General features: G+C 40.2%; 1 long non-coding RNA gene across 3 annotated transcripts; it reads left to right on the top strand.

The window, feature by feature from the left end:
* Positions 1 to 17,585: 17,585 nt before the first annotated feature.
* Positions 17,586 to 51,250, top strand: LOC308669646. 3 transcript variants are annotated; one of them, XR_014026815.1, is made up of 3 exons: positions 17,586 to 17,899; positions 50,297 to 50,470; positions 51,053 to 51,250. It is a non-coding gene; the product is annotated as an uncharacterized lncRNA (long non-coding RNA). The 3 variants fall into 3 exon arrangements; XR_014026816.1 differs by lacking the exon at positions 17,586 to 17,899 and adding an exon at positions 20,089 to 20,308; XR_014026817.1 differs by lacking the exon at positions 17,586 to 17,899 and adding an exon at positions 45,828 to 46,424.
* The last annotated feature ends 20,839 nt before the right edge of the window (positions 51,251 to 72,089 follow it).

Below are 72,089 nucleotides of genomic sequence, written 5' to 3'. Positions count from 1 at the left end.
AGATGCAAACGATGTACAGCTGGCCATGCCCACCCAGTAGGCCATACACACTCTAGCCACGCCCACCCAGTAGGCCACACCCACCCTGGCCATACCCACCCGGCCCCCTGAGGGCAACCACAATGCTGATGTGGCCCTCAATGAAATTGAGTTTGACACCCCTGATGTAAGAAAAATTTCCTTTTCTTAGAAGAGAGAGAACACCTCCAACTTATTTGCAGTACTGATGCATCAGGGATGGGTGTCTTTCTGTGTGGGGCTCATTCTTTCCTGTGGTGGGTGATTTGATTCAACAGGAAACCTCCTTGGAGGGTAAACTCCTGAACATAAGCAGAATGCTGACATAACCCTGGTTAATTAAGTGATTGAACATCCCATTAAAAATATGTTCATAATATAGTCCTCTTGGATGTAGAGTGTGGACATAGACCTTCATTACAATATATTTGAAGTAAAAGCTACATTAAGAAACACTTAAAGACAAAATGTCCTCATTGCCAACCACACTAAATCTTCAAGAGAGGGAAACCTAACCCAAAGTCTCCTTGTGACAAAGAAAGAAAAACTGTATGTGATTAAAATAACAGTCATGGCTAGATGAGGGAAACTGCCTTTTTGTATGCATCATTTACATGTACAAAGAATGAAACCAATTGCCCAGTTCATCCTTCCATTTTGATTTTGTTGGCAAAGTGTGCCTATGAACAAAGAAGAGTACACACTGGTCTCTCACCATTTATCCCAGTAATCAAATAGTCTCATGGGTACAAAGAGATGATGCCCATCTCCAACACAAACACTGTGCCCCATTTTTAAACAAGATGTTCTCAAAAATGAGATGGAAGCCCAAAGGCCTAAAGTTTCTGGCAAACAACATTAGGCTACCTATGATCTTAAGGGCATCTTCATCCTACCCATGTTCATATTCTGTAACTTCCTGCCTCAGCATTTGTACTATATAAGCAAGTTTGGAAACGTGTGTTGGTTGAAATTGTGTGCACTGCTGCAAGATTTATGAGTTAGTAGTGAGAACATTAGTGCCACTTTATCATAATTCATTTAACTGACAAAATAGTATTCATAAGATGTGTGGTACCTAATCTTTCAAGTCCAGGTTTTCTACCATTCTTTCTATTTCTCAGTGAATTTTTTCTTCTGATTTCTTCTGCATTAGTCCATTCAGATATAATGCTAAGCTATGTTTAACAATGTGAACAGCCTTCCTTTCCTTCTCATTATCCTTTGTCTGCATGGGAAGGAGTTTAAAATTTCCATTTGCACTTGAAAGTAGCCAGTTTCTTGTTACCTCTGAACACAAGTAAAGTAATTTCTTTAAAGCAGAATCCTTCACAACCAGGATAGTGCTTCTTCTCCACACATGTAGCCAAATTGCCTGACTAAGCGATCTGTACAAAGTCTTAGTGAATCTTTCTTTGGTACCATAGAATTGTTCTACAAAGTCTGGTGAATATTTCTAAACTGATATTATCATCAGGCAAGAGCTACTTTGGCCATTCTTCAATGAAAAGTTGGTATACATTTGTTTAACAAACAATGCACAAAGCCCTTGGAAGGACTAAGGGAGACAATGTGTAAGCTAGGCTAATGTTCTTGGCCTGTAGCACAGATGTGTGTAACACTCCATTTTATTTTTTACTTTTTAAACTTTTTTTTGAAGAGCAAAGCTTCATGAAAATTCATTTTTAGTGGAAATGGGGATGAGTTTTAAATTGTGCTGATTTTTGTTTTCCTCTCCAGAAGCCATTTTTGCCTTCTGGGAAAGAGAGTTAAAATTGGAAAACAAATAGGTGGGGGGGGGGGGGGAAATAAGGAAAGAATCAAACACCCCAATGAAGATATATGTACACCTTCCTTATCCATTTATATGCTTTCTAAACAATCTTTCTGCAAAAAAGGTTTTATCTCTTTTATTAAAAAATCAATTCATTATTCAAATGGATTCAGTGCTGCATGAAGAAAGTGACCGTGCTTTCACATGAGATTACATCTTAATGTTGACATCTTGTTATTTCAGTCAAGGACTTACCTTCTTTCTTTGTTGTCACTGTCAATACTGAGTGACGATGATAAATGTTGGTATTCAATACATCTGGAGGACCCAGACTGGGCAAAGCTTTAGTGCACAAGCTGACTAAGATGAGACCGTATATAAATGGTTTTGCTTCATGATAAGGCTTGCTGGTGAACCTTTGGTCATTAATGATTTTGTGAATATAGTACAGATTATTTGAAACCATTGACTTGCTGCATTTACTGAAGTGCCCATTTTAAAGAAGGCATGGTAGTCTTTTATTTCAAAATGTGGTTTCTTTTCCATTGTTCTGAGTAGTGTCTTGGATTTTCATCCTTAAAATCCACCTTGATATACCAATGATTTCCAGAACTGAGATACTTTTGTCTGTCTGTGTCTCTGCATCTCTTGCTTCCATAAATCCCTTAATATTTTATAAAGGAAGTCCTACAGTCAATACAAGCCTGTAGGTTTCACCTCTGATACTTGTTACTATAGTAGTAATGAAGAACATGTTCCGAACAAAAAATGATTATAATAGAATTACTCCAAAGTTTAGACCTACAACTTGTTCTGAATGCTTTGGCTCCAGTTTGAAACTTGTGAAATGGTTGCAGATGTGGTGAGTTCATTAGAAATGAGCATAAGAAATACGTATATTTTCCTGATTAAGAATATGTTTTTTTTCCAGCTTTTCTCAGACCTTACTGTCTGTTGTACAGTTCTTCTTTTGTTTCCCAAAAAAGAAAATAAGAAAATAACTTTTGTAAGCCCAAACTGTAAGACATTTAAAATGGAAATGGAATGTGTGGCTCTGATACTAAACATAACAATCTTTATTGCGGGTGATAAAATGAATGTTAAAGAATGTCTTGCTTTATAAAGAGACGCTAATTGGTTCCTTACCTTCTTTTTTACTTGCATACTTCTGCATAATATAATATAATTCCAGCCTTTGTGTTAGATGCAATAAGATAACAGTAGGTATTTATGACACAGTCCAATAAGCAACCCATGCAAAATAACACTTGAAGAAAACAGTGAATTTCAAGGGTAACTGTATTTATGGGAGATAGCAGTAGAAACTGATGTAATCCTATAGCCTTGGAAAGCTGGAGCCATTAAGTTTCCATAAGAAAACAAATAATTTCCAAGGACTTTTTAATAAGACAATTTGTGTTAGTACAGATCACCAAGTTTTTCAGAACATTAATTTATCCAGTGCCTATAATAAAAATGACAATACATCATGCATTAAGAATTTTTCTACAACAGAAGAGAAGAATAAAAACCATGGCTTGACTGTGCATACTCCAAAATGCAATGCTTCTCGCTGTTGAGTATCCCTACTGCTCTACAGAGAGCAATGGGAAACAACTAAGAGGAAAAAAAAATATCTGCTAGTGTCTGGAAGGCAGACTGGTCCTTCAGAGGCAGCAGTTTTTGACACCTGTCAAAATGACATTAGCTGACAGTCAGGCTTTGAATGCACTCATGAAAAACACATGTGCAAAATCAGAGTTCTCACAGATGGCTAAGTCTGCAAATGTTGCTCAAAACATCTTGTAATGGACTATGGGGATGACCTTGGGGGATGAGAAGAGACACTGCCTATGAAAAGAGGAGACAAGAGAAGGAAGAGTCTCCAATGGATTAACTGTCAGAGAAACAAATTTAGGAAGGGCTTGCCCTAATAAAATAAAGAGTTAAAAGTGGCATCAGATTCTTTGTACCTCCAGACTTGCAAGATTCCTGATTAAGAGACCTTGAACAAAGAACCAAGGAATTCATCACAATCTTAAGGGGAAAAGTTACTGATGATAACAGCAAGCCAAATTTAAACAAAACTAAAAGAGTCTATTGGTGTCAATATTTCTGAGAAATTTGAAAGAAACTTGCCAAGTTAATTAGAAAAATGAAACTAATATCCCATCTCTCCTCTGTTCCCAGATGCCACCAGTTGCTCTCTTTACACTAAGAACTATTTCTATTTTAAAATTCACCTGCTGTTCTTCAAGACAGACAAAGAGAGAGAAACACTGAAATGCTTGAATAAAACTATCATTACTAAAGCCAACAATGCTTAAACATAATAAATACAAAAAATAAAGTTGATTTCCAAGACAAGAAAAGCAATTTAATAGGACCTGGCCTCATTGACCCTGAGAGAATTTAGGTAATTGACATTAACCAACTTATCTTTTGATATTTTCTCCTGCCCTCTGTACAGAATGTAAAGCAAAGAAGGCATTCACACTGTCTCTTCTTTTGTGGTGACCTCATGGTAAATCTGATTCTACAGAAACAGAGACTAGCAAAATGGCATCAAGTAAATGTTCTCATGCATAACATTTTGTTCAACCTTTCAGTACGGATTACTGCTCTGGGTCCTGCAGGCTTTTAGTATTAGTGCTGCACTTGGAGTTCTCTCGCATCCTTCCTGGCAAGCGTATCTCAAGGACAAGTTGAAGATTACATCACCTTGTGAAGATGGCGTTCACTCCTATTTCCTAGAATGAGTTTTACTGAGTCATGGCTAAAATCAGTATCGTATGGTTTGTAACCTAAGAAATCATACGAAATTAACCACATGTAATTTTCACCAAGACAATTCATATATTTTTTCCACTCCTCTTTATTCTTGCAAGTCATCTTTGCTTCTGCCATGTCATCGCACTGCTTTGCATACATTGCCTTTAAATCAATATTGACCTTAAATACAGGAACATTTCTTTTTCATTCATACATTTTTTTCTTAATGACTTATTAAAGACCAAAAAGTCTGGTATGCCTACCCTTTGCCCACTTTGGGAAGTTCAGGGGTGAGCATACCAGATTTGGGGAAACTTTGCTTATTGTCTCCTCATGTATCCTTTTGATCAGAATTCTGTGAAATATATTCCTGTGCACACTAATTAAATTTAATCTTTTCCCATACCACATTTTTTTCATTTACTCTTCTATCTTTCTGTTTCCCATAGAGAACATATAATAGTATTTTTCCAGTTGTCAGGTATCTGTGGGACATTCAGACACCCTTACTCTGCATTTTCTCTGCTCCTTTTAATCTTAACCCTTCCCGGCTCTCTTTGACTACATGGCTTGCAACTATTCTTTTTCCTTCATATACATTATATATTTTTATTTTTTTTTGCAGCTATCTTCTGTTTTATGTATCTGTTCCATCATCCATAGCTTGTTCATGGAATCATTCTACCAAGCTTCCTTTTTCTTAGTGTAACTCCACATACTCACATTATAATCAGTAAGATACTGTAATTATGGCCAGTTTAGTTTCTTCCTAGTGTTTTCCCGCAAGTGCAGGTTCTGATTTTTTTTTCAGATCAATCAACAATACCTGGTTGCCACAGGAACTGAGTGAGCAGTTTGTCACCCAGGCCTGATGTAGTGGGCGGAGAGAGAGAGAGTGTCTGGCCCAAAGTCACCCAGCCCAGTTTTCATGCCTAAGGTGGGATTAGAACTCACAGCCTTCTGGTTTTTAGATTGTTGTCTTGACTGCTAGACCAAACTGGTTCTGTTATATAATGGCCAGTATGTCTTTCTTAACACTCACTGGACAGTTTAGAAAACTTCTCCTATTAGAGTCCTCCCCACCATAGCCTCTTTATATTTCTGCAAACCCTGGAATCCACTTGGGTGTATTGTTATCTCCCTCTTGTATGAAGAACATATCATTTTCTGTATAGGTGTTTCTCAGCTTCCTTGGAATTGTTGTCACTAAGTAATGCAGTCGTAAAGCATAACATCACATGAACATGTTGCTTAGTTATGACAGGTTACTGGTTATTGTTGTTAAGCAAGGACAATGGGTTCTTAAGCAGGGACCTCACATGACTGTGACCTCTGACTTCCTGCAGTTTCTCTATTGATTTTGCTTGTGTGAAACTAACACAGGGAATGTCAGAAATCACAACCTCATGACTGCAGGGATGCTGCAAGAGCTGGACCTATGAGGACCCCCTCGTAAGTACCATTTGCATAAGTACCATTATGCTGTTGTAGCTTTGAGTACTCAACGAATAGTCATAACCCAAGGACTACCTCTATACAAAAGATCATATTCACAGAATGAGTTCATCTAAATGATAATGATACATCTTCTGAATGACAAGGTATGTCAACATAGGAAATATTTTGTTTTGTTTTTGAAGCTAGAGCAAACACTAACGAAAGCCTCAGCGATATGTTCCATCAGATTTTTGATGGACTTGCATGGGTTTTAATGGAAGTTGCTTCTGCTTTTTATGGTATGTGGTAATATCTCCAAAAGATGCCTTCAAGGTGTGTTGGACTATAATTCCCATATTCCTACAGTTAGGATGACCGATTGGCCAGGGATTTGAAGTGTAATATATCTGGAGGGGGATTCTGGTTGGAAAAGGCCAATGTATAATACTTAAATAACAGCCAATCATGACCAAAGAAAAGGTCAGTACATAAAAAATGCAACAAGATTATTCCAAGCCATAAATAGACATCTGTTTCTAGCTTGTATGGCCACCTGGTCTCTCTACTGGAGATCTTGATGGTAGTGATTCCAGAGATGCTGAATAATGCAAACATTTGTGTTGATATGAATGGGAACATCTGCTTCTGTCCTGAACTTTTCTTTTCTTTCCCCATTTTCATGTCCATAATTACTTAACATTGTTAAGTTTTGCTCACAGCAATATTGGAGGAAGTAGCTATTCTTAATAATACAACATAACATTTTATACAATACTATTCTTGGTACAGATCTCTATATTTAACTGCACATTAGATGCTGCCAAAGCAAATTATGAATTATTCACAGCACTGCATTTTGACTCTAATACTAATGCACAAGTTTATTGGAAGCGTCATTCAACTTTAAAAAGAGTTAAGAACAGAAAAACTATGGTATACTTTAAGCTGTGCAGACAAGTGCCAATTTATTGGATCCACTTCTCTGATAACTCCTAGAATTCCCAAGCCTCTTTGCCTTTAACCCACCTATAGGTTTTCTTTGTTTTATACAAATTCACTATTATGTGATCAATTGTTTTACACTTAAAAAATACTATTACGCACTTTGAGCCTGCATGGTCAATTTGCACCAAAATATGCCTATAGTTTTCTCACTAGAACATGGGGATATTTTCTCACTAAAACCCTTATGCTGTGTGATTGTTCCAGTGATGATGATGATGGTGACAATGATGATGATATCCATTCAGTAATGTCCAACTCTTGACAGAATAATAGAATTGGAAGGGAACTTGGAGGTCTTCTAGTCCAATCCCCTGCTCATGTAGGAACCCTATGGTTATTCAATTTCTTCTTAAACCTCCAGTACTGGAGCACCCACAACTTCTGGAGGCAAGTCATTCCACTGATTAATTGTTCTCTTGAGAAATTACTCCTTAGTTCTAGATTGTTTCTCTCCTTGATTAGTTTCCATCCATTGCTTCTTGTCATGCCTTCAGGTGCTTTGGAGAATAGCTTGACCCCCCCCCCCTCTCCTTGTGGTAGCAGCTTAGATATTGGAACACTGCTATCATGTCACCTCAAGTCCTTCTTTTCATTAAACGTGACATACTCAAATCCTGCAACTGTTTTTCATGTTTTAGCCTCCAGTCCCCTAATCATCTTTGTTGCTCTTCTCTGTACTCTTTACAGAGTCTCAACATCTTTTTTATATCGTGGCAACCAAAAGTGGATGAAATGTGATCTTACCAAGGCATTATCACATTTATCAATGCATTTGCGTTACAAAACATGATCTTGTATTCCCACTAGCTAGATGTCTTTATGGGAATTCACTTTGTGTGAAATTTTGGGAGAAAGTAACTAGAGTACAGGAAGATAAATCTGTAATTTATATTTGGCAGGTGAAAATGTTTTGAGTGACTGTGGAATGTCCCCCAATTCTTAGTCTACATCTTCATCTAAGAAATAATTTTTGATTAAAGAACATTAGGCCAAATTCTCCCCTTCGTAGTGACACAGCATAACTTTATATCCCATATATCATCAAAAAAATTAGCAATCATAGCAGGTTTCATCAGGTTGTATGTATTTGTTTGATTAAATAGGAAATCCTTGCTCCTCTAATTAGTATAAGTGATCATAGAAGTGCAGTTAGGTTAAATTCTTAAACTCTTGATTTTATGCACCTTTTTCTCTTACATGCACATAATCTATGTCTATAATACTGCTCTCTCCTGCAATGTACTATGGTAATTGAATAAATATTTGCAAAATTTCTTTGCAAACAGGAAATAGTGAATTCTTTTATTCACTCTTTGCAGTAATTAAGTAAATATACTGACTTAATAATGAATATGACCTTGGACTTGGGTGCCCCTAAATCAAAATTATACAACTTGCTTCCAAGAACCACATATTCTCTCCAAATCCTTGGGTGATTTCCCAAAGCACTCCAAAAGCTGATACAAAGTGAAACCCAAGAGAAAATTATTAAAGGCATGAGGACTCACATAATGGCAATCTGAAGCTGCTTTGCAATGCAAACAGTGACTACTGCAAGCCTGAGATGGTTCAAAATTTTCACAGTAATTTGTCCCTGTGCAAATGTTTATAGTATACTAGCAATTGTATACTAGCAGTTCTGTTTCTTGAGATACTATAAACAAAAAGACACAAATGTTAGCATTAGTAGAGCAAAAAGGCTGGAGAGTTTCCATCCTTATATATACATATTCATGAAGAGATTCAAAACTGCCCTTTGTATTAAAGGGCATTTTAATTGTGTCATATGCTTTTGGAGTAAATAGTTATGGGCTACATGAGAAGAAGCAAGCTAAGATTCAATTTACAAAGAAAGTTCTGTTGCCTCATATTTTGCTCACCCAGGTGAACAGTATGCAGCCTTCAGTTACAAATATTTTATTCTTTGCCATTTCAGTCATTATATCAATTGCTAAATCTTTGTTGAGTTTAAATCTTGAATCAATCTGCATTCAGTTTGTGGTCTACAGATTACATTTGAGTTGAATCTTACCCTCTTCGAAACTTGAATTTGAGTTAGAACTTGACTGATTATTCTATTAACTAATAATGTCAAAGAAATCCTCCATGGATTTTCCTGAGAACTGATTCATGGCATCCATCATAGCACAACTGGCAAGATTAAATAATGTTTACAAGTCGTCAATACTGCTCAAAAAAATAAAGGGAACACTTAAACAACACAATGTACTGTATGTAATAGTAGGATGTCTTATCTTCTGTTCCCTTTATTTTTTTGAGCAGTATATATATATACATCTTCATAGCTATCCAGACCTAACCATCCCAGTGACAAATATATATCTTATAACATCACAAAACAAGCCTCACTCTTTCGTATTTAAATTGTGATGTCACAGACAGGTACATAAGTGGAAGACATGGAGATGTCACTATGTACATTTCTTCAGATACCCCTCATAGACCCCATGAAAACTTTACTTGCTCTTGAGAACCATTCTGAAAAGGAGCAATCATGTCTGACAATTGCATAAAATCTAATACAAGTAATTCTTGATTTATGACTTCTCTCGCTAAGTGTTGTCATCATTAAGAAAGACATAAGATTGGGATCCTGCACCTTGGAATAGCTGGCAGTCGCTGCTTTGCTGCCCTTCCTTTTTGGAACAGTGGCAACGGCCAGGATATCATGGCGGCTTTAGGACTGATTGTGGCCAAGTTGCGCCTTGTAACTGTTTATGAGTACCACCTTATGGTGTGGCTCTCCCCCTCCGGAAGCATGTCCCTGGAACATCTCCGCTGATTGCCATCTTGTCACCCATTGGGTTGGCTTGGCTGGACATGGACATGGTTGATATATTCTTGCTCCTGTGACTTTTTGAATAGCCTGCAATGGACCCGGGAATCGACCGTAGTGAGAGGGCAGTTGAATTGACCATCAACCCACCCCACTGATGTGAGAGATCAGTTGGGGTGGGTTTATCCTGGAAGTCCGTGATCAGTCTACCCCAGATTTGATACCTCAACTGTTGTGAGAGAACAGTTGTGGTTCCTTTGTCTGGTGGCCAGCCCGGGTGACAGCAGGGCCGGACTGGCCGATCTGAGACATTCTCCGGACTTCATATTTTTAACATCACTTTAATATTAATTGACCATCTATCTGCTCATAACTGCCCTATGCTGACATTGTTGGTATATGGTACGGCTGTGTTATTCTAGCACGGACTTGTATGCCCTCAGGAGGGTTCCTCCCTCCTGGGTACGACCTGTTGCTCTTTCCTTTGCTTCCCTTAAGGACGGGCCCAATTGTTGGCACCCTGAGAGGTGGTTGGGCATTGACAGGGGCCATTGGTGGAAACATATTAAGAGGCCCCTGGTATGTTTTTTAGCCAGTTGTTTTAATGGGTTAGGGAGTGGGGGGAATGGTAGGGTTGGGAGGGATAGGGGGTGTATTTTATCAACCGGTTGTCAGTCCAGGCCTGGGATGGTTCCCGGTGAGACGGAGTTGGGGTTGGGGGCTTCCGGTTTTCCCAGTAGTGGGGTGGGGTTTCAAATCCCCATGACGATTGGGAATGGCAGCAGATGGTTACATGGAGGGCCATATTAACATCTGGGATCACGCCCCCGCTGTCTCCAAGCGGTGGCGCGCTCTGACCCTCCGGTTGGTACCCGCTTGTCCGGGGGTGAGGGGGATCAGGCCCCTGAGCTCAGGCTGGTATATTTTAATGCCAGATCCGTTGCAAACAAAGCTCCCCTCGTCTGTGACTTGATCGAGGAGGAATGCGCGGATCTGGCATGCATTATCGAAACCTGGTTGGGCTCAGAGGGAGGTGTCCCTCTGACTGAGCTTTTCCCTCCAGGTTTCTGTGTGCTTCACTGGCCGTGGGCTCAGAGTAGGGGCGGGAGTGTGGCGGTGGTTATACGGGAGACCTTATGTCCGCGGGAAACCACTGTTGTACAGATGGGCGGGAGTGAGTCTCTCCTCCTGAGGTGTGGCCCTGGGGCTCAGTTGGGCTTGTTGCTGACATACCTGGAACCCAGCAGTGTAGCAACGGCCCTGCCCAGGCTTCTCGACGCCCTTTCAGGGTTGGTGGTTGAGTTTCCCAAACTTATACTTTTGGGCGACTTTAACCTTCCTTCCCTGGGGGGATCGTCAGAGTTAGCTCTGGAGTTCATGGCCTCCATGACCACCATGGACCTGACCCAAATAATTCAGGGTCCGACTCATGAGGGGGGTCACACTCTTGACCTAGTTTTTCTATCTGGACAGTGGTTTGATGATCTGGGAGGAGGCTCGCCAACTGTTGTCCCCCTGTCATGGTCCAATCATCACCTCCTGCGGTTGGTCTTCCGCTTTGCCACCCCTCGCTGCTGGGCTGCGGAACCGACCAGGTGGTTCCGCGCCAGGTGCCTAATGGATCCGGATCGGTTCCAGACGGCGCTTGGGTCTATACCTACCTCCCTCACTCACAGCTCGGCTGACATCTTGGTGGAGGCCTGGGAGAGGGCTGCCACCGATCCGGCGCAGATCCTGGTGGGCTCCATGATTTTCTGTGGAGCCCCGCGAGATGAAGCGTCGGAGACGGGGTCTGGAGAGCTGTTGGAGATCCAGCCAATCCGAATCTGACCGATTGCGGTTGAAAGCTGCTACGAGGTCTTACCTCACGGCGATGAGGATGGCAAAGTCTAATTACTTCGCTTCCCTCATTGCCTCCGCAGATAATCGCCCGGCCGCCCTGTTTAGAGTGACTCGCTCCCTCCTTAATCGGGAGGTGAGGGAGGAGCCCTTGCAGGGACGGGCTGAGGAGTTTAGCCATCATCTTGTGGACAAAATCGCTCAGATTCAGGCCGGTCTGGACTCTGACTGGGCAGAGACTGACGGGGAGGAAACGAGCGGTCTTGAGAATGTCATTTGGAGTGAATTCGATCCTGTGTCCCCGGATGAGGTGGACAGGACCATGAGGAGACTGAGCTCCACCACGTGTTTATTGGACCCGTGCCCCTCCTGGCTGGTGTATTCAGCTTGGGAGAAGACACGAGGCTGGTTCCAGGCAGTAATAACTGCTTCTTTGAGAGAGGGTACCTTCCCTACTGCCTTGAAAGAGGCGGTGGTGAGGCCCCTTCTCAAGAAGCCTGCTCTGGACCCGGCTATTTTAAATAACTATCGTCCGGTCTCCAACCTTCGCTTTTTAGTGAAGGTTGTTGAGAGCGTGGTGGCGCATCAGCTTCCTTTGTTTCTGGAGGAAACTGATTATCTAGACCCGTACCAATCGGGCTTCAGGCCCGGGTACAGCACAGAGACGGCATTGGTCGCGCTGGTGAATGATCTCTGGTGGGCTCAGGACAGGGGATGTTCCTCAGTCCTAGTCCTGTTAGATCTCTCAGCGGCTTTTGATACCATCGACCATGGTATCCTACTGCGACGTCTCAGGGGGTTGGGAGTGGGGGGCACTGTTTTACAGTGGTTCTCCTCCTACCTCCTGGGCCGCTCACAGTCAGTGTTGATGGGAGGGCAGAGGTCTGCCCCGAGGACTCTCATTTGTGGAGTTCCTCAGGGGTCGGTTCTCTCTCCCCTCTTGTTCAACATCTATATGAAGCCGCTGGTTTCAGGGTGGGGTATCATCAGTATGCTGATGATACCCAGCTTTTTCTTTCCACCCCGAACCAACCCAGTGATGCCCTTGACGTGATGTCCTGTTGCCTGGAGGCAATCTGGGTTTGGATGGGGAGAAACAGGCTTTGACTCAATCCCGCCAAGACTGAGTGGCTGTGCATACCGGCATCTTGGGAGAACCAGTTTTGTCCATCGTTAACTATGGGGGGTGAGGTGTTACCCCCCGTTGATAGGGCTCGCAACTTGGGTGTTCTCCTGGATTCACGGCTCAGTTTCGAAGATCATATAGGAGCCGTGACCAGGGGGGCTTTTGCCCAGGTTCGCCTGGTGCACCAGTTGTGCCCCTATTTGGACCGAGATGCCCTACGCACAGTCACTCATGCGCTCGTGACCTCTCAGTTAGACTACTGCAACGCTTTCTACATGGGGCTGCCCTTGAGGACCACTCAGAGGCTTCAGCTGGTGCAGAATGCGGCTGCGTGAGTTGTGATGGGAGTCTCCCGATACTCCCGTGTAACACCTCTTCTCCGCGAGCTGCATTGGCTTCCAGTTGCCCTCTGGGTGAGATTCAAGGTGCTGGTGATGACCTATAAAGCCCTAAATGGCTTGGGTCTGGACTATCTAAGGGAACACCTGCTGCCAGCATCAACTTCCCATCATCCTGTGCGCTCCCATAGGGAGGGCCTCCTTAGGGTGCCACCGGTCAGGGAATGCCGGCGGGTGATCCCCAGAGGGAGGGCATTCTCTGTGGGTGCGCCTGCCCTTTGGAATGATTTACCTGTGGAACTCCGGACTGCCCCCGACCTGCGCTCGTTTCACCGGGACCTGAAAACCTGGCTTTTCGATTTATCCGGCCTGGACTGAGGGGGGTTTAGTTTTAAATTTTAACATTGTTTTATTGTTGGGCTATTATTAATTTAATTCTTTTTAATTCCATTTTTATCTTAATATATATTGTCTTTTAAATATTGCCCTGTAAACCGCCCTGAGTCCTTCGGGAATAGGGCGGTATAGAAAACTAATTAAATAAATAAAATAAATAAATAAATAACATGACCATGCATGATTTTGCAAGTTTTTTTAGCCCTGCTTAAATAAATCATGGGGTTGTTTAGCAAATCTGCCTTCCCCCATTATCTTTGCTTGTCAGAATCCAGCTAGGAAGGTCATAATAGAGATCATATGACCTCAAGACACTACAAACATCATAAATATATCCTGTTTGCTAAGTCACAATCATAATCACATGACCTTAGGGACACTATGATGTCCATAAATGTGAGAACTAATCATAATCACTTTTTCCAGCACCTTCATAACTTTGAATGGTCACTAAGTGAATGGTTGTAAGTCAAGAACTAAGAGATTTAATCAACAATAACTGTCATGGATTTTTTTACCTTGGTTATAGTTGTGACTATTGATTATAATTACTGAAACATATGCCTTACCTGGGGTAAGGTGAATTAGCTAGCTCAGATATTAGATTTCGGTTAACATTTTTGTGATGGAAAAAAAACTTTTTGGTGCAACCTGCTGAAAAATGCTTTCGACTGAATTCCACGGAAATAAAACAGAACCATGTGCAGACTAGATATTAAAATGAGACCTGTGTGGGATTGCTACTTTGCAGTTGGGGGGGACTTGGTGAGCTATTGTCATTATTGTCTTCTTTCAGAAACTCCTTATTTATCAGAATTAGGTTGGCCATGGTGATTTAATACCCTTCCCCAACCTACACTGATATTTTCCATAATGAACACTAAATTGACTGAAAACACTTTCCTAAACAGAAGGTCCAAAAGCAATACTCTGAAGCCAGGGCTGAAACTCTCTTTATTTGGGACTTGTAAAAATATAATTAGGACTTTTTTTAGCGGCAAAGTAATCCTGATTTCAGAGACACTTTGCTGTCTCCCAGTTTTACTCTGCTATAATCATTGTGGTCATTGATGGAAGGATTAGAAAGTAATAACAGTTGATTATAACAAAAGCTTGGTGTCCTCCAACTGTGGAAGATTTGTTTATTTGAAGGATTCATTTGGTTGCTCATAATGCAAAAGTGCAACTGTGGATGGCATACAACAAGAAAGTCAAACTGCAATACAATCAAACTTAACAGACAATAACAATCAAGTACACAGGGTACACCAGCAAAGTTTCCTCTTCAGAGGGTGAGTTTCTTTAACATTTTACCCACAACAGCCAAGAGAACAGCCAGGTTTTCAAGGCCTTCCTGAAGGCTGGCAGAGTTGGGGCAAATTCAGCCTCAGTTCTTATCATCCCCTGCAGATGTTGGGACTATGACCTTGTGGTGAGATGGGCAGCAAACAGATTAATAATAAATAAAAAAGGATAGGCACCAGGTGGGAGATGGTCAAGAATTTATTTATTTAATAAAATTATATGCTGCTCATGTCACTCTTAAAATTTCACTTTGAAAAGTGATTCTTTGGCTGAGAACAATATTAATTGCCTCAGGTATTTTATTCTATTTTATTCCTTTCCATCTAGATGGCCTATACTAAGACATCAGTACATAGGCATTCGAACTGCAGTGGTGCCCAATAAATGTGATGTCATGACACATATCTGCCCTTCATGCTCGAGTCACTGATATCTTGTGCAAGTAAAACATAGAGAGTGAAATTTGCATCCTGATGTCACAATAGCACACAGAAGCCACACAATATTTAATTTAATTCATGGTATCCGGTGTTTGCATGCCGCCTAGCATAGAACTCTGAAGGGTACACAGCAAAAATTATAGAAAATAATACATATCTAAATAATAAGAATTAAATGGTCACACAGCAAGAAGAACTGATGACAGGTAGACCAAGGCAATCATAGAATGGATCCCACTTGATAAAAAGCATCCACAGAAGAGACCCAAAACAAAATGGACTGGCGATATCAAAAAGTATTGCAGGCCCAACTGGCAAAGGAAACATGAGGAAGAGGCCTTCATCCTGCAGTGGATAGACAATGGCTAGAATGATGATGAAGAAGAAGAATTGAACTATAAGCTATAATTAAGCAGGCTCCCATGCTTTGGGCAAAGGCCAATTGAAATAAAACATTCAAGGTCTTCCTAGTCATGAAGAGTCAGTGAGCCATGCAACTATGTGATTGATTTGATAACACTTCTGATTCAATCTTGCTACGTAAAGGTAAAAGAGTCCCTACAGATTTTATTCCACTAGTTGTTGCCAGCTATAGAGGGTGGTGCTCATCTCCATTTCAAGGCCATTGAGCCAGCAGTATCCAAAGACATTTCCATGGTCATGTGGCCAGTATGATTTCAGGAAATGCTCTTACCTTTCCACTGAAGTGATACCTATTTATCTACTTGCATTTGCATGTTTTCAAACTGCTAGGTGGGAAGAAGCTGGGGTGAGGATGGAAACTCACCCTGCCTGGAACTTGGGTCTTGAACCTAGATGGCTGGCTTTCCAGCCAACAAGCCCAGCGTCTCAACCCCTTAGCCACTACTTAGTCCAATCTTGCTATGTAACGTATCTAGTTTCTCTGTGATTTGTGTGATATACATACACAGATGCATAAATAGATGATAGATTGATGCATGATAAACGGGCAGACAGATAGACATATGAACACAGTTGTACACATACTGATGGTAATTTGAAATTTAAATTGTCCAATTTTTAGAGTTTTGTTGATGAAATTAATGGTGTCATTGACATCTAAATGCAAGAGACTACAAGTACACATAACGGGCTAGTGTCCAGAAACTTGATGACTTCCTCTTCCTTCCTTGGCAGTGTCAGTGTCTCTTTCATAATTCTTTTCCTTATTTTACTTGGATGATTTTTATTTTTGTTATTTTACTGAGAGAGAACATTTCCACCTGGATCTGTCTGCATTTGTACAGCTTTTCCCTAGTGACGTTCATTTTAATGACATTAATTATAGAGTTTTATACATGCAGTCTGAATTTTTCTTTTTAAAAAAAAGAACTGAACTGAAATATTTATTTAAAAGGTTTTTTTCATGTGGAGTGGAAATTAGCATTGATTGTTACAGAAAGTAAAGCATAGTATTGAAGTATGCACTGTGCTAAATACATTGCGTGCAGCTGCCCTTTCATTTTTAATTAATTCTAATGGAAGTTGGGATCTGACTCTGCTTGGGACTTCCTTCTTGAAGCCACTTGTTTTGCAAAATCCTCCTTGAAATTGTGGGTATAAAATAAATAAATAAGCAAATAATTAGTAAGTAAAAACTGGCTTTTGAAAAGCAAACATTAGGGATGAAAATATATAAAGAAAAAAATCAAAAGAGTAATGCAAACTGTGTATTTGTAGAAAGCCACAGAGGTGACCTCGGAGCAACTATGCAGTGACACTTACAAAAACATACCTTAAGCCCAGGAATTGAGGGAAACATTAAAAAAAGACTGAATTCACCCTAACTCTCTGGAGTATAGAGGGGGAAAGGGGAGAACGCAGACTTTCAAAGTTCTGTTACAAGAGTCAATATCAATAGAGTTCCAGTTGGATTTCTGGAGTGTTTCCTGACCTGGACTACTTTGAAGGGCTGACATCAGTCTTGATAGCCTGGTTGAGTTCTCTCCTCCCTTCCTCTTATACTGGAGTGAATTTGGGATCTTCTTTCTCATACTTTTATTATTGTCCATCTTTTATTTATATAATTATCACTGACTTTGTCTAGATTGTTCAGTATTATCTCTGTGGCTGTCGGTCAGTGGCAATCTTAGTTGATCTCAAAAGCATAACAAACTTTCAGACCTGATAGAGAAGTTGAGAAAAACTCAGGCAGTAGCAAACCATTTCCATACTGTTGCCAATGAAACTATCCCAACATGTCCAGATAGTCATTGGGAACTGAGTTCAACTTGAGGGCAACTTTATTTTAAAAGAATAGAGAACTTCAATTGATCATATGCTTCTTAAAAACATTTGATTTAGATTTACAAGGTCCAATATCATTTTTTTAAGGAATAGGTTATTATGAACACAATAATTCAGTCTCTTGATTTCTTGTTTTAATATTTTTAGTGTAGCACAGAGAGATTTTTAAGTGAGCAAAATACTTACCTGGATTTGTATGATACTGTACTGCAGGGGTCCCCAACCCCTGGTCCTTGGACCGGCACCGGTCCACGGTATGCCAGAAACTGATTTACACAAACAAGCGAAGCCCCATCTGCAGGATGCAGGCAGTACATGAAACCACACCCTCTCTGGTCTGCAGAAAAACCTCTCTCCACAGAACTGGTCCCTGGTGCTCAGAAGGTTGGGAACCTCTGCTGTACTGTATTATATTTAAAAATGATGTTTCTGGCATTTTGGACTGAGAAAATTGGGCATATTTGCAAGTACTCCAGCAATTCATATTTCAAGCTGTGGGAATATTGGCAGGATTGATAGAGTGAGGGCAGAGCAAGATATTTTAAAACAGAAGAACATAGGGAAAGTTAAAGCTTGGAAAGAAAGCCCAGTGAAATGCAGCTAATGGACATGTCTACCAGTTGAACAAGGAGTATGACAAGACTATGTGAGGTCCCCTTGTTCATTTAATGTATTTATGGATCATTTGGAGAGATGTTGGCTGGATTGTGAACATGTATGCACTTTTGCGTACAGAAAATGCCTTGCTGTCAATGAAGAGAACTTAATAGAGTGTTTAACCCCACAGTATGAAAATCTAGTAAAGATCAAGTAATTGAGTTTGACAAGGAAAATGGAATGCATGATTGAAAGTTATACAAACATTGTGAAAAACTGTAGCACATATAAATATGCTATAAACTACAGCAATTTGGGGATCTTGAAAGACTATTGACTAAAACAGGAAAGTGAATGGAGAAATTTTAAGACATACAAATGCTGGTAGTGGGTAATGTGTTATGAGAAATGAATGTTTGCTGAAAGAAGAGGAAATGTTTGTGTATAAGAGCAAGCTTTTGCCCACCTTGTTACTTGGAAAGGAGAATTGGATATGTCAAGAGAAATATAAAAATAAATTGAAACCAGACTGGGATGGCTTACTTAAGAAATATGGGTAACAAACAAGAACAGATAGACTGAAGTAGATTGAATAGCAATGTGAATGAAATCACATGTGGGTGTGCTCTATAGAGAGAATGTATGAGGACTGAATTGCAAGAGAAATACATGAAGAAAAAGTGATTGCATGAAAAGGAAGAAGACTGAGAAAGTTGTGGTTGATATTATTAGAACAAGACACCTGAGAAGCTTAAAAAGCAAAAAGCAACACATGAAGAGTTGGATGGTGTGGTGGAAGCAAGGATGGTTGCAAGCATAGAAAGATACAGAGAAACATAACAAGCCATGTTAATGCAAACTGGATTTAGCTCTATATTTTTCCATTTTTTTAATCTCTTGTCTTTCATTTCTTTACTTTTTTTGTTTCATTGAATAATGTTGATTATCTCAAAAAAGAAAAGCATAGATGGATATGTATATACAAGAAATCAGAACTGTTTTGCAACTCCATTTATTCAAATAAAATAAGCTGACATTTGTGGAGTTTGCACCAGCCAAAACCTGGTATAAAAACCATCAGTAAGTCTGTAATACATGAAGTTGGGATATGTTTGTATTGAGGAGAAGGGGATAGACAGCAGAAAACTGAAGCTAAAGAGATATCCCAATGGGTCTTTGAAAAAAATAATTCAGTTTAGATCAGTAAGGACTGCATGTGATAGAAGAGAAGGAAGAGGAAGTTGCTAAAAAGGTAGTTGAGAGTCAGGAGGTACAGGAAGAAAGTGGACTATGGTTGGGATAGCAAGAACACAATGGGTGGGAGCCACAGAATATTGAAACCAACAGAAACCAAGAGGAAAGAAGGATTGAAGAAAAATGCTCTTGTGGAATCCTTGGTGCTCACTTAGCTTGGTTGTTTGCTTGCAGATGTTTTATTACTAATTAGGCCAGTAGTCCCCAACTTTTCCAGCTTGGTGGCCTGGCATGTGTGGTGGTGGTGGTGGTGGTGGACATGTGAGTGGCAGGTGCACATGCATGCACACAGCTCCATTGGTGTGAGAGGCAGGTGCGTGTCCCCTCCACTCGCATGAATTGAACTTCTTGTGTGAGTGGAGGATGCTTGAGTGGAGGGTGCTTATGCACAAAGTTGCACTCACACTAGCAGAGAGTGCTTGTGCATGAAGCTCCATTCATGTGAATGGAACCTCATGGGTAAGTGCCCTCCATTCACTAGCATGTTCTGCTCAAGCACCCTCCACTCACATGAGTGGAGCTTCAGACACGCATGTGCTTGCCCATCACTCACATGGCCTGGTTTCGTGGGACAGGGGTTGGGGACCCCTGAACTAAGTAACATCATCAGAGTTTGCAATGCATCAACAGCATTGATAATGTTTACCTAATGTTTGCTTGCAGACGTAATGAAACGTCTGCAAGCAAACAACCAAGCTTAGAAAACACCAAGGTCCCTGTAGTTCAACCCTAAGCTACATATATTGTCTTCTGTTGAAAAAGCCTCTTGCTATCCTTGAGAAGCATTTTTGGCAGGGGAACAAAAAATAGAAAAGCATTTTCAGGCCAAGCAGCCAAAGAATACAGCTTCTGACAATGGGCTCCAGCACAAGTCCAAAAGCTTGAAAGACTAAACCTTTGGTCCTGACCCAGACTGGATCCCGCAGTACAGCTTCTGTTGGGGTAGGATGCCAGATGTGGTAGCTTTTATACATCTTATATAATAATGATGTAGTTATTTTAAATGATCAAAACAAGCCAAGAAAAAATGTACATTTTACAATGGATCACGTATATTTGTCATGGGCCTTTCTAGCGTTTTGTTGTCACTGCAGAATTTTCACACAAAGTGGGTGGAATTCAGATATAGGACTCCAGTTTACTGATTTAATTATTTTGATTAACCATTTCAATTTTTAATAAACAAAACCAGGATTTTAAAATTTTAAAGCAAACTAAAAAGCTTTTAAATACAATTTTTAAAAATTAAATGAAACCTAGAGCTATAAATTAGATCAGTTATTTTCAAATTTGGCAACTTTAAGATGTGTGAAATTCAACTCCCAAAAGTCCCAGCCATCTAACTACTATAGTATATGGAGGCTGCCATATAAGGCCAAATCTAGAGTTCTAAGGAATTAAAATATCTTTTCCAATTTGGTGCTCTCTGATTTTATTGGACTACAGATATATTATTTTTATTTTTATTGTTGTTGTTGTTGTTGTTGTTGTTGCTGCTGCTGCTGCTGCTGCTGCTACTACTACTACTACTACTACTACTACTACTACTACTACTATTCTCAGCCAGGCTATTCAGTGGTCAGTCTTGTGATTATAAAAGACATATTAAATTCATTAAAGGCACCAATTTTCAGGCTGGCTTAAAGAGCCTGCAATGACCAGATGTGGTATAAATTAAGAATAAAATGCCAGGCCTTTGTTTCAGCTTTATAAACTTGGAGATGAGTAGGACATACCAGGAAAAAGGAAACAGAAGAGAATGCAGAAGGGCTTGGTTGGAGAACAAATGAGTTTTTATTAGGTGCTTAAATGCAATAACAGGATGAGCCAGCTGGAAATGAGGAGTTAGAGCATTCCACTGATAAGGTTGAACAAACGCAAAAGGTTACAGTAAAGTTTAGGCTTTTAAACAAGAAAAAGTGTGAGGTAGCAGTAAATGGCTATATTTATATTTCATTTCTTTGCACGATAGCTGAAACGTAAGGCCCTTGACCATTACTTTGGGTGTACAAATGGGATGGTGGTGAACTGGAGCTCATAATCGCTCAGAGCTGCTGGGAAATGGGCAGCATGTTATTATGACTGTTGACATGGTCAGCCAGATGTCTAGATTGAAATTGGCATTTTTATTCACTTATCAAGTCCTTTTCAAAGAGTCGGGTGGAATAGGCAGATGTTAACCTTTCAAGATATTAGTAAGCAGTTTCCTCTTCGTGGATTTGGTGATCTGTCTTCCAGATATCTAATGGATATTTAGACACAAGACAGCAAATACTCCATGGTGTCAAACTCAATCCAGATGATTACATGGGCATGTCTGTGTGGTTTTCTTGAGTACAGGTCAGAAGTGACTTGCCATTGCTTTCTTCTGAGAATTTTTTGACTTATCAATCAAACCTGCACCTCTGGTATTACTGGTGGTCACCCATCCAACTACTAACCAGCTCTAATTCTACTTAGCTTTTTTGAAATCAGTCAGGGACATCTGGGTACTACCAGGAATAATAAATTGGATGAACAGGAAGAAATCAGAGAGAATGAGAAGCCTTTAATAGGATTACACCTTTTATTCTTTTTAAGTGTTTGTTTTTGTTGTGACACCAAGTCAGGTCACTGCTGGAGAACTTACCTTAGGCAGTGATAATGCGGGGCTGAAAGAACTCCTGTACCCTTTTGTACTAAATACTGTGCCTCTTGTTGAACATACATACAGAAATCTGGACCAATCAAGAATTTAAATGTTATCTTATGTAATGCTTTAGGAAATTTCCATGACTTCTGTATGATATTCAGTATGTATAAATATATGGCTTTCCGGACAAACAAACTTTGTGTTTTTGCAGAGTAATTTTGCTTATATAAAGTCTTAGACAATCATGTATAAAGTTCTATATACATCTCTTAATTTGGCATGGGTGCCAGATGTCTAACCTTCCTACCGTGGTGTGAGATGAGCAAATCTGTATCCAAACCCACAGGACATTCTGTGACATTCATTGGATTTGGTTGTTCCACCAAAGTTGTCATTTAACACCCATAAAACTCTCCTTTTGGTCACTGAGATGCCTCATCCGAGACCACCAGCAGAATCAGCACAAGCACAAGCAGACCCTGGAATCAGTAAAATATATTAATACCAAATTTCCAGTAAACCTTGTTCTGTAATAGCCTGAGGGGCAGACTACTGGCAAACAGCACATCCACATTGGCAACTTGTCATTTGAGCATCTTAAAAGGCAGATTAAATCTCTCTCTCAAGAATATTCCCACACTTGTCCAAACCTTCCTACTAGGTAAAGTGGTTGATGGTGGTTTTCCTACTGGATAGAGGGGGGAAAAGGGGGGAAAGAAAATTCTGGATAGAGGGGGAAACAAAACCAAGGGAAATCTATTAGATGTTGCCCTTAAATTGTCCTACAATAAAGTTGTTAGAACAAGGCCATTTAGATGCTTCATTATGAGGCAAATTAAAGTTCAATCATCAGGACAATATAAATTGTGCCATCAGAGTTTTATGCCAATCCAAGGAATGCTAGGAATACACATATGTAGTAAAACAAATAGATTCCCCTGGCTTTATTTCCTCCTCTATTCAGTGTCCTTTAGATGGGATAAATAGAAAACTTTATCAAGTGTTGGAATGCTCCTGGAAGAGAAGTTTAATGAAAGTAATGATCAATTAATGAAAGCCTATATATTTTGTATTGCCAAGACTTGTGAAAGTTTGTGCTTCCCATTTAAAGGTTCATCTTCACCTAAAGTATTTCTTTTATGTTTTACTGTGTATTGATTTGTTGTGTGTGCCCTAAGATCTTTCCCATCAATTGAATCCATTTCTTTTCTGATTCTACCCCTTCCTACATTTTCCCTCTCCATCAAGTCAAGAATAAAGACAATAGATGGAATTCTAGAACATTTCAAATCCCTGTTCTGGGATTTGATTCTCTAGCTCATTATTCTGTCCTGTCATTTAATTAATACATGCCTTATCAAATAATGAAATTTCCTGTTTAACCAATTCATCTTTTCTTTTGTATGGAAATGATATGTTCTGAGTACATCAGTATTTAGAATGAAACATTTTTTAAAAAAAATGCCCTTAGCAAGAAAACCAATTATGTGTATTTTATTCATTTCTTACTTGTCCTCAAAAGTACACATAACTACTTATATTGGTTTAATAATTTCATTCCATCAGTAATGTATGAAATTGGCTTGGCAGCACTTATGTAATTTGTCCAAAGTTATGCAGTGAACTTTACAACTGAACAGAGGTCTGAGACTCAGTCTTTCCACTCTCAGTCCAACACAGAAATTTCTGTGCCTGTAAGGTGATGAAATGATCTTTCTAAAATACTATAAAAGAAAACATTGAAATATGGAAACACAGGCCCTAATGTTCAAACTAGCCCTTGAAGACTGCTTGTAAATTAATTATTGTTAGAAGCTGTGAGTATTCACAAAATTATTGTTATCTGGCAGCTGGAAGTAGATTATTCTATAGGAATCAGGCTGACATATTAACTTTAGAACGTTCTCTTGTAGAACATGTTGAGTGCATGACAGGGATGCAAAGCAGACACCAGTGAAAAATCATTGACCTAGCTCAAGGGTGTCAAACTGCCAGCCCATGGGCCGGATGCACCATCCAGAAGCCATGCCCACCCCATTGCCAGCAATGGCAAATACGATACGTCTTGCGACGTCACGTGACCTTGCGAATTTGACATGTCTGGCCTAGCTTAATTGTTACAAGGAAGGGGAGTCCAAACTTGTTAATAACCCAGTAGGAGAGCCTGAAATAACAATGTGGCAATATGGTTATATCCCTTTGACAATCACTGTCAGCATCACAAAATAGCAGTACCACTAACATGGATCTAAATATCTGAGATTAGAGATTAAAGCTTCCCCATATAATCTGCTAATTATATGATGAATTAAAGCTATGACATGCAAATCCAGCTTTCATATATCTCCTTTACTTTTCTGATACACAGCAATGAATTGCTAGAACACTTATTCTTTAAGTATTTTTTAAATCATCTTATGATAATTGTTCAGAAGGCCATTCTAAACATTAATTGGGATTTGTTCTATTTTTGGGGCTTAGTTTTGTTAGTTATTAGAATTTGATGGGAAATTTATGGTGCAATCTTACCACTGCAGTGAAACTGACTATTTCTTGGTGGATGTGGAATGTGTTCATTGTGTTATTAATCTTCTTTATTAACATTTAAAGCATATTTTTGATTTGAATACCCATGGTGAACTACTATAGTTTACTTTAGAACTGTAGAGTATATAGAATCATTGAATCAGAAAATGGAATGGAACCTTTTAACACTTCAGGTTCAATCCATTGCTTTGTGCAAGATAAAGTTTCCTTCACCAGCCTCCGTTCAACTTGTGCTTGAACATATCCAGTGATGGGAAAATCACCATATATCTTGATAATAAATGCCACTAGTTCCCCCCCCACCCTTAACATTCAACTGAAATCTGCCTTCTTTTAACTTAACAGCATTATTCTTCCTACAGGAATAGGAGGAATACATGACTGTCAGTTTTCAGAGAACAAGCTTACTGAATAAGAGAGTAGTACTAAAAAGAGTCTGGTTTGGAATCCCTAGAGAATATTCCTTTTAAGAGCCTCAGAATAGAAAAAGAAGAAATAAAAGCTTTTTGCTATTAGTGCCTTAAGAAACAGGAATGAAGATAAATGGACCAGACCATGCTTTCCTAATTTGCAATGCTTGTTATGTGATTGTGTTCCTGTCTGGGGAAAAAATCCAAGCATCCGTTTGCAACAACTGCAAGCTTGTAGCAGTGTTTAAATAAACAGATGATGATGATGAAGAAGATGGTGATGATGATGATGATGATAACAACAACAACAACAATAACAATACAAAAAACTGCGCTACTCAGAACATCTTACATTTTAAGGAGATATCTGGTTGATACCTAGGAGGCTGGCAGCAGCCCGTGTCAACCATTAGGTAAAGGTAAAGGTTCCCCCGCACATGTGTGCTAGTCGTTTCCGACTCTAGGGGCCGGTGCTCATCTCCGTTTCAAAGCCGAAGAGCCAGCGCTTGTCCAAGGACTCTCCATGGTCATGTGGCCGGGATGGCTAGACGCCAAAGGCGCACGGAACGCTGTTACCTTCCCACCGGAGTGGTCCCTATTTTTCTACTTGCATTTTTACGTGCTTTCGAACTGCTAGGTTGGCAGAAGCTGGGACGAGTAACAGGCGCTCACTCTGCTACGCGGCACTCGGGATTCGACCCGCCAAACTACCGACCTTCTGATCGACAAGCTCAGCGTCCTAACCCACTGAGCCACCGCGTCCCTTACGTGTCAACCATTAGCGCCAGTCAATTTGAGTGTTCAGTTGACTGAGTTTCATGTTTTATGAATAAAAAAGCTTTATAATAATAATAGGATTAGAGTGGGAAGTGGTCACCTTCCATATCATAAGAAAGGATATTTATTGAACCAAATTTTTAAAAAAAACTCTTTAAAATAGGAAAGAATACAGGAAGAACCCTCCAGAAGAGGAAAGAAGGACCAAGTTTTTTAGTGACAATGGGAAGCAAGAATATAATCTGAAGGCCTGGAAGTCAGAAGCAGCTTTGCAACCTTCAGAAAAGAAATAGAATCTGAGCTTTCAAAGGGGAAAATGAGGAGCTTATGAATGGGAGACAGGAGTGTGGATCTCTGAATTGTACTCTATATGAAAACAAAAGAGAAGAATCACGATAGTTGAAGAATCACTATTACTATATGAGGAATAAAACCTCACAAGGACTAGTAAAAATATGTTTCGCCAAAATATGATAAGGTTGATCAGGAGGGCTCTAAATTGAATCTTTGGAAGTTGGAGAAAAAGTCCATTTGGTAAGCACTTGAAGACTTACCCATGGTAGAAGGAAGTGGGAATATACCCATAAGGGGGCCTAATTAAATTACTCAGTAAAAATATTGGCTGATAAAGTTAATGGACTTTCTGGTCAAATACTATGAAAGATAAACAAGATGAGCTTGAACTCTCAGAACAGGGAGGCATATAAAACTTAATAGGTATAGGTCAGTCCTGGTGGAATGGCTCTCATGATAGGAATGCAGTAACTGAAGTATACAATGTGTTCAAAAGGAACAGAAGCAACAAAAAGGGAGGAGGAATCAAACTGTGTGTGTTAAAAGTATCCAGACCTGCTCAAAAACTAATGAACTTGGTAATAGTGTGGAGAGTTAAAATAATTGGAGGAATGAATAAAAGCAGTATTATTACTGCTGTATACTATCACTTGCCTAAGTGAAAGAAAGACATGGATTATACTTTACAGAAGCAAACTGTAGATCCTTTCAAGAGGCATAAAATAGTAGCAATAGGGAAGTTTAATTAATCTCAACATCTGTTGCAAGACAAACTCTGCCAAGTATGGTTTTTGCAGGAAATTCCTGGGTTATTTTGCTGACAGCTTTCTTTTTCGGAGAGTGAAGGAAGGCACTAATGCCTCAACTATCCTTTACTTGACACTAATCAATAGGGAAGAAGTCCATGAAATGGAGGTAGCAGGAAAATAAAGGAAAGTGACCATGTAGAGAAACTAAAGTTGAGTGTAACTTAATTTATATCTTGAATTTCAAGAATGCAGGTATCAATAATTCAGAGCAACAGTAAATAGGGTTCCATGGAAGAAGTAGGATTAGGAAATAGAGCTCAAGATAGAAGAAATTTCCTTGGAAAGAGGAAATAGAAATTGGAATTTCACAATTGCAAACAATTCTGAGAAGACAAGGCAAACCAGAACAAGCCAATGTGGTTCCACAAAAGTTCAGTTTTTTACAGGTAAAGCACATAGTAGGAGATAGAAAATGGAACTAGTTAATTAGAACCCACAGTAATAGTTTGAGATTATAAGGATGAGGTCAGAATGAAATAAAGTTGGCAAAAGCTGCTAAGGTTTTCTACCAATATGTTCAATATAAAAAGTTGAGAAAGAATTAGTATACTAAGTTCTCAGTCAAGAAGACAACATGGTGATACATCATGAGGAAATGATGGGACATCTCAACTTCTCTTTTAGCTCAGTCTTCAGGGAAAAAGGGCATGTGTTCCACCAAGCAACTGTGAATTAATACGTGAGATTGAAAAAAAAAGGTTCAGGATTTTTTCTGTTTGACTTTAAATTTCAAAAACCAGGTGAAACCTGATGATATAGTTAGACTTTCATATATTACATTTGAGAAATCCTAGAGAGCAAGACCCCTTCATGGATTACTGCCTTGTCGTGGCGAAGGGGCTTGCGTAATTCAATGAAGCTATGAGCTATGCCGTGCAGGGCCACCCAAGACGGACAGGTCATAGCTGAGAGTTCTGACAAAACGTGATCCACTGGAGAAGGAAATGGCAACCCACTCCAGTATCTTTGCCATGAAAACCCTATGGACAGTACCAAAAGGCAAAACGATATGACGCTGGAAGATGAGCCCCTCAGGTCGGAAGGCGTCCAATATGCTACTGGGGAAGAGCAGAGGGCTAGTACTAGTAGCGCCAGAAAGAATGAAGCGACTGGGCCAAAGCCGAAAGGACGCTCAGCTGTGGATGTGTCTGGTGGTGAAAGGAAAGTCCGATGCTGTAAAGATTTTTTCTCCATAGGAACCTGGAATGTAAGATCCATGAATCAAGGAAAGCTGGACGTGGTCAAACAAGAGATGACAAGACTGAACATCGACATCTTAGGTATCAGCGAACTAAAATGGACAGGAATGGGTGAATTTAATTCAGATGACCACCAGGTATACTACTGCGGGCAAGAATCCCTCAGAAGAAATGGAGTAGCCTTCATAGTCAATAAAAGAGTAGGAAAATCAATACTGGGATACAATCCTCAAAATGACAGAATGATCTCAGTTCGAATCCAAGGCAAACCATTCAATATCACAGTAGTCCAAGTCTATGCCCCAACCACCAGTGCTGAAGAGGATGAAATTGACCGGTTCTATGAAGCCCTACAGCACCTTATAGAACTAACACCAAAAAATGATGTCCTTATCATCATGGGGGATTGGAATGCTAAAGTAGGAAGCCAAAAGATAACCGGAATAACAGGCAAGTTTGGCCTTGGAGTACAAAATGAAGCAGGGCACAGGCTGATAGAATTTTGTCAAGAGAATACGATGGTCATAGCAAACACTCTTTTCCAACAACCCAAGAGACGGCTCTACACATGGACATCACCAGACGGTCATCACAGAAATCAGATTGACTATATGCTCTGCAGCCAAAGATGGAGAAGCTCTATACAGTCAGTAAAAACAAGACCAGGAGCTGACTGTGGCTCAGACCATGAGCTTCTCCTTGCAAAGTTTAAGCTTAAACTGAAGAAAGTAGGGAAAAGCACTAGGCCACTCAGGTATGAATTAAATCATATCCCTGTTGAATATACAGTAGAGGTGACAAATAGATTTAAGGAATTAGATCTGATAGACAGAGTGCCTGAAGAACTATGGACAGAGGTTCACGACATTGTACAACAGGTAGCAACCAAAACCATCCCAAAGAAAAAGAAATGCAAGAAAGCAAAATGGCTGTCTGAGGAAGCTTTGCAAATAGCTAAGGAAAGGAGGGAAGCGAAAGGCAAGGGAGAAAAACATAGATATGCCCAATTGAATGCAGAATTCCAGAGAATAGCTAGAAGAGATAAGAATGCCTTCTTAAATGAACAGTGCAAAGAAATAGAAGAAAACAATAGAATAGGGAGGACCAGAGATCTTTTCAAGAAAATTGGAGAGATGAAGGGAACGTTTAATGCAAAAATGGGCATGATAAAGGACCAAAATGGCAGGGACCTAACAGAGGCAGAAGAGATTAAGAAGAGGTGGCAAAATTACACAGAAGAACTATACAAGAATGAGCTTAATGTCCCTGATAATCACAATGAGGTGGTCACTGACCTCGAGCCAGACATCCTAGAATGTGAAGTGAAGTGGGCCTTAGAAAAGCTGAGCAACAACAAAGCTAGTGGAGGTGACAGTATTCCAGCTGAGCTATTCAAAATCTTAAAAGACAGTGCAGTAAAAGTGCTACACTCAATTTGCCAGCAAATTTGGAAAACTCAACAGTGGCCACAGGATTGGAAAAGATCAGTTTACATTCCAATTCCAAAGAAAGGCAGTGCCAAAGAATGTTCAAACTATCGCACCATTGCACTCATTTCTCATGCTAGTAAAGTCATGCTTAAAATCCTACAAGCTAGACTTCAGCAGTATGTGGATCGAGAACTACCAGAAGTACAGGCAGGATTTCGAAGAGGCAGAGGAACTAGAGATCAAATTGCCAACATACGCTGGATCATGGAGAAAGCTAGGGAGTTCCAGAAAAACATCTACTTCTGCTTCATTGACTATGCTAAAGCCTTTGATTGTGTGGATCATAACAAACTGTGGCAAGTTCTTAAAGAGATGGGAGTACCAGACCATCTTATTTGTCTCTTGAGAAACCTATATGCGGGCCAAGAAGCAACAGTGAGAACTGGACACGGAACCACTGATTGGTTCAAAATTGGGAAAGGAGTCCGGCAAGGCTGTATACTGTCGCCCTGCCTATTTAACTTATATGCAGAGCACATCATGAGAAAGGCAGGGCTAGATGAATCAAAAGTTTGAATTAAGATTGCCGGAAAAAATATCAACAACCTAAGATACGCAGATGATACCACTCTAATGGCAGAAAGTGAAGAAGAACTAAAGAGCCTCTTGTTGCGGGTGAAGAAGGAGAGTGCAAAACTTGGGTTGAAACTTAACATTAAGAAAACCAAGATCATGGCATCTGGCCCTCTCAATTCCTGGCAAATAGATGGGGAAGAAATGGAGGTAGTGACAGATTTTATTTTCCTGGGCTCCAAGATCACTGCAGATGGGGACTGTAGCCAAGAAATTAAAAGACGCTTGCTCCTGGGGAGGAAAGCCATGACAAATCTAGACAGCACACTAAAAAGCAGAGACATCACCCTGTCAACAAAAGTGCGTATAGTCAAGGCTATGGTCTTCCCAGTTGCAATGTATGGCAGTGAAAGTTGGACCATAAGAAAGGCTGAGCGCCAAAGAATTGAGGCCTTTGAACTATGGTGCTGGAGAAGACTCCTGCGAGTCCCTTGGACTGCAAGGCGATCAAACCGGTCAGTCCTAGAGGAGATCAATCCTGACTGCTCTTTAGAAGGCCAGATCCTGAAGCTAAAACTCAAATACTTTGGCCACCTAATGAGAAGGAAGGACTCACTGGAGAAAAGCCTAATGCTGGGAAAGTTTGAGGGCAATAGAAGAAGGGGACGACAGAGAATGAGGTGGCTGGATGGAGTCACTGAAGCAGTAGGCATGAGCTTAAATGGACTCCAGAAGATGGTAGAGGACAGAAAGGCCTGGAGGAATGTTGTCCATAGGGTCGCGATGGGTCGGACACGACTTCGCAGCTAACAACAACAACAAGAGAGCAAGACTGTAGGTTAGCAAATGTCTCTGTCTTCATCTTTGGAGGAAAAGGATAATTGAGGAACTATAGACTAATTACTCCAACACCAATACTTAGGTGTCAATATCAGAAAGATATTGAAATGTAGGCAACTTGAAAATAATGCAATAATTGCCAGAAAACAATATCCATATACCTATTCTTGATAAGCATCTCACACTAGCTTTAGCTTTATCCTTACATTCTAAATGCCATGGGACAAAGATAGTTTATTGACCGTTTTGAGTTTTCATGATTTTTCCTTTAGCCTGGTGCTGAGGCAATTTAGATTTAGCTTTAGTTATTCTGCTGTTAAAGCAGATTTCCCCTTTTCTCCTGAAACAAATTGATGGACACAGGAATGTCAATTTTTCCAGGAGAAACAAACAAAACAAAAAACCTAGAAGACTGATGAACATACAGTAGACTACGAGCAAGTTCACATGAGTATCAATGGAGGTCCCTACATTTTTAGTCATACAGATATACAGTACATGGATACACACACATGGATACAAGTGAAGAATGTCTACCCCTTTCTAGACCCTAGATTGTTTCGAATGTTTTCTTTACAAATATCTTAGGATTCTCTCTCACATTTGTAATTACATATTAGAACAAAAAGGAAGATGTTAAGAAATAATTGGTTACAAATTGAATATAGGTATGCAGTGGAAAGACAGCAAATGCATTTTTCAGCTGTAGGAACTGAAGGAACTTTTCTAAGTCCCAGAAAGTATTGCTCCTCTTTATTCCACATTAACCAGACCTTTCATAAGCATGGATCTAGTTGGAAGGATAAAACAGAACATGGTTAAAGAATGATTGGGAGCTAGCAACTAAGTCCTATGAAGAAAAAGGAAAGACTAGATAAGGATTTGATAATGTTCTTCACCACCAGAGAATTAGCCAAACATGGCTGAAAGGCACACACAATGTCTTTTTGATAATGGATAAGGTAAAGGTAAAGGTTCCCCCGCACATGCGTGCTAGTCGTTTCCAACTCTAGGGGCCGGTGCTCATCTCCATTTCAAACCCAAAGAGCCAGCGCTTGTCCGAGGACATCTCCGTGGTCATGTGGCCGGCATGACTACACGCCAAAGGCGCACAAAACGCTGTTACCTTCCCACCGTAATGGTCCCTATTTTTCTACTTGCATTTTTACGTGCTTTCGAACTGCTAGGTTGGCAGAAGCTGGGACGAGTAACAGGCACTCACTCTGTTACACAGCACTTGGGATTCGACCCACCAAACTGCCGACCTTCTGATCGACAAGCTCAGCGTCCTAACCCACTGAGCCATCACGTCCCTGATAATGGATACCCCACCCATAAATAAAGTTTTTTTATTTCTTTCCTGATAACTGAAGTTTACTTCAAAAGATCAAAGTTCATCATTGAGAAGTTCCTTTAAACTGCTTCTGAAAGACAAGTGCTACTTGAAATGGTTTCTGCCTCAGATATTCCTTTGTGCCCCAGCAAAATATTCCTGACAGTTGGGCTTGGTTCACACTTACATGCACATTTATGTTTGCTTGATATATTCTTATTTGCTAGCTTAACAGTTGATGTCTCTCTATATTAACTGTTTTTGTGAGAAAAAAACTGTTTTGAGCTGACTGACAAGTGGGAGAGGAACAAACCATCTAATTGTAGTGCCAAAACTAAAATAGATCATTCCCATCTGCAAATCATCAGCCAATGAAACAGTCAATGAGGCATGAATGCACAGGGGTCCATGAAATGGCTCCTGGTATTTTGAGTTAATGGGAACAAGGCAGCATAACACATGTACAGAAGCTATTGACATGGAAAATATCTCTTCATGAAAAGCTGCTGAGGGATAGATCTACAGGGCAGGTTTACAGGTAATTGTACTCTAACGACAGTATTAATATGTTCCTCATCTTCAGGTGCACCAAACATCTATGAGGTCTCCTTAATGGATGTTCCTTTTGCTTAGAGGACAGTTCATAAAGTCGGTGCTATATTTGACAGTGCTGCTCTGGACACAATAGATGGAAACTGAAAGATTGTAACCCAGAGCTGGGGACTAAGGCCAGAATGCTTTTTCTTCTGTACTGAAGTGATTCCAACTAACATACAGGTGGACACAATCTGTGACTGCTCATGCTCAGCCATAAAACAAAATGTTCCTTGTTCAAATCTTGTCTGAAACAAACAAGATTTCAAGCAAGGAATTTATCTTTTGTCTTAAACAAACAAATTAGTATAGCATCCCAGATATGTTTTAATTATAGCTTCTGCAGACAATGTTATTTTTTATTTATTTTTTAAAAAATAAAGAAGAGATAGAGGAGCAGCTGGAATTGCTCAGGGTAAGGTGACTAATGTTAATGATGTTTTTCCTGAGACCCGAACTGGACTGAGGTCTTTTCATCCTCATCCATCAGAGAAACTAGATGAGACAGACAACATAGCAGTGAATAGATTAAAAGTCATAGGTTTCACCAGAGGCTAGGTCTCGATGAGAGAGGGGGGGGGGAGAGAAGATGAGTTTAGATTGGGAATTGGTAAATGATGGTCTTATTTCCCTGCACAGGAAAAACGTTATCTTCCGACATGATTGAATTTTCTCCTCATCCTGTGCCAACAATAGCCTCCTACAATGAGCACAGACCATGTAAGCCAATTTCTCTGTAAGAAATTTACAAGCCTGAATAGAACAAATATTTGTCAATATACTCCATCCCTCCCTGCATTGTCATACTATAAAGTCATTCTAATGAATATTACCATTCTTCTAACATAAAGGTAAGCAGTATGTAGAGTCATATGCCACCTTTTATCAATTTAGCCATTAATACAAAAAGTGTAAATGTAATCCTTGGACTGGAAAAAAAAGGTGTCCCCTTGACTCTAATAGGAAGAAATTATCCACATGACTAGGAGCTGGAAAGAGGCTCAACACAAACAACTGATTCAGCTGAAGCCTTTTGCTTTACTGTACCTGAGTTAATAAGTATCTCACCTCAGTTGCTGAGATTATTGTGTATAGCATAATATATTGTTGCAGATATAAGCAATGACTTCTACAATACATCCCAGGAACATCTGAACAATGGTATGTGCATCATGAGATCATTGCATAGATACCAAAATTATTAATGACCTTATAATGTCTGATACAAGTACATAAGTCATGTCATTTGGGTAATGATGGTATGATACAAATATTGTCCACTCCCTGCCTTTCTGTGCAGATGTTGGTGGCCATAAGAATAAAAACAAATGATTAACTAAATATATAGCCCATACAATAGTGTTTTAAATTAATTCATTGCAGGATTTTTTTTGAAGCTCTGGAAGTAATTTTATTAATTTAGGATATAAGTGATTGTTAATATATCTGTAGAAGTCCCAAATGTAGGAGGAGACCTGGGTTAGTCTACTATGGTAAAAAAAATAGACTATGATATTCTTTCTGTAATTATTCTTAAAGAAATTCCCATTAGAATCTTGCATAAGAGAAAAGAGTATTCTTTTTGACTGAAAGATTAAAACAGAAAATTTTTCATATGATAAATTAGAAGTTGTGTTTTTACTTTGAAACAGCAGAAATTTTGACTGAATTCTGTTCAGAAGGCAAGAGAATTTCTAGAAATTTTTTTAAAAAGGAATTGCAGGAATTTCAAACAAAAATATCAGATGAGACTACATTAAACTTTAACTGGTGCAACAGAAAACTAAAAGGGGTGAATTAGGTGCTGCAGGTATTGATTTTTCTAAATTTTTGGCTTGATTATGGATTACAAATGTTTAACGTGGAATATAAAAGGAGCAAATGTTCCTCAAAAGTGAAAAAACATCATTATTGGAAAAATTAAAAAGATATGAGACACATATTAGAGAAAAGGACATAAAATATCTCACTTAGAAAATGTTGAATGAAGAATTTATTTCAGAAGGAACTAAAGAAATTGAGTTATTTTTATATAAACTGCCAACTAAAACCATAACTTAACTGATGATCATGGAAGATTTGTTGGGGGCAAAATTAATGTGCATAAGAATAAGACTCTGATATTGGGAATTAATGACTCAAACGAGGAAAACGTACTGTTCTATAAAGGACTTAATAAAAACATTAATAGGTTTCTCTTATGAGAACTTTTGTTTGATGGGAGATTGGAATGGAATGATCTCTCCACAATTCAAAATAATGTCCAAGAAAAATATTAACATCACTCAAGGCAAATGACCAAACACTTTCTTTCATTTGATGGATAATTTAAGGCTTGTGGGCATATGGTGTCAGGAAAATAGCAGCTCAAGCACACTTACTTTTGTGAAAGACATAGATCCTTTTCAAAGATAGATATGACATGAATTTTGAAGAATTTGGTTGCTAGGTTTTCTAGAATAGAGCTATTATCAAGGACTTCTTCAGATCATAATCTTGTGAATTTGATTTATAAAAATAACCAGCCAAAAAAGCCAATATGGTCCTAGGCTGCATTAACAGAAGGATAGAATCAAGATCACATGAAGTGTTAGTACCACTTTATAAAGCCTTGGTAAGGCCACATTTGGATATTGCATCCAGTTTTGGTCACCACACTATATGTTGAGACGCTAGAAAGAGTGCAGAGAAGAGCAACAAAGATGATTAGGGGTCTGGAGGCTAAAACATATAAAGAAGGTTGCAGGAATTGGGTATATCTAGTTTAATGAAAAGAAGGACTAGAGGTGAAATGATAGCAATGTTCCAATATCTAAGGGGCTGTCACAAAAAAGAGGGAATCAGTCTAGTCTCCAAAGTACTTGAAGGCAGGGCAAGAAGAAAGGATGGAATCTAATCAAGGAGAGAACCAACCTAGAACTAAGGAGGAATTTGCTGGCAGTTAGAACAATTAATCAGTGTGACAACTTGCCTCCAGAAGTTGTGATAGTCCAACACTGGGGGTTTTTAAGAAGAGGTTGGACAACCATTAGTCTGAAATTATATAGGCTTTCCTACCTGAGCATGGGATTTGACTAGAAGATCTCCAAGGTTCCTTCCACTTACCGGTATGTTATTCTTTATTCTATTCTGTTAAAAGAAAATCCAAATGTTTTAGATAGGGACTAAATTAAATGTTGGTATAGGAAGAAGCAATAGTGGATCATTGTAAAAGAATTTTAAAAAAATTAATTAAGTGTAAAAGAAATTTGGTTTTAAGATCAACAAACAGAAGATGAAGAAATTAACAAAAAAGATGAAAATAGATCAAACAGAATTGACCAATAACATGGGTTTTAAGATTGTGGAAAAAAGTAAAATATCTGTACATCATTATGAGAAATACAAATTCTATATTATTTCAAAATAATTACATTAAGACATGGGATTAAGGTAAAAAGAGATGTTAAGATGGGAGGAAACTACAATTGTATTGCTGAGGAAAATTGTCTGTGTTAAAATGAATGGATCTTAGAATGTTGGGAGATTTTTTTCCCCTCAGACAACACCTGTTTTGACAATATATACACCATTTAAACAGTGGCTGAAGGATGTATATAAGTTCGTGTGCAAGGGAAAGAAAACCATGAGGTAAATGTAAAGGAGCTACAGGCTGCAATGGCAAGAGGAGAGATTGGGTTTACATGATTTGAAATTTTGCAGCTTGCTGTTTGGTTTGGATGAAAGAGTGGTTGTTGCTGAGAAACAGAAGGATTTTGGAGTTAGAATGGCCTGAGATTTAGGTGGCATGAGTTTCTGTAGTAGTGATAATGTCAAGGTTAATGGGGATTTTAAAAATCATTAGGTTACATGTGCCATATTGAGAATATGGAATAAATCCAAGCTGTGCCTAAAAATACCTTTGTGGGTCTTAGCACAAGAGACATTTTAGAGAGGAGAATTAATAGGCAAACACAAGTGGCTAATGTATCATGAGATACTAGAATTTTGTCAAGGGGTATATTAAATAACCCAGTTGCAATGTATGGCAGTGAAAGGTGGACCATAAAAAAAGGCTGAGCGCCAAAGAATTGAGGCCTTTGAACTATGGTGCTGGAGAAGACTCCTGCGAGTCCCTTGGACTGCAAGGTGATCAAACCGGTCAATCCTAGAGGAGATCAACCCTGACTGCTCTTTAGAAGGCCAGATCCTGAAGCTAAAACTCAAATACTTTGGCCACCTAATGAGAAGGAAGGACTCACTGGAGAAGAGCCTAATGCTGGGAAAGTTTGAGGGCAATAGAAGAAGGGGACGACAGAGAATGAGGTGGCTGGATGGAGTCACAGAAACAGTTGTTGTTGTTAGTTGCAAAGTCGTGTCCGACCCATCGCGACCCTATGGACAATGTTCCTCCAGGCCTTCCTGTCCTCTACCATCTTCTGGAGTCCATTTAAGCTCACGCCTACTGCTTCAGTGACTTCATCCAGCCACCATCCAGAAGCAGTAGGCGTGAGCTTAAATGGACTCCAGAAGATGGTAGAGGACAGGAAGGCCTGGAGGAACGTTGTCCATAGGGTCGCGATGGGTCGGACATGACTTCGCAGCTAACAACAACAATATTAAATAAAATAATGAGATGAACTGGTCACAGAGGGACATAGTTGTCAATGGTTTTCATGTTTACAGCTATTAGAAAAATTTAAACTAGACAAATATTTCATGGTTTTGAACATTTTAAGACTGAATTTGATATGAAATAATGCGCAAATGATGAACCTGTAATAGCTAAAATACAAACTTCTATTGAAATATGAAATGGAAGAACCACAAGTGAAAGAATGTATGATAAAGTGGGCTAAACATTTTGATAATAATATGTAGTTGGAACAATATGAAAATATGTAGTTGACATGATTGAAATTTACACCATACTTTAAATTTAAAGAGAATTATAAAAATTCTCTTAAATAAAATATTATAAAAATGGTACATAGTTTTTATAAAATTATGTCTCATTAATTTATGTCACCAAAGAAATGGTCTACAATGTATGAAGCCCCTTTATTTATGTGAACAACAAAGATATTTTATCATGTTTGGTGGACATGTAAAAAGCTAGAAAATTTTGGATTCAGAGGATTTTAAGGATTAATATACAATTAAGATAAGAGGACTTTCTTTGGGGCTGATGGACAAAGAGTTGGACAAATTTTCTTCCAGTTGAAAAAAAGTCATGGGGGTTTATTTTTGTATATGACAACTGCAGTGAGATTATAGTAGGTGCAAAAATGGAAAGATCTGGCAATACCTGAAGTGGAAGAATGGTTGGTGAAGATGATGAAACTTGCTGAGATGACCAAATTGACTTCTTTGATTAGAGAAAAGACAATATCTTCATTCATTGCTGATTTGAAACCCGTTAAGGACTTTTTACAGGAAACTGAAGGAAATGAACATGATTTATAGCTCTGGTGATTAGACAACATAGATTATAGAAAGAAAAGAAACATGTTGTAATATAATGGGTTTTGCCCTTATGACAATCAGCAGTTAAGTAACATAAAGCCAAAATCTTAAGTAGGCTGTTTGGATAGTCTCTTTAACAGTTTCTTCTAACTGTGAAATATTGCTTGCAAAGAACAATTAAAGCATAGCTGCTCGAAATATAAAACATGCTTTAAAAACAGGGGGGGGAAGAAAAGAAAAAAGTTTGTACTTTTTCTTGTAAGTTTTCCAAGGTTTTAAATTTTTAAACATGTATTTTAAAACAGATGTTCTAACATTGAAGTATATCCCATCCTGAGTCTTTCTTTGGTGGGGGAATTGAGAATCAGAATTTATTTTGCTAATCAGAAGGAAGTCCACTGGGTTCAATGAGAGTTGCTCCCATAGTGTGCTGGATTGAACAGAAGGACTTGCTAGAATCCAATTTGGGAGATAACCACTTTGTGAAACCATTTCTCTTCAAGCTGGTTAATGAAAATTTAGTTGAATCACAGTTTCTCCTCAGCTATACTGCACCTGGAATACTGCATCCAGTTTTGGTCACCACGATGTAAAAAAGATGTCGAGACTCTAGAAAGGGTACAGAGAAGAGCAACAAAGATGATTAGAGGTCTGGAGGATAAAACATATAAGGAACGGCTGCTGGAATTGTCTAGTTTAATGAAGAGAAGGACGAGGTGGGACATGATGGCAGTGTTCCAATATCTCAAGGGCTGCCACAAGGAAGAGGGAGTCAAGCTATTCTCCAAAGCACCTGAAAGCAGGACAAGAAGCAACGGATGGAAACTAGTCAAGGAGAGAAGCAACCTAGAACTAAGGAGAAACTTCCTGACAGTTAGAACAACTAACCGGTGGAACAACCTGCCTCCAGAGGTGGTGAATGCTCCAACACTGGACATTTTTAAGAAGAGACTGGACACTCATTTGTCTGAAATGGTATAAGGTTTCCTGCCTGAGCAGGGGGTTGGACTAGATGACCTGCAAGGTCCCTTCCAACTTCTTTTTCTTCTTCTTCTTCTTCTTCTTCTTCTTCTTCTTCTTCTTCTTCTTCTTCTTCTTCTTCTTCTTCTTCTTCTTCTTCTTCTTCTTCTTCTTCTTCTTCTTCTTCTTCTTCTTCTTCTTCTTCTTATTATTATTATTATTATTATTATTATTATTATTATTATTATTATTATTATTATTATTATTATTATTATTATTATTATTATACTTCACAGCATCTGCCCAGCTATTTGGTTCATGCATGTCAACTGCTCAAGGCAGAAAAAATTGAAGCCATCATAGCTCACCTATTTTGTGCTTGATTTGTTCATAAAAGAGGCAAAAATCACACTGGTAAAATTTAGTTTGCTTTACTGCTGGACTTCAAATCCAAGATCCTGAGAAATTATGAATAACAATAGCACTTAGACTTATATACCTCTTCATAGTGCTTTACAGCCCTCTCTAAGTGGTATACAGAGTCAGCATATTGCCCCCAATGATCCGAGGCCTCATTTTACCGACCTCAGAAGGATGGAAGGCTGAGTCAACCTTGAGCCGGTGAGGATCAAAGGAATCAAATTCCTGGCAATGTGAGCAGAGTTAGGCTGCAATATTGCATTCTAACCACTGTGCCACCATGGCTCTCATTATAGCATGGGCCTGGGGTCCATGTGAACCAACTTACTTGAAATTATATATTCTTCATATAAGAATCTTAACTTTAAGGAGTGAATAGCTGAAACTACTATCGACATGTACTGTTCAAAAAAATAAAGGGAACACAAGATAAGACATCCTACTATTAAATACAGTACATTGTGTTGTTTAAGTGTTCCCTTTATTTTTTTGAGCAGTATATTTTCTGTGTGTGCTTTTGAGTCCATGTTCATTCCTGCAGTTTTCTTAGCAAGATTTTAGAATGCCTCCTTTTGAAGGCTGAGAAACAGTGACTGGCTTTGTGTCTAAGGTGGAACTAGAACTCACAATCTCCCAGTTTCTACCCTGATGTCATCATCACTTTGCTTTCCCTATCAACCACACTATCATTATCATTATTATAAGGCAGCAGGCAGGCTTTACCGGGAGTGGGATTTACAGAGTTTACTGAGGCTGAAGTATTTGAATGATCATAATAAATTGAGATAGGGTAGTGTTAATTCTTGGCTATTTATTTTGGTGATATTGGTGTTTATGTGCAACTTTTCAATAGTTCAGCTTTTTCTCAAAGCCTTTTGTTGTTCTTGATTTTTGATTATGGAAAAGGGAATTCTTTTAGTTTTATTCTGATGTTTATGTCACTATGAAGCTTGGTGGGGGGGAAAAACCTCCAAATTATCTTCCCATGGAGATACGGGTGGAATTATTTTATATCCCTAATCCCATTATCCCAACTGATCAATCAAGAGAGCATTACTGTTGTTCAAAATGCCTGCCTTATTGCAATATTATCTTAGACATTTTTAAAATGGACAGTTTGTAAAAACAAAGTAATCTTTGTACCAGATCACAACTGCACAGTTAAATAAAGTATTTAGGCATCCACAGTTTGTTATGCTATGATCCGATGACTTGTTTGCATTTCCTCTTATCAGCTGAATAAATGGAGGTTAATTGTAATCACCAGTGGAGGTACAATATTCATCACAAGCCTTGGAGACAGTACAGAGGGGGCTCATCCTTGATGAGCTGCGAAGGAAAAGATGAACTGTTTTAAAGCAAATAATCATCCCTTGAGATGTTCAGACAGTCCTCAGTTGATCTCAGAGTCTAGGGATCTGCTAATACAGTTCACATAAGTAGACAGGATGCAAATGCCTTTCATGTTACATTTGTGGAAATCTGGGATTGTATTAACAAACCCTTGTATACAAGGCTTACATAGCAGGGGGTAATAGGTTTAGTGACTTCTCCATGTGGATGTGGGCAGATTTGTGACAGATAATGATTACATGGGAGCAGATTTGCATCTCACGCTTTTGACAAAAGTTTATTTAATCTCTCGTTGTTGTATCTAAAACAGCTGCATTTTCAGGAGAAGCTAGATAGGTGAAGTTTTTCCTGTCCATATGCAGTTGTTAAAAGTTAAAACCCAGCTAGAAAAAAATCTGATAAAACTTTCTCTTGAAAAGGCAGCTGGTTTTGCTTTTTAGTAATATAGATGTTGCAAGAGCCATTAGAACTATAAAAGTGCAACAACACTCAACTTTTTTAGTATAGGTTCAGACTAGGCTAGACTAATTGTTCTCAGAATCTCCCAACTTGGTAACTTTGGAATGAGATGGTTTTGCTGACTAGGAATTCTGGAAGTTGTAGTCTAAGCATATCTGGCAGAAGGCTAGTTTAAGGAAGAAGTTCTAATTTGTAAAGGCCAGCTGTTGCCTTGTAAGATCTCTCTTTTTTAATTTATTTATCTAATTTCTATAGCCACCCATTTCACAAACAATTGACTCTTTCTTTTGTCTCTGTAACCACAGCATGAACTTTCCCTATGGGGTAATGCCATATTGTCATGACTACCCAGTTTTAAATTAGTATTTGCCTTTTTCTCCTGACACATTTGGGGGGGGGCTACGGACCTAATCTAGCATATTTCATTCATAGAAGAGGTTGATGGGTAATGGGATAGGATATGTCTAGTACCTACTTTGGTCACTCTAGATGCTATGGGCACACCCTTCCTCTCCTGGACACTATCTTCCATGGACTGTTTGGCTTTCTTTGAAGGAGACACCAGATGTCTAGAGTCAGAGTTATCTGACTGGTACTTGTCTGCATGACTCCTTATATGCCTAGGTTTTTATATGCTTGGGGACGGGTCAATTGTACCTCAGAAAAAGAATTTTGTTCTACCAGCTGTGGTTGTTGGTTCTCTCACCAATGAAAACATTTCAGATTTTCTGCTACTTCTGCCAAAAAGAGATTTTTTTAAAAAAAAAAACTTTTTAAATTGTTATTATTTTAAGGGAGAGATGGTATTTTTTGTCTACCTATCCATAATTTTGCTGGTTCAAATTTGCTATTTCTAAAAATGGGTCCAGCATGGTAGAATAGGGTAAGAAATAGTCTAAATGTCAAGCTACAGGCAAGGTGCACTTCTTCATCTGTGACTTGGCCCCCAGACAAATGGTGAAATCTTCCATTACAAGAAATTACTTATTCTTGCCCAACTCCGTCCCACCCCAGATAAATCATCACCATGATTGGTGGCTGCTTTTCTTTTTCTTGTAGGACAACACCACTTGCCAGCCTCATTATTGCAACACAATAGGGATAAATATTTTGGGCAGTATAATTTATGCTGGCATATTTGTTTTATAACTCAAGGACTGGAACATTGTGTATGAATGTGGCTATCTACCACTTTGAGAAGGAACATTGACCAGCACTGAATGACTGAATCATGCAGCTCCACTTGTTTTTCCTAGCAGGGTCCTTGATTTAAGGGAAGATAATAGTAGCAATTGTCCCAGGCAATGCATATAGGGAGTCATCTAGAGTGAGGATCAGTATTTAAAATAATGGTTTGGATACATTCCTTTTATGGAGAGGAGAGAATGGAGAGAAAAACCATGGAGAGAAAAACCATGGAGTAATATATAGATATATAGTATGAATATGTATGGACACACACACAAACAAGTACTTAAAAGTTTGTGAGCCCTATTGAATTTTCAATATTTCCACATAAATATGACCTAAAAAGTGATCTGTTCTTCACCCAGGTCTTAAAACCCTATTAAACAAATGTGTCTGAAACATATACTTGTTCACTGATTCATTGAAGAAAATTATCCAAAGTCAATTATTTCTTCATGCCAAAAGTATTTGAACCTCTAGAATTGTCCATTGACAAATGTTTAAGCACCACTGTAGTATAAATTGAGAAGAAAATGGAGGCTGGAGTTAAATGAATAATTTATCCTTGGGCCTATAAGAATCCAAAACAGCTCTGCTCCTTATTTGGAAGGAATTCTCTTAGAATTCACTATAACCTTTCACAAGGAAGGTTTTACTCATGCTGCAACTATATAACTCATGTCATATAAAGCATATAGCATTGGAAGTGGAAGTAGAAAACCCAAGAATCAAACCTCAGTCAACCATGAAGCTCCCTAAGTAGCTTCGAGCAAAAGGCATTATTCTGAGTCTGACATCTTTTATCATGGTTGTCATGATAAAAGGGACTTTTTATTTAATGTATGCCCTGCTCATATCCTTGGAAATGTGGGGTTCAATCTGCTTGATACAAATGCAATGAATGTTAGGGAAGAAATGCTCTCCCATTGTTCCATTAGCATAAAAAAGGTGGTGACTTCTTAAAAGGGATGGGGGGGCGGCCTCAGAGCCCCAGTTCCCTTTATATGGCATCAGGCACAGCAAGACTATTTGCTTCAGTAACCAGGAATTGATATTTGGAACCAAAGTAAATGCTCAAGTTGGGGGTTTAGGGCCTTTTATTCATAAGGCACCTTTCATCATGGAACGCTCCAGAGTTGTATAACGCCTGCAAGGATAAGATAGGATTCTGCAAAATATTGATCTTTGAAGTTATATACTTTACACAGCAGTTGGAGATGGACTGCTGACTGGGAACCAGGAGATGAAGGTGAGAGAGAAAGCCAGGTGTAGTGGTTAAAATGCTGGCCTAGAAATCAGGAGATTTGAATTCTAGTTCTGCCTTAGGCATGAAAGCTGGGCTGGGTGACCTTGGGCCGGTCACTCTTTCTCAGCCCAACTCACTCTCACTGGGTTGTTGTTATGGGGAAATAGAAGGAGGAAGGTATATTGGTGTGTTTGCTGCCTTGCATGTTTGTTGCATATGAAAAAAGTATAAAAAAAAATCTGCATACACAGCCATCTGGCCAACTTCCGAAGATATTTGGAATCACAAAACCTGATTCAGCTTCAGAGGTGAGTCAGGGTGGATAGAGACAAACTCTACCCATGACAATGCTTTTGAGCATTCCATACATCTTTATTCTGTTCTTTTAACTGTACTTTTTATAAAGCACAAACCATTCTGGAAATACTTGCAAAAGAGTAATAATAGGAATTAGTTTAATTATTCAGTTAACTTCATTGGTTCATTTAAATTTTTTATATTAAAGAGCAAACATAGAACTTCTTCAGGTCTATCTCATTTCTGCTGGAAACATTGATCCCCTCTTTCAGTGTGGAATGGCACTTTGTGTTTCCTGTTTGGGACATGGGGCAAGAGCATAATATGAAGATTTCAGTGAAAAGCAATCCTTTCCTCGCCTTAGAATTTAATTTTAAAAGGGCTACTTTAATAAGTCAAACAGGAAAATAATTCTTTTATTTCCCACACTTATTTTTCCATATTACCACCATGATTCACTACACAGTGCCAGAGATGAACAAGCTTCTTAGACCCATTGAAAATAATAACTTCATACTCTCTATTTAGCCAGGCGCCCTCCACCTTTCATCTGAATTGATCAGATGCTCACAAGATTCCTTCAGGAGAAAAGGTAGAATTTGCTTGAGTATCTGGAATGTATGGCAGATGGAGTAAAATGGTGAGATGCAGCTTCACAACTGCCTCTTGAATGACTTATGAGGTGGAAGGCCTAGCGCTGCTGTATTGCAGCACAGTTTCCTTCTTGTTTTTCTAAACTCTCTTTATCTGTTATTTCAAATTTTGAGTGTTGCAATCTAGTGTTCTGAGTTGACAGTGGGAGCAGGTTCAAGAAAATCCCTGCAAATAAAGTCTGGGTTTGGGGTTATTTTTCCACAGGTAAAGCTTTTCTGATGATATTCCACAGACCGACACTTCATTTCTAAGTCATAATGTAATGGTGAGCCTGTGTTTCATAAGTTGTCACAATGCTGTAAAGAGATTCCTCACCTTCATTCTCATTGCATGGCAAATTTCATGCCTGGCACCACCATCAAAAAAGGCAGCAGAAGAACTATAGATGAGCATTTTTGTTCTGGTGTTAGGGAAAGTCTTTCTTTCATTAGAAGAGACCTGCCTTGAAACGACTGATCCATTCTGTCTATCACCCAGGGACTGATGTTCCCCTGTTCATTGAGGTTAATAATGGGCTTCTCGGACTTGGCTTTAAGGCTGGACTTCATTCTCTCAGCTTTCCTGCTCCACCTCTCTGATGCTTTTGGCTTCCTGAGACAATTCTACAGACAGAGAACGTTGATCAGATTCAGACTGTCTACACTGCATTAGGCACTGTGTCTGGCCTGATCCTGATTTAGAGAATCATTCCATGTTACTTTTTCTTTCTACTAAGAGATTAGCATTCTGGATTTTTGCAGCATGCCAGCTGGCTCCAATATTGGTGTACTTAATGGGAAAACAAACAGTGGTGTCTGCCATGCAGAGAGAGAGAGAGAGAGAGAGAGAGAGAGAGAGAGAGAGAGAGAGAGAGAGAGAGAGAGAGAGAGAGAGAGAGAGAGAGAGAGAGCATATTTTCTTCAGGGGAGGAGGGAGGTCACATTTGAACTTGGCCCTGAATATATCTTTAAGTCTGCCAAAGACCATTTCAGCTCCGATACTTATGCGTTTCTGTGTGTCTGTGTGTGTCTCTCTCTTTCTGTGTGTGATTTAGAGCCTTTCCAAACTTATTCTTTACTTAATGGGAAGAAAGACCAGGCAACAAAGTATCCAAGACACATAGCTGCTAACAGGACATTTACCTAACATTGAGGTCCCAGGAGGGGAAACGGTGGTCAGGTTGTTTTTTTTAAAAAAAATATTTTTATTGAGTTTCAAAAATAAACATTAAAATACAAACTAAAATAAAGAGAAAGGCGGCATGTGTGTGTGTGTGTGTGTGTGCAGGAGTAAGAAAACAAGTTAAAAGCGATAAATACATCAAACAAATCTTTTGCTATAGCATTGAGCTACTTGTACACCCTTTGCCACATTGTGCAAAGACAAATGCCAAATGCCTCTTTCTGTTGCTTGGGAAACTTATCTCTTACTGTACACACTGACCAGTTTTCAGGAACGATTTCCATGGGAAAAACTATTATTGGAACACAGAGTAAGGCTGTGAAGAGATCAGCCAATCTACTCTGATGGCTGGATGTAGGATCACCAACATGAGCAAATATTCTAGAGAAAATAGGATATCAGGTTTGAGGTCTACGCCTTTACAAATGATTTGTTTTGTAAGTGTCTTTTTGTTTTCATTTTTGCTGACAGCAGGATATTTCTAGAAAAGGTAGAGAACTATTAAGGAATGAAGTATACATCATTTCATAAAAGTTGGTACTAGAGAGTTTAAATTATAGGGGTTTTAAAAAAAATCTTAACATTTTTTAAAGTGTCCTTAGCTTGTATGTATGTTTGTTTGAAGATGGAATGCCATTAATTTTACAGTAACAACAGAACTGTAGTGCAGAAAATCTATGCAAATTTCAAAGAGTAAGAAAGGATAGCCTTTTCTGAATCTGATGGAGCTGATTGTTGGGGACTGTGGTTGGGAAAAGCAGGGCTTTTTTTCTCATAGAACGCTCAGAACGGAGTTCCGGCACCTTTTTTGGATGGAACCTTGTAGGGTAGGCAAGGCAGGTTGTATGACATGTGTGAGTTCCGGCACCTTTTTCTTTTACAAAAAAAGCACTGGGGAAAAGATTAACTCATCAATTATCATTCCTCACTTTCACGAATGGAAATAGCCATTAAGTCAGTCTTTTCTAATAGAGAAAACAATGATTTACACAGTGCATAAAACAGGATCGTATTATTGCTGAAGGTCAGATAACTAAGAAGCAGTGAGTAAAATATTACAATGTCTATGGAAATTCTCAGTCATCCAGGTCATGGTTGTCCCAAAGGTGCTTTTTCAGAAGGCAACTGAACTTTGTTTTTCCTTGAAAACGTTTCACTTCTCATCTAATTATCTCATCACTTCTTGAATGAGAAGTGAAACATCTTCAAGGAAAAACAAAGTCCAGTTGCCATTTTGAAAAAGCACTTGTGGGAAAGCTATTACAATGTTTTCATGTTTTCCAAGATGCTATGATTTCGTCTGAGGAGGCATCACTGTGGAATATGAGGGATCCCAAAGGCTTGTTAGTCAAGAAATTCATTATTCCTCCTCCTCCTCCTCCTTTTCCTCCTCCCCACTTTTATTTTACATAAATAAAAGCACTCTCTCCTGTCTCTTCTTCCCCTTTTTTTTACTTTCTGTGATGCCTCAGTTTGCAATGGGGCAGAAATGAAAGATGCTCTAAAGCAGCAGTCCCCAACCCCCAGTCTGTGGATCAGTACCGGGCTGCGGCATGCCAGCAACCAATCCGCACAAACAAGCAAAACGCCATCCGCGGGATACAGGCAACACACAAAACCACACAACCCTCCAGTCCACGGAGAAACCTCTCTCCATTGAACTGTTCCCTGGTGCCCAAAAGGTTGGGTACCTCTGCTCTAAAGTAATCTTCTCCCTCATGTTAACTGAGTTCAGTTATAAATCAATCCATCTTGTTGCAGATTTAGTTTGGCCCACTTTCAGAGCTTAAAATTTTAACCAAGGTATCTCTGTCTCTTTCTATCATTTATAACTTGACAGAAATATTGGGGGATGTGGTTAGCATCAGTAGAGCATTTGGAGAAAGCAGCGGCAACCCTTCTTATTAGAGAGGATGTTTATTTGGAAAAGGAACAAGTTAAGTCCAACCTGTTTTTCATATTGCCAGTATCAGAAGTCCAAAGTAATGATTTGTGCAGCTGATCTTAATTTGAACAACCTTCCCTCAGTTTTAAACATTTGTGCATATTGGACCCTGACTGAAATGTTAGTCCAGATGCTCAACCGGTGTCAGTGGCATTGTTTTCCCTATTAGGAAGCTAAACTGATTGATGCCAGATGAACATATGGTCTTAATTAGTCACTTGGCATCGTAACATATAAAAGAAATATCTTTCTCTTGCTAGAAGCACTTCCAATAATTGCTACAAAATAGGTAAGATTATCCCTTTTTTAAAAAAAAAAGGGCTAGCACCTGTTTTGTGTAATGATATGCAAAATGTTCCATGAGCAAACATTGGTTTAATAAAGCAGACATCATCTAAACAAACTTTGTGTTCCTTGTTCTTGGAGGCCAGACTAACAATAACTGTTTGGTTATATAACTGATAATGGCTTTAACTGATAAAGGCCACAACCACTTGCTGTCTTCATATTGTCTTATTTGGTTTGGTTTGCCTTGTAATAAGGTTTCATTGCATTTGCTACTCAGCATTGCACCCATAACTTCACTTGTAAAGAATGGTAAATTTGCCCATATTGAAATGGAACTTGCAAATACTCTTTTGTGTGTATGTATATGGGGAAACAAAATACCAAGCAAAAATACCAGAAGGAGGAATGGGACAACTTGCCACAGCCAACTCACTGCAGCCAGTTTGCCATGGCCAACTCACCACGGCCAGCTCGCCACAGCCAACTCGCCATTGGACAACTCAATGTGGAACAATTTAACAAATCTAATTATTTAAAATAAATAAATATTTTAATTTTCGTTGATCACATTTCATTCTGTCCTTGCTTTTGCATCCTTTCTTTAATGATTCTATTCTACCATTGCTTTGTTATTAGTGTAACTTTTGTCCAGCAATGAGTTGTCCTGTGATGAGTTGGCTATGGCAAGTTGTCCTGCAGCAAGTTGGACATGGACATGGTGAATTGTCATAGACCCACCAGAAGGGAAGTTTTTGTTTCTTTGTGATTTCCTCAGCCATATCTATGTCACCATTGCACACCATTGCTGGAACTGATCTACGTAATGGAGCCAGTTAAATATTTCTAAAGTTATTTCTCTAACTGTAGGCTAATAAATACATTAAAGATACTATAAGGATGCTAGGTGGGAAACGTCATAAAAATGAGGCTTCTATTACAATTCATGCTTAGGAAAACAGCTTTTGATTCTGAAAAAAAAAACCAACCTGCCACCATCTTCTTCTCCAGAACTTTGTAAAGGACTAAGACATGAAGAAGATCCCTGCCCTTCCCCTGCACCGACTTCCTGTCAAAGTTGATTGTTTAAATAAGCAAGGGTGAAGTCCTAAAATCTGAGTTGAAGAGAACATCCTTGGAACTGTAGTTACACATCATGATCCAAAATGTATAAGATTTATCTCTGTGTCATTGATGGGATTCCTGTAATAATAATAAAAAAGCAATAACAAAGGAAGCTATGCTGTCCATAACAAGGACTTCCACATCCATGCTGCGACTTTTGAGGCTAACATTTTAATGACACTCCACATAGGAAGGCAACAAGTTACCAATTTTCAAATAAAATGTATTTTAATAAACATTGATTTCTATCTAGAAATCTGATGTGAAAAACTAGTGTGTATTGATTTATTTTTTAAATAACCTTGAAGGATAAAAGAGAAAGAGGATTGCTAGCCTTGTATTGTGTCTTTCATTTGTCGAGATTTCTTGATAGGGGAATTGTAGTTTCTTGGCTTTACATTTCCAACCATAAAAGCTCACGCTAAAAATATGAAGATGCTTCTTTTGATCTGTAACATGCGGTGTGCAGTCTTGTTGGTGCTGTGCAACTGTGCAATTGCAGCCAGCTTTTGCTTGGATGATTTACAACATTCATATATACAAACAAAATCCAGAGTAGGGCAGTGATGCTACGTGACTGGGGAAACATCACCAGACTTTTCTCTTTTACACAGAAATTAAAAATAGAAATCTCATTTGTGGAATGACTTTTATATATGATGAAAAAAGAATTGCTGAGCGGACAGGATCAAAGGAAAAGTGTATGGCCTTGTCATGTGAAAACTGTACTTACTTGAAGTCACAAAGGAGTTTGCCATGGTGCTTTTAGAGTTGAGGAATTCTGAGTCAAGATGTCCTTGGGTGGGGGGATACTCATACTGGGTCCTCAGTTTCTTTAACCCCATTCCTTCAATTTCCATCCCAAACATCTTCCCTTTCTGTCCTTTACCCTCCTCCCTCCCCCAAATCACCTTGAAGTAAAGCACAGGTCTTTCTCTTTCTATTTCTCCAAAGGGTCCCTATTGGATTTGGAAAGATGAGACAAGTATGGTACTAAGTTTAAGAATACTTCTCAGACGTGCAACCAGGATCAACTCTACTGTTGAGCTGCTTGTGACTGAGGAATTGAGGATCCTGTGCAGGAAAAAAGATCCCTATTTCAAGAATCTAATCCCACACCATTGCCTGGTGAGTCAGTTGTCAGCTGGACAAGTGACTTGACCTATGCAAGTATTTTGATTGATCAACGCTTCAGTGCCCTTTGGACGTTCACTTTCATAATACTAATGCTGAATAAACTCTCTGCCTCTTGTTGCCAACATACATTTTAATTCAAACAGAAAGCTATTACAAATTAACAATAACCAATTCTTTTTTTAAAAAAAATATTTTACTGAACACTTAAAACCATATAAACTGAAAAGGGAAAATAGATAAGAAGAAAAGGATAAAAGTGGAATCAGATGAATTGTAAACATGGGATTTATAAATACTATAACAGTTATAGTTTTTAATATTTCATTGATTATAGACAGCTAAGTATATTCCATCTTTTTAAACACTTGAAAATTGCCAAATCTATTGTCTCTGATCTTCCAATCTATTTAAAACTTACTTTAATCATTTTTTTTTAATTTTGCTAATTGTATATGATCTCTCTCTCTCTCTCTCTCTCTCTCTCTCTCTCTCTCTCTCTCTCTCTCTCTCATTTTTATGCAAGCCAATGCAACAATGGAACAGTAAAGCTGCCTTTTATTTTTCTTTTACCAGACCATCAATGAAATGTGGTATTGTAAATCTTCTCCTGCACCAATGGAGTGGTGAAAATGAAGTACATAATGAAGTCCAATGACTAACACAGCTAACATGAAACCAGTAATGCTTGACTATCCAGTAGTCTGATCCAAAGAACTAGCCACTGTTGATTACAATGTAGTGTGTTCTCTTGTTAAAATGTTGTGTGTTTTAATAAAGTTTCATATAAATTTTATGTAGTCCAGGAGGATGTTTTTTCAGGTGGTGATTTGGTGGTTGATATCTTTTAAAGCCCAATATCCATTTGATATATTATTATGCTTTTTCTTCCATGCTTTGATACAATCAACAGATAAAATAATGCCTGAATGAATTTATTCCATCTACACAAACTCCTCAGAGAAATCAGCTTGGTTTGCTGATAATTTAAACAATGTCAAAGCATATACAGTTCTGTAATTTAAAAGAAGCAGTTTCAATGGTAACCAAGGATTGTTTCTTGAATCTTAGCACCAAGCCTGCATGTAGGTCAAATTCAGAGTCATTGACAGTGTTTGCAAAAGGGAGACTTGTTCCTGAGCTCCAAATAGGACAACTTGACTTTTTAAAAAGTCAGATCACATTTCCAAAGTGCTACAAAGAGCACCTGTCTAAACTATGTGGAACTGGCAAGTATAGGATATGATTTGGGCATTGGCCCATTTAATATTAGGGGTGGGGATTGCTTTTGGATAAAGTAGCTATGACAATTATTACAACCATCAATTAAAATAATTCCCTTTGATGTCATTCCTTTAACCGTCTGTTTATACATCCAATCACAGAAACATAACCTTTCAATTTGCACAGAAAAGCTATGATAATAAATGTTGCTAGCTTGAGAAGATTTGGCAGCAACTTTACTGTGCAATTAATCACAATAACTTATCATAGTCAGAAAGCATAAAGGAACTAATATGATTGCCCTTTTGTATTGTATGAATTTGGGAATAAATAGGAATTAAGAAAAGATTTTGATACAAACGGATCAGAACCTTACATGAGCTGCTTATCACTATCCTGACATCTGGAGACTGTCGAATTTTTTTTATACAAGTGCTTTTCTCTGGAATTGGCAGTACTATATCCACTCATGCACAGTTTTTGGATACTTCATATGATGTCCAACTCTGATGCTTTCATGGAGAGCAGGGGGAGAGATTGTTGAGGTCCCAAACCCCCAGTTATGACTAGAAGTGGTATGACAGGAGGCAGTAAGATGGCAAATGCACATGGGTGATCAGCAATTAGGTGCAAGTCTTCACTTCTAGCCCCATCCCTTGGGCTAGGAAGAAGATTGCTAAATTGTGCCTCAGACTCCTATTGTTAAATACCAAGTTCATATGCAATATTCACCCACAATTTCTTATGGGTGAAAGCTGCTTTAGCATTACAGTATTTGTATAGAATAGTCTTTGACTTAAGATCATAATGGAACTTATCCTTTATGGTCATGTCATGATGGTTGTAAAGCTATAAGCCACATGACTGACCCAATTTTACCTTTTTTTCCAGCAGTTGTTAAACAAACAGCATGGTTGCTAAATGAATCAATTATTCACTGTCAGCCAGTTTTGCCAAAAACTGGAAGTGAATGCCAGTTTTTGGCAAAACATTATTAAATGTCATCATATGATCATGAGCCAATGCAAATGGCTGTAAATGTGGTCTGGTTGCCAAGCAGTCAAATTGCAATCAAATGACAGGGGAGAATCCAGACTTTGGAACCAATGGAACTTTGGAACTGGGTTGTAACTAGGGAGAAGTCAGTATATAAGGCAACATTGCAAGCTAATTACAGTATTTAAGAAATGAACCTCTAAAATTTACACAAACTAAAACTAAAGGCAGCAAATACAATTCTTTAAAATGCATGAGAGAAATTACAACCAAGGTTGCTGCAAAAGTTGTCGCCTAATCTAGGGTCCAAAATTTCTTGATGTTCTATTCTAGCAATAAGTTTGATAGAAAAGAAATTGCTTTTAGATTTATTTTCCAAAGGAAAAAAAAATTTCAGTGAAATTCTGGAAGCAGTTAGAGCTAAGGCAGAGGTCCCCTGGTCGTAAGTAAAAGATTAGTTACAGAATATAGATCTGGAGATCTGAGATTTATTGTTATTTATTGTTATGCCACTAAAATCAGACTCTCTCCTCACCAATTCTATGACTATAGGATCAACCTCATTCCACAAAAACATCAGCTCCAGTGTCTAAAATAGAATTGCCCTGCCTATACAAGTTTATGGATGAGACCTTGAAGTCTTGGAATGTAATCCATGTATGTATGTGTATGTATATGCATATGCATATGCATATATATATATATATATATATATATATATATATATATATATATATATATATATATACAGTATATACATATATATACATAGTGTCGGGCCTCGGAAGCCCGACACACGAAGGGGGGCCCCTCCACCCCCCCGGCACACCCTGCTTCCCTCCCACCGACCTCACCCGGTTCCAGTGCGGCCCAGAAAAGCCGGAGACCCGCGCCGCTCCTTCCGCCGCATCCGGACGCGCCGCGGCTGTTGTCCTCGCCCGGCGGCGCGTCGTCACACGGTTCCCCGGTTCGGACGGCTCCGGGGCCCGCGCCGCCTCTCCCGTTGCTTCCGGACGCGCCGCAGCTGCAGGCCTCGCCCGGCGGTGCGTCTGCACGCGGCTCCCCGGCTCAGACGGCTCCGGGGCCCGCGCCGCCTCTCCTAATGCTTCCGGACGCGCCGCGGCTGCTGGCCTCGCCCGGCGGCATGTTTGCGCAGAGTTCCCCGGCCTGCGGCCTGCCCGGTGGAGGCCCGAGCCGGCTCAGCATCTCTGCGGCCTGGGAGGTTCCGAGGGCTGCGGCCTCGCGGTGGACTGCATCCGACCCTGACACCATGCCTGCGCGGGCAACGCCGACCCTTCCCCCCCCTACGGTGACCGGGTGGCTGGGGCCGGAGGGCATGGGCGATGACAGGGGGGTTCGGGGGTGGGCGCAGCAGGGAGTGGGTGAGGGGAAAGGGCACGGTGGTGGCGACACGTTGGAGGGGGCTTACCTGACTGAGCGACGGGCGAAAGGCCTTGTAGGGGAGGGGTGGGGAAGTTATAGAGAGTGGGAGGGCGGAGGCATGTTTGGGTGGAGTTTGGGTGGGGTTGTTGGGTGTGTATATAGCAGCGTTGGTTGCAGGTAGCAGCCAACGCTGGCTTTGTTTCTTGTTGCGGCTGTTGCTCTGAAAAATAAAGTGCTTCTAGACTGCAGCAGAAGTCTCTCGTTCCTGTGTTTCGGCACCTGCCCTGCTTGTTGCAGGACGAGTTTTGACACATAGTATATATATATATACACAGTATATATATATATGTGTGTGTGTGTGTGTGTGTGTGTGTGTGTGTATATACAGTATATACATATATATACACAGTATATATATATACTCCCAGAAGAAGGAAGCAGAAGCCACCAGCCTGATGATGACGGATGGGATTCCGTCGAAACGTCGCGCCTACACCTTTAGTTCTACGCGGGGAAAAACCCGAAAAACCAAGGATCCATATATATACAGTATATATATATATTTAATTTTAATTTAATTATATATATATTAGATGAATAATTGAAAAGCCTTTTTTGATGACCGCTGCCACCTGCTCCTTCAGCAGGAGCTGTGAGTCCAAGATTACCTTATTTTGTGCACCCCATCCAAAACTAAAGCTGGAAAGTCTCTTCAACAGGTGCAGCTATTCAGTCTCATCAGGAATGACCCTGTCCCTGTTCCTCTACATCCAGAGCTGAACAAGCTCCAGATATCGCATCAGGACATTGACAAGATTACTTGAGTGGTTTGTGGTCAAATATATAATTGGGTACCATATGTATAAAAAGGGACGCAGTGGCTCAGTGGGTTAGGACGCTGAGCTTGTCGATCAGATGGTCGGCAGTTTGGCGGGTCGAATCCCGAGTGCCGCATAACAGAGTGAGCGCCTGTTACTCATCCCAGCTTCTGCCAACCTAGCAGTTCGAAAGCACGTAAAAATGCAAGTAGAAAAATAGGGACCACTATAGTGGGAAGGTAACAGCATTCCATGCGCCTTTGGCGTCTAGTCATGCCGGCCACATGACCATGGAGACGTCCTCGGACAAATGCTGGCTCTTCAACTTTGAAACGGAGATGAGCACCAGCCCCTAGAGTTGGAAACGACTAGCACGCATGTGCGGGGGAACCTTTACCTTTTACTTTTTACCATATGTATACTAATAGTACTGGACCCCAAACTGATAGATGACCACCACCGCCCCCACAAATTTCATGTAGATGATAAAGAATTTCTGACTGACATGGTTAGCTGAGATTTCTATCATCCATCTTTAGATACTCTGGGTCAGAGCTACTTGTAGAAATGCAGCTCTTTTTCTATGTAGATTTCCTGTCTTGTTATGAACTTACAAATGATCTGGAGTAATGTAAAGGTTTTTGAGGGGGGGGGAAGCATGTGAGATAATGGAGCAAGAAAAAGTGAGCATTACTCTAGCAGGAGGGAAGACTCTAGACAAGACTGAAGTCATTAGGAAAATTTTCATTCTAGTTATTGGCATTAAATGCCACTTGCGGTTTTAACAAAGCACTTTGCCTTTCATTCCTTCTTGTGAGTCAACCTTTTCAAACTATGATACCAATATGAAATTACCAGAAGTAAAAAAAACACCAGGCATCTGGAAATGATTTTAGTACAATTCAACAAAGTACAGACATGTTTCTTTAAATGGGCAGAGTGGTAGTTCAACTAATATTTCACAAGACGTGACATGCAACAGTATCTAAATGAATTAGATTACAAAGTTACAGGAGTAATCAAATTTTAAAACTTGTATTAAAAAGAACCCACCATTACATTATACAATGGCAAGTCTTAGCCAAAAGGACTAACAATAAATCCAAGAAGACTGAAACAACCAAGTGATTGTGTTTCATTCTTTAATGTAATGGGCAAGACCAATCTTTTGATAAAAATCCCTGTGGATTTCAAAGATCCCTTACTGGTATATTACTTATTGGTATGATAGACTGACCAATAGATCACTTCTGGAAAAAAGAGAAGAGTGGTGTAATTGTATACCTCCACTGTTCCAAATTTTTAATAACCTATGTTTTTGATGGATTGATCAGGAGACAAACTATTACTTTTTAAAATGTATGTACCTCGTATGTTTTGTCTGAAGTTAGGGGGAAAAAATCCATCTCATTTGACCAAGCTGATAGGATAAGGTAAGCATTTAAAATTCATGATTTGTCTAATCAAAAGATAGCAATATTTGTATTATCTCAGTAGGTGGCAATATCTGGTTGACCTTTTCTGGTTGCTTATGTTAAGCAGGTTCAGGCCTGGTTAGTGAGGATCCACCAGAGAATACAGAGAACTTGAATTGACTGAGACATCTGAAAACCCACAGAAGCTGGTAATGTCCAAGCATTTCTATGCTGTTGCCAAGAAAATTAGATGGATGCATCCAGAAGTCACATTTGAATTGGAGACTTACTTTTGAACTCTAGTAATCTTTGGAACTAATATTTTTGCTCAGTTATTATTATGTGATATTCTTCCTCTGCTTTAATAAATGCAAGCTCAGCTTCAATTGAGAACCGGACATGTTGCGAAACCAACTCTTGCAAAAATGGCTGATCGAAATGAGCCATGGTTGCTGGCATTTCTGCTAGCAATTTTTTCAAGGCAGATTACTTATGGTGCAGCCATACATCTTTGCTTACTTGTGCTTCACCAAGAAACTGTTTCAACCAATAATATCAGTGAAGTTTATAACTCACTGTCTTGCAATATGAATAGCAGCAAGTCATATGCTTTGTATGTGTTGTGTATTAAGGTTTAAAGAAACACCTAAGCACTTGTATAACAGTCACTACCAGTATGCATTTGAACTGTAACTGTTTTGGCGGGAGCCAATTATGGCGGGAGATTTAGGTTCAACCTGATTGGTTGGCTGTTTACTCAGAAAGGTATATAAAGAGTGCAAGTACCCCCTAAACCCTCAGTACAGTTATGGTCACCAAATAAAGAGCTGTTTGACTGTACTCTTCTGCCTGGCATCATTCCTACTCTTCAGAACCCTCTACACAACAGTGGAGACGAAGGTGGGATCCTGCTTCACCATAAGAGCTGAAAGTCACTAGGGGACGGCAATGCTTGCTGGATGAAAGAGGCATCTTTTCCCCCCCCACGACAACCGACTAGCCACCACGCTAGCGGCCACATCGGTGGAGCAGGATTCACAGAAGCCGGACGCAGAGATGACACAGGTTGGTCAGCTCCGAGAATTCAACATCTGTCACCCTGAACGGTGGGACTCTCACCTGGGACAGGTCAAAAATTTCCTCTGGGCGAACTGGATCACAGAAGATGGCCTGAAAAACGGTGACCCTGCTCTGCATAAGTGGGCCTGCCATTTAAGACTTGGCCATAAGCCTGTGCTCGCCAACGCTGATTGGAACCGTCTCATTCCGAGACCTCACCGAGAAGCTGGATGGGCATTTCAAACCATGAATGTCCGAGCTGGCCTGGTGGTTCCAGTTCGTCCAGAGGGTCCAACTGCCAGGTGAATCGGCATCGGAGTTCATTGCAGCCTTGCAACAGGCCACCCGCCTCTGCAAGTTCAAATCTGGACGAGAGGCTACGCAACCAGTTCGTGTTCGCCCTACGCAACAAGCGCCTGCAACAGAAGTTGTTCACTAGAACCAACCTGACCCTCCAAGATGCTCAGGAAGAGATCTTGGCCCACGAGGTGGCCGGCGGTGCAGTACAAGCAGTCCAGACCCCCTGACCCAGCAGCCCAGGAGGATCCATCCACCTCAAAAACGCTGCGTACGGCGGGAGCGGAGAAGCAGAGAAAGAAACCAGCATCGATCAGGTTCGCCGGAGACTGGAGCAACATGAGAGGTGACGCGGATGCCAGGAGAAACAGCGGAAAACATCCCCCTTCCTGAAGTGCACAGGCTGCAGTGGAGACCATGCGAGGGCCATCTGCAAGTTCCAGTCAGCCAAGTATCGGGCCTGTGGCAAAACAGGCCACATTGCAGCGGTCTGTCGTAGCCGTTCCTGAGACAGCCTCCATGAGCTACAGCTGCAGGACGCATCGTGGAAAGGTACTGGGGCCCAGAAACCTAACCGCATAGGATTTTTTGAAAGCCAGAGGGCCATCTGTAGAACCGGGGCCCACCAGCCACTTAAACCCAAGCTTAAATTGGACATCCACCTTCAGGGCATTCCCTGCAAGATGGAGCTTCACTCCGGCTCTGCAGTCTCAGTAATATCTTATGAGACTTTTAAACTCGTGTGCGACCGGAGCAAGCGGTGGGTCAAATTGAGGCCCTCCAACATTATCCTAACTGATTTCCAAAATGCCCCAGTAAGGATCAAGGGGGAGGCCACCCTTTCAGTGAGGTTTAAGAGTTTCCATGGGCACTTGGACAGCATTGTGGTCGAGGGCTAGAGAACTAGTCTAGTTGGGTTAGACTGGTTTGAGGCCCTGGGCATAGTGATATCAGGCATCCACAGGACCCAGGAAAGCAGCATCGAATCCGTCTGTAATGGGTTTGTGGACGTATTTGATAATAAACTAGGCAGGTACACCGGGGGCCCCATTTCCTTTAAACTGAACCCCAGCATCCTACCTGTTAGAATTAAACCCCGGAGAGTCCCCTTTGCTCTCAAACACAAGATAGAGAGAGAGCTAGACAAATTAGTTGAGCAGGGCGCCCTACAGCCGGTAGAGGGGGGAGAGTGGGAGACCCCCATAGTCACCCCTCTTAAGTCTAATGGGGAAGTAAGAATCTGCACCAACTATAAATGCACGCTGAATCAGGCCCTTAACCAGCACGCTTACCCGGTTCCAACGGTCAGCCACGTTCTCACTTCCCTCCAAGGTGGTGCCATCTTTGCGAAGCTGGATCTCACGCAGGCGTACCAGCAGCTGCTGGTTACCAGGGAGACAGCAGATGCTCAAATAATAGTTAACCGCTTGCAATTTGGTGTCAGTGTGGCTCCAGGAATTTTCCAGGAGGTAATGGAGTGGACTCTTAAGGGCATTCAAGGGGTATGCCCTTATTTTGATGATGTCCTCATTGCAGGGGACACAGAAGAGGTGCTGGCAGACAGACTGAGGGAAGTTTTAGGTAGGTTTCGCTCTGCAGGTCTCAAACTAAAAAGAGACAAATGCAGCATTGGAGTTGCAGCCACAGAATTCTTGGGGTTTAAAATAGATGCCAGTGGAATTCACCCTGCAGAATCCAAGGTAAGGGCAATCAAGATGGCTCCCACTCCCAAGAACAAGGCTGAATTGCAAGCCTTCCTGGGGCTGCTAAATTTTTACCATTCCTTCCTTCCCCACAAAGCAGCAATAGCTGAGCCTTTGCACAGGCTCCTAGATAAGAAGGCTGCATGGAGCTGGACCAGTGCCCACGAAAAAAGTTTTCAAACCCTAAAAAGCCTACTGTCCAATAAGTCCACAGTCACCCACTTCATTGAACAAAAGCCCATCTGCATTGCTTGCGATGCTTCACCTTATGGAGTTGGTGCAGTACTGACCCATCTAGAAGGGAACGGGGAACAGGTGCCCATCGCATACTACTCCAGAACATTGTCAGGGGCAGAAAGGAATTACGCCCAGATAGACAAGGAAGCCCTGGCAATAGTGGCAGGGGTCAAAAAATTCCATGACTATCTCTATGGGAGGGAATTCACAATATTCACCGACCATAAATCCTTATTAGGATTGTTCACCACAGACAAACAAACCCCTCAAATTCTCTCCCCAAGGTTCATATTCTTATCAGCGTATCACTTCAAACTGGTGCACAAACCAGGGAAAGAAATGGGCCATGCAGATGGGTTAAGTAGGCTACCCCTGGCAAACACTGAACCCGACCCGGCACCAGCTGCAGAGATACTGGCCATCCAAGAGCTACCTGAATGCCCCCTCCATGCAAGGGATATAGTGACTGAGACAGCTTCAGATAGAATCCTGAGCAGAGTCCAGTCTTGGGTATTTACAGGGTGGTAGGATAAGAGCCCAGGCCAGGAATTCCAGGCTTACTTCATAAGGAGACAGGAATTTATTTATTATTTATTTTATTTATTATATTTTTATACCGCCCTTCTCCCGAAGGACTCAGGGCGGTGTACAGGGCAACAAATACAAAAACAGGATACAAAAGTTAAAAGCGATTAAATAAATGCCCAAGGTTAAAACAATAATTAAGATGTATTAAAACCCCAACCCTAACCCATCAGACCAGGTCAGACTGCTCAAATAGATACGTTTTTAGATCACGCCGGAAAGAGCGAAGGTCGAGGGCCTTGTCTGCCCATAAGGGATGCCTGTTGTGGGGTAGTAGGGTCATCATTCCAGAGACACTGAGAGATAGAGTCCTAAAATCTCTACATGAGGGGCACCCAGGCATAGTCTGAATGAAGGCGTTAGCTAGGAGTTACCTGTGGTGGCCAGGGTTAGACAAGGCGATAGAAGAACAGGTGCATGGCTACTATGCCTGTCAAAGGTCCAGGTCGGACATGCCCCAAGCGCCAGTCCACAAATGGGAGGCAACTCACACACCCTGGTCCAGGATTCACATAGATTACACTGGTCCTTTCCAAGGACAGCTTTTCTTAGTAGTGGTAGATAGCCATTTCAAATGGTTGGAGGTAGTGCCAGTCCCCAATATGACCACAGCCAAAACAATCTAAGTGCTCAGGAGGCTTTTTACCACACATGGCCTGCCTGACGTCTTGGTATCAGATAATGGGGCTCAATTTACCACTGCTGAATTCCAGGCATTCACAAAAGTGAACTTGATTAGACACGTCACATCTGCACCCTTCCACCCGTCGTCGAATGGACAAGCAGAGCGCATGGTGCGAACGACCAAGGACGCTCTCAAGCACATCATCATCAGCAAATAGCATCACAGGTTGGCACAATTCTTACTATCTCAACACACGACACTTTGCACAGCCACGGGGAAGAGTCCAGCAGAACTTTGTTGGGGCAGATGCCTCATCACCAAACTGGACAGACTGCACCCCGACAGAGTGGCTGCTGACACAGACCACCCAGAGACCCCTAGGGAATTACACCGTGGTGACTTGGTTTGGGCCAGGAACTACGGTCTGGGACACTTGTGGATTCAGGGGGTGGTGATTGACAAAACTGGGCCCCTATCCTACATAGTAGGGGTGGAGGGGGATCATCAGATCAGACGGCACATAGATCAGGTCAGGAAACGGGTTCCTGAACGGTCACAGAGCAACCAACTGGTGGACTGCCCATCACCGACCTCAAATCCTCCCTACCAACAAACAGTAGGACCGGAGCCCAAGGAGGACCTCACCGACCCAGAACTGTTTCCAGAGAGCCCTGTCCGGCCAGGACAACAGGACCACCACGAAAACCCTGCCACAGGGTCTGACTCTGGGATGGGTCAACCTGAAATGCCCAGCAGGGACTCAACCACTGACCTGGCCGCCCAGGACAGGGAAGAACCCCTAAGATGCTCTTCACAAACTCATAGGCCACCCGCGTATCTTGCCAACTATGTGCGTAAATGAGGGGAGGCTGAAGGGAATGTATCCTGATGTGTCATCACGTTATTAAGCGTTGTTGTATATATATTATATGGTAACTATTGTTCGTTCTTAAAGGGGGGAGGGGTGTTGTGTATTAAGGTTTAAAGAAACACCTAAGCACTTGTATAACAGTCACTACCAGTATGCGTCCCTCAGTGGGTTATGACACTGAGCTTGTCGATCAGAAGGTTGGCAGTTTGGTGGGTCGAATCCCGAGTGCCGCATAACAGAGTGAGCACCTGTTACTCGTCCCAGCTTCTGCCAACCTAGCAGTTCGAAATCATGTAAAAATGCAAGTAGAAAAATAGGGACCACTACGGTGGGAAGGTAACAGTGTTCCGTGCGCCTTTGGCATCTAGTCATGCCGGCCACATGACCACGGAGACGTCCTCGGACAAGTGCTGGCTCTTCAGCTTTGAAACGGAGATGAGCACTGGCCCCTAGAGTCAGAAACGACTAGCACACATGTGCGGGGGAACCTTTACCTTTACCAGTATGCATTTGAACTGTAACCGTTTTGGCGGGAGTCAATTATGGAGGGAGATTTAGGTTCAATCTGATTGGTTGGCTGTTTACTCAGAAAGGTATATAAAGAGTGCAAGTATCCTCTAAACCCTCAGTACAGTTATGGTCACCAAATAAAGAGCTGTTTGACTGTACTCTTCTGCCTGGCATCATTCCTACTCTTCAGAACCCTCTACACAACAGTATGTGTGTCCCATAGTTCTCCAGTTCAGACTGTAAATTTACCAGCTCACTAACATATCTCCATAAACTAAATGGTTCAGGTGGCTACTGAAGCTACTTCCAGCAGATCTTGTGTGGTACACTGCCTCATGAGTAACTCTTTGATGAAGCCACTATTTCTATTCTTGCACTTGTCCGTTAAGCAGTATAAAATGTAATGTTGAGGTGGGGTTCCCTGGTACACACTAAGGAGAAGGAGCATGGCTGTATGAAAACAGGAAGGAGGATGTTTTTTCCACAGCTGTTATCAGAGTGTCACTTGAGGAGGACTACTAGAAGGTTTTGAGGAAAAATGGAGGCCACCTAATGGGATAGCCAAGATGGCAAGTCACAGTGACAAGAAAAGAAGGATCTACATCTTGTCTCATTCCCTTCTGAATTTAGCTCAGAATTTGGTTTGAATAGTACCTAATGTTTTCCTGTATTTTTAGAAAAATGGGATCAGTTTCAACCTCCTCTACTTAGGTGCCCTGTGAGAACCTGCTAATAATTCCCCTTTGTTGCAAAATAAGGAAGGCAGAGAAATACAGATGCTTCTTTTTTATTACTGTTCCTAGTCTCTCTCTCTCTCTCTCTCTCTCTCTCTCTCTCTCTCTCTCTCTCTCTCTCTCTCTCTCTCTCTCTCTCTCTCCCCTTCTAGACATTCAGTCATCTGCAATGTTATTAATGTGAGTTATTAAAAATAGAATTATTCTGGACAATATTTGGGAAGTGATGTTTTATTGAATTTATTGGTTTTGTACTGGTTTAAATGTTAATAGAGATTACTTATTTTTAGTTTGTTTTATAAGATGTATTTTTTTAATATTTCTTCATTAGTGATTTTCTATGCTGCTGTACCTCTGATGGCTCTGAGGAATTTAGTTGCACTGAAATTTTAATGTTATGTTTTCATTTATTATACCATTGACATTTCACTGTATTCTTGTAGATGTATTTGTAAATTACTGAGTTTTCCCAATTGTAGTGGGCATAAATTGACTCAACCAACCATCTATCCAATCCATCAATGGCTTAAGGGAGTTGTAATGCAAAACATCTAAAGGGCACCATTTTGGGAGACTCTGGTGTAGAACCTAAATGGTAAATATATTCAAAGTTGTACTGGCCATCCACTTCACAAACTATTTACAGTTGCTTTTATAAACTCAGAAAATATGGGGTTAATCTTGGAATCAGATTACTGAAAACCATAGCCATTTTATACTTATATAAAACTCCAGATATATTTCAGGGATAAGATCAGTCATGGGACAAGGTAGAGATATAAATACAAAATATAATACTCCAGTTCAGACATGTCAAACACAAGGCTCGGGGGCCAGATCCGGCCCGCGAAGTGGTTTTGTGCGGCCCGCGAAGCCATCCTGGAAACAGTGAGGTAACGGCCCCCACTGCCTTGGCCCTGGCCCAGAGACCCTTCTTCTGCCAGAGACCCTCAGATCTGTCCGACTCCTGCCCAGGCCCCCAAAGGCACCCTTGATGCGAACAATGTAGAGCTGGCCATGCCCACCCAGTAGGCCATACACACTTTAGCCATGCCCACCCAGTAGGCCACGCCCACCCAGGCCACACCCACCCGGCCCCCTGAGGGCAACCGCAAGGCTGATGCGGCCCTCAATGAAATTGAGTTTGACACCCCTGCTCCAGTTGTATTAAACATACCATTAACTGGATGTTGCCTTCGACAAGCTTAATGCTTGCTTTTCCTTCTTTTTTATTTTTGCCATTTACTTCAGTAAATGGCTTTTATGGAGATACAGACTGGCTATAAATATGCTATATATAGTAAACTCTATTGAGAATGATAACCTTTTTTAGCCATTGCTCTTTGCAGCAAAAGACCTGCTCAGGGCAAGATCGCAAGCCTGCATACAGAGAAAAAAGTGAATGATAAATGGAACATATGCTCGCTTGAAATCTTGGTTTGACATAGTTTGCTTTCTTTAGCATTTAATTCTCATTCTGGCAGATTTTTATTTCATTCCAGAGGCAAGCAAGTCTCCTTGCCTTCATTTTGATTAAGTCTTAGATAAAAAAGTGGTAATGAACTTGGTTTACATTTACACACATTCATAAAACTAAAAGGCCTAATTAATTGCAGAAATGGCTGATCTTTAAAGGAGCCAGAGTCAGCTGTTTCTTTACTTTTATTTTGTCAACAAAGACTTACATATCTCATTATCTTAATAGATAATTCAGAATGTCCTTCTAATCTCTGAATACAAGCAGGTGCATTCCTTAAAGCCAATAGAATTTCATTTACATCAGAGAGTCAAACCAAATATAAACAACTGGAACCCAGACCAACTCTTTATTTTTTTCTTGAACCAGAAGAGAATCTGTTACTATTGTTGAAAGTCTCCAAATGGGAAGAGAATTACAAAAGAAAAAAAGGAAGGAAGAAATCAGGATATGGTTCAGGATAATTCTAATATGGTTGGTGTAATGTATTGGCCTTAATTGCTGCAATCAGTTGCGTAATGTGTTGACCTTAATTGCTGTGCTCAGTTGAATGATTGCTTAACAGCTGTATTGTTTGAAATCCAGACTGTTTGTCTCCAGGACTGCTAACTGTGTTTTGGGTGGGAACTGTTACTTTAAATCTATTGGTTGCTGCCTAGAGGTGATCTGTATATATAGCTGTTCAGCAGCCGTTAGGGCTGCTTCTGTTGTTACTGTTTGCTGTTTCACCGCTCTGCCTCGTCAATGCCTAACCGAACCAAGAACATAACAGTGGCAATGAGGATGGGATGTGCTGCTTAACAAAGAGAGCCAAAAGTCACTAGGGGGTGAGGCCAGCACCAGAACCTGGTAGGAACTATGTTCCCCCCACCTTGGTCTGCCAGCAAGCCACGCTGGAGACCACCACGCCCTAAGGATCCATCCTAGGGCCTGCACAGAAGTCTAGCAGCACAAGGCATTGCGAGCAAGAAACAACTCACCATGGCCAAAGTTGGCAAATTGGAGGAATTTGATGTAGTGCATCCCGAGAGGTGGAGTTCTTACATCTCTCGTGTCAAGAATTATCTGCGAGCTAACCAGGATAGCAAAGATGGCTTGAAGGCCAAGACACTCCTGTGCATGTGCGGCCCAGCTACGTTCGACATAGCCGAGAACCTGGTTGCCCCTGCTCCGCTCGAGTCAGTCACCTATGCAGATCTCACAAAGAAGCTCAAGGACCACTTTGAGCTGAAACTCTCTGTCATAGCTTGGAGACACGCATTTGAGCAGTGGGAGCAACAGCTTGGCTGTTCAGCAGCCATTAGGGCTGCTTATGTTGTTACTGAATAAACGTGTTTGCTGTTTCACCGCTCTGCCTTGTCAATGCCTAACCAAACCAAGAACATAACAGTTGGTTCCCTGGCGTCAGCAAAACCAGATCTACAATTGGAAGAAACATATACAGTAAAAAAATGATCAGATCTTTTCTATTTTTTTCTTTCTAGAAAACATTTTTGCAAACAAAAATGGAGGTAGGCCTTGTATACCCATGACTTTTTCCTTCTACAACCCTCAACATTAATATTTCCATTCTAATGGAATGGAAAGAAAGGACGAGGATGACTGCAGAGAAAGTGAGGGATCAGCCTTACCATATGATACATCCAGAGTCCTCAATTGGGTCAAAAGATTTCCACAGATGGAAGGACACCTTCCAACCACCAATGGTAAATGCTGATCCTACCTAACATTTGGCAGGCTTTATATAGTTTGGGTTTTTATATCCTTCTTTACACTGTTTCCTATGAAGGCTGTGCCAGTCTCCCCTTTTCAATAGGAGCTGATAGATTTATAGGTTACATCAGGGGTGTCAAACTGCCGGCTCATGGGCCGGATGCATCATGCCAAAACTACACCCAGCCCATTGCTGGCAATGGAAAAAAAGTCATGATACGTTGTGACACGTCACGTGACATTGCCAGTTTGACACCCCTGGGTTACATCATCTTAAGCTTAAATCAGACTCTTAACATTAATCACAGTTCTGTCCTTATATTCACTAGCAAGAAAGTATAATAGGTAGATGTTGAGGTTTTGTTCCTTTTTTGTTTGCGCTTATCTGATGTCCACAATGTTCTTGCTCAAGGGAAGATAAATTTGCACAAGCAGGTTTCCCAAGCTTTTATTAATCAGCAACTCAATTATATGAATATTGCATAGATATACCACATAGAATGTATTTGAAGGTATTCCTGTTGTGATTATGACACGGGTACATGAATTTGCTAAGACTGTTGTTCACCAAAGAGCTGAAATAAGTGGCTGAAACGCACTGGCAGGCAAAAAATACTTGGCAGGTGAAAAAAGGAATAAAAGTTGACGTTGAATATATTTAGTTGCTAGATTTATATCCTGCTTTTACCTTAAGGAAAATCCCATCAGTTATGTGGAGCTGTCTTTTCATTTTACCTCCCAGCTCAGTGGTGAAGGTTGAGTTAAAACTAAGCAAATTTCCCTGGTTGGTTGTGGATTTAAACCTGGCTTTCTCTTAATTACTGGCCCAACTGGGTCTTAGTGCCATGTTTATAAAGAAAAGAGAGAATGAGACAGCTGAAAATATGGATATGCTTATGTTATACCTATTTCACTCAACAGAGGATGCATAATAATGAAGCACCACATAAAACAGAATATAGCTGTTATAAGTACCTTGTGCAATAGCAATCTGTCCAAAACGAAAAAATCAAATAGAAAAAAAGAATCAATACACACATTTGAGTTTCCATTAAACCCAGGCCAAAATTGTGCACTTATTGTGTGAAGAACATCAAAAAAGAGCCTTGATATGTTAGATCAAAAGGACAGGAATAACCATGTCTGTTATTTTTGTTTTTAGTAATATTGCCTTTCAAACAAATGCAAACATTGGTTAATATTAATTATACTGAAAAATAAAAATCAAGATTCAAATGCATATTTATGTGAATTTCTCATCTCTGTATTTTTGTGCCCATCTTTGGCAAGTATTTTTTCCCATTGAAAACTGCAATATTGCATGTGCATTTCTTTATTAACTCATTTCACCTATACTCCCCACCAAAACATACATTTGCCTATTTTTTGTCTGAGTTGAAAATGCGATGCAATCTTTTGACTTGGTGTTTGAGTCCTTTGCTTTATCAACAAGGCATAGAATTGGGTCCTTTATATTAAAGTACTGCAGCCTTCCATTTCTCCATCCTTGAATCCTTATCCAACTTTTAATTCCTGTAGTATCCGAGGCCATAGTGGTCAACTGGACATTTTGAAAAACAGCTCAGGAGCAGGAAAATTTATAGGAGGGTCAGAATGATGAAAGTAGCATTGCAGGGCTGTCACACAAGCCCCACCCATTTTGTATATGCATCAAGATATTGCACACATATACAAAAGGAGCACAGCTGGCATAACAGAGAGATGACACAGAAGTTGGCAGTAGAACAGAACATCATTATTTTGTTCATAGCAGCCACATCCTCTGGCCATCAGCACTAAAGCAGGAAAAAAGCTCTGAGCAATCATTCCTTGTAGATGGTCTTCGAATGTCTACTGCTTCTGAACAACAGGCTTTCAGATTAGCATAGACTTGGTCCATGCATGTGCCATGTCTGCTCAAAAAGGTAAAAGTCAAGGTTTCTCCTGTCCAGTTATGTCTGATTTTAGGTGGCACAATGCTCATCTCTTCCTTAGCTCTAATCTTCTTAGCCAAGGGAGTCAGCTTTGTTTGAAGATACTTCCATAGTCACATGGGCAGCATGACTATATTCCAAGACTCACAGAATGCTGTTACTGTCCCATTGAAGTGGTACCTATTTATCTACACAGGAAAAAAGCTACAGTAGCATAATGTTCATTAGATAAACTATTCCACATATGGCCTTAAAGCATTAAATTCCTGTAAAACACATTCTAATAAAAATGTGAAATTGCTAGGACCTGATCAACTAGAAAAGGTAATGATTTTTGCAACAGATGTTTCATAGGGACTGTTGCTGGCAGACTTTGTGTAGTTATTGGTGTATCCAGGAGCACTTCAAAGCTAAAAGCCATAAGGAATAAGAAATTATTCCAGGAATGTCTGATTTTCCAGCAAACGCCAGTTCACTGGGTCTGCCAACCTTTGTTACATAAACTTTGGCCCTTTGTGTTCCAAAAATAACCTCTCCAGTGGCAATGCTAATGCTAACCAACCAACAGAGGAAAATGGCATTGGGTCAACCATTTTGAATGAAGTAGTTTCTTAGGTTTGCAGAGAGCTAAATTGTTTAAACACTGTTTGAGGGGTTATGTCATTATCAAAGGCTTTAGAATATGAGAGGCTTGCTCTGCTAACCTTCTGGTTCTTCTTTCCTCCCACAGTCAATGTCAAATCGGTTTAGTTCATTTCGTAACTGGGAAAACAAGAAAAAGTAATCGCTTCAAAGTCAAGCTCAGTTTCTGGTAGATCCATGGAATGTCTTTGCAGTCCTATTGGAAAGAGCATGAAAGTGGTTTTCCAGTGCCATTTTCTGCAATGTTTTTCAACTTCCTAAGGGAGCCTTTAGCCCAGGAACTCCTTGGTGGTCTCCTATAAAAATGTTTGCCAGGTCTGATCTCACTTCACTTCTCATCCCAATGCCAGCCAGGCACTATCAATTGCTGAGGTATAAATTCAATGTTTAAACGGCAGGATGATGATGACGATTAAACCATATCTGCCTACCCTGAATCCTTGGGGAGCACTCCACAGGTGGACAAAAATGCCAAATCCAGTCTAAACATCTGGCTGACTATGCAGCCCATCGTTATATATTAACTTTACATGCCACCCGATTTCCAGAGACTCTGGGTGGTTTACAAATTGTTAAAAACATTTCAAAATAAAATACTGCTGGACAGACTCGAACACTGGGCACTATCTAACAAAATGAAATTCAATTGTGAAAAAGGTAAGGTTCTGCATTTAGGCAGGAAAAACCAAATGCACAGGTATAGTATAGGTGGTACCTTGCTCGATAGTAGTAACTGTGAGAGGGATCTCGGAGTCCTAGTGGACAATCACTTAAATATGAGCCAGCAGTGTGCTGCAGCTGCCAAAAAAGCCAACACAGTGCTAGGCTGCATTAACAGAGAGATAGAATCAAGATCACGTGAAGTACTAATACCACTTTACAATGCCTTGGTAAGGCCACACCTGGAATACTGCATCCAGTTTTGGTCACCACGATGTAAAAAAGATGTCGAGACTCTAGAAAGAGTACAGAGAAGAGAAACAAAGATGATTGTGGGACTGGAGGCTAAACCATATAGGGAACGGTTGCTAGAATTGGGTATGTGTAGTTTAACGAAGAGAAGGGTGAGGGGTGACATGATAGCAGTGTTCCAATATCTCAGGGGCTGCCACAAAGAAGAGGGAGTCAAGCTATTCTCCAAAGCACCTGAAAGCAGGACAAGAAGCAATGGATGGAAACTAGTCAAGGAGAGAAGCAACCTAGAACTAAGGAGAAATTTCCTGACAGTTAGAACAATTAATCAGTGGAACAACCTGCCTCCAGAAGTGGTGAATGCTCCAACACTGGAAGTTTTTAAGAAGAGACTGGACAGCCATTTGTCTGAAATGGTATAGGGTTTCCTGCCTTAGCAGGGGGTTGGACTAGATGACCTCCAAGGTCCCTTCCAATTTATTATTATTATTATTATCCCTAACAAGAATTTCACTAAAGTAGAGAGGTAGTTTAGGAATGAGGTAAATGGAGCATCTCTTAGTTGGAGACACGAAGGTTGCACGCACAGACACACACATACACACACACACACACAGAGTACACTTTTTTGTTTTGTGAAAGATTTTGTATATTATTCTACGTTTACGTATACTTTAAAGGCGATGGAGTTATACAGTTCACATAGTCTTCATTCCTTCTACCAACCTCATCTCTTTTCTTTTCTTTTCTGTCTTTCTTTCAAGATGCACTCTCCCTGCTCTGCTTCCACTGGCATGTGAGGAAGAAAGTAATCAAAAAGATCATAGCATACCCCCACCCCACCCCACCCCATCCCCTCTACTTTGTAACAAGGCCTTTTCCTTGCTGTACTGAGTGGAACAGGGTAGCAATTTGTGTGTACTACTATACGCAGAAAAGGAATAGAAAACAGATCAGAAAACAAAACAAAATGAAAACAAAACGTCATTAAAGACAAACTCAGACGTAAAGACAGTAAAAGAAAAGGGTCATCCATCTTATGCTCAGGACCCTTGAAATGCCAGTAGCGTGAGGGTCAGTCAAAACTCCAAGATGGCGGGTGCTGCAGTGATCATTGCTTCCTTGGCACAGTTCTTACTTTTTCACTCCTAGCCACACCAGTTGAAGGAGGTTGACTGCTTGACCATTGTTGGAGAAGAAGAGTTGACTTGCTCTCAGCCAAAGGAAGGAGTGCATTGTTGTTGGACTTAGCAAGCCAGTTTGCTTTAGTGTTTAGGATGCTGAACTAGAAACTGTCAAGCCATGAATTCTAATCTCCCTTTAGGCACAGATGATTGGTTAACTCGGGACCTAACCTACCTCACAGGATCGTTGTTGTGGAGAAAATAGGAGGAAGAAGTATTGTGTACACCACTTTGAGTCATATAAAATAAAGGTGGGTGTAAGAAGTCATAAATAAAGCCAGAAAGGTTGGGACAGGATGCAGCCCTAGAAGACAGAATAAAGGAATCCCCTTCAAAGACCCGTTTCTAGTATCCTTTTCCCCTACTTTATCAGGATTTTTAGTTTGGTCTCCCTCCCAGGATTATTGTTAACTATATATAAGAGAAGTCAAAACTAGAATAAAAAACTGAAAAATAAAAAGATTACAGTTACAGCCTTGGTGGCACAGTGGGCTAATGCCTCCCTAAGTAACACCAGCTGCCTGCAATTAGTGCAGGTTCGCATCCCACCAGGCTCAAGGTTGACTCAGCCTTCCATCCTTCCGAGGTAGGTAAAATGAGGACCCAGATTGTTGGGGGCAATTAAGCTGACTTTGTAATAATGCCGCTTGGTGTGTGTGTGAAAGCCCTAATAAGCAGGCATATACATAGAATGAAGGCTACTGCTAAGCTTGTAAGCCGCCCTGAGTCTTCGGAGAAGGGTGGGATATAAATGGAATTAAAATAAATAAAAAAATAAACAACAAACATAATTTTCCTGCCGGATTTTCTTTACAGAAATTCTCAGTCTGTACATGTAAATTTATTGATTTGGTGAACGGAACTTGTACAGTACATTACAAAAGCCAAATGCCTTTACTGTAAACTATGCAAAAAATAAAGATCCCATTTTATGTGGCCGAAATTTATAATAGTCATAAAAAAGTGGATGGATGTCAGAGATAATAGTTTTATAAACAAGCAACTGTCTGACTTTTTTGAAGGACTGTTCATATACAAAATAGTACTATAGAAACAGTACTAGGGGAAGATAGGAAAACTATGTTCAAAAACTGCAGCCCCAAACATAAAATATCATTTGAACCACATATCCAGGCAGGGCAGAATATAAACAAGTTTCAAAGATTTTTCCTGGATTATAGTTATCATTCTTGTCTTAATTTTTTTTAGAAGTTGGAATGACAATTTCAAAATAGCCTCTGCAAATGTGACTTCAATGACATATTGCATTCTTTTCTCAGTTCCGTTTATTTAT

The sequence above is a fragment of the Vipera berus genome (genome assembly GCF_964194415.1).
Source record: "Vipera berus genome assembly, chromosome: 1".
In the NCBI taxonomy this organism is placed as follows: Eukaryota; Metazoa; Chordata; class Lepidosauria; order Squamata; family Viperidae; genus Vipera; species Vipera berus.
Note: the sequence above shows the minus strand (reverse complement) of the source record. Positions and strands in the feature narration are given on the sequence as shown.